We start from the raw sequence: 60,948 nt of genomic DNA on the forward strand, positions 1-60,948 counted from the left end.
CCCCCGGGCAGCGCCTCCACCCACCCCAGCACCAGGATGCGGCCGTGGGGAGCCGGGGCTGGGGGTGCCCGGATCGGATCGGTGCCCATGGCCGTGCTGGATCCTGCCTGGCACAATGGGGCATTGTTCGCCCGCCCTGATTTATGTTTCCTCCTTGTGCTTTCTCAGGAACCTGCAACGAGCTCTCGCTGCTGGGGTGCCCTGGGCCGGTCCCTGCTGGGCACCAAGGGACCCGGGGGGGGTCCTGGCACGGGCTGGGGATCCGTGAGCCCTTCCCTAGGGTCAGGTATCTCGTCAGGGGCCATCCTGCCCAGGGGCTGGGACAACCCAAGCCCTCTCCATCACTGATGCTCCAGAGAGCAACATGGGGAGCCCCGGGCAGGCGGCTGACGATGCTCCGACTAATTGGCTGCTTGCGCCACGGCCGCCCACCCTCTAACAGGATTGCTGCTCCCAGCTGGGGCAGGGCTGCTCCTGCTTTGCTGCTTGCAGAGATTAACGCCAGCCAGGGCTCGCAAGGGAGCTGCCCTTGGGTTTCCATCCTGCCCTACCCACCTGGAGGGGAAGGGGGTGCCTCGGTTCCCCCCCCCCGTGGTGCCCGCCTGCCCTCCCCACACGTCTCGGTGCTCCCGTTGCTCAGCAGATTCCCTTTCCTCACCTCTATTTTTACCCTGCCCTTGGGTGCCCGTCTCCCGAAATCTGAGCCCCGCTGCCTTGCCCCGTGCCCAGGGACCTTGCAAGGCTTTGCCTGACTCCGGCACCCTGGGGACCCCTCCTGCCCCGGGAAGGGGCAGAGATTTGCAGTTCCCAGCTTTGTGCGCTATCCGCCGCAGCTGCAGCTTCCTTTGAGGGGTGAAGAGCCACACCATGCCCTGGGCACAGGTAGAAAGACCAGCTAAAGGCTTTCCAGTGCCTAGCAGCTGTTTATTCCTTGTTTTTTCTTGGGGGTGGGGAACAGGGTGGTTTTCTGTGTTTGTATGGCAAGCTGTGAGCCTGGGGGTGTCGGGCAGGGATGCTCTGCGGTACCTGCTGGCTCCGTGTCCCTGGGGAGCTGCAGGGGGGACACCAGAAACCTTTTTCTGCATGGGTCTGGCAGGAGCAGAGCATCCTGAAGCTGGGAGGGGGCACAGGTTGTCCCCCGTGGGGGCAGCAGTGGGAACAGGGCAGATCCCACCAGGCTCTTCCCCTCCACTTGCAGGAAAAGCGTCCTGCAGGGGTGAACCTGGCCCCTCTGTGGCCAAAGCGATTTATTTCCCAGAACCTGGCCACTGCCTAGGGGCTAGGAGAGAGAAAGCACAAGCCCCTTTGTGAGTGGGGTCGGGAAAGGGCTGCCCCAAGACATCCCAATCTGTCCCCAAACATCCCAAGCAGAGCCCAGGCACAGCTGTGCAAAATGCTGCATCTGCTTGCTGCCTCTGCTCCCTGCGCTCTCGTTTCCTCTCTCGTTTTCTCTTATTTTTGGCTGCAACCTTTTCTCCGGCACCCTTGTGTGCACAGGTCCGTGCTCACCCCTTCTCCTCTGCAGTGCCCAAACCTTGCTCCCAGCCCAGCCCCACAAAACCAAACCCTCTGGGGGCTGTTTGAGTTTTGCCTTTCCAGCGGGGTGGTTTCTCTTGGGCTCCGTACCCAACACCCCGATGCCATCCAGGAGGTTTGCTGGGAATGTGCCGGGTAGGAGTCAGTCATGGGGAAGCCCTCGCTTTTTGGCTGGGTGATTTCCACCTGCTCCTTCCCCTGGGCTTGTCCCAGAGCGATCCAGTGCCTGGAGGAAAATGGATTGCCCCATTATGGGTGCTTTATGGGACACCTTAAATACAACGCAGCAGCCGTGGCCTCCCGGGGAGCACCCACCCACACCCACCCCATCACCCGTGGGGCCATGCTGCCTCCGGGCAGCTCTGCTGCAGCACCCAGGGGACACCGGTGAGTGGGGCTGGGGGCTCGGGAAGGGCTTTGGTGGTGCAGGAGGAGGAGGAGGAGAAAACCTGGGGCTGTGCGTGCCTCATGGGGCTTGGATCCTGGCCTCAGGATCATGCTCAGGCTCCTAAAGGTGCAGGTGGGAAGTTTTTGCATGGGGAAAGCCTGGATAGGAGGCGACAGGAGGGACCCTGGTGATGATCTGACCTCGAAGCCCCGCTGTAATTAATGTGGAGCCCTGGGCCACGTCCTAATTCTCAGACTTTGCAGGGGCTGAAGCCACGGCGAGGAGAAAAATCAGTGCAAAGCCCTCTGAGGTGCCTGCAAAGGGCTGTTATCTCCTGACTGAGCTGGGGGTGGCCTTCAGATGAAACCCCACCACCAAGGACAAGAATGCTCCTTGCATGCTCTTCAGGGGCAGACTAAAACCAAAGCCTGCTTCCTTGTAGGTAAAATTCCTTGGGCAAAACGAGAGCCTTACTCACTGTGGTGTGGAAACAGGCTTTTTCCTGGGAGTGGGTCTTGTCAGGCCTTGGGGAAAGGGTTTTTGCAGTGGGGAAGGTCTCAGGGCCCTGCACAGCACCCAGCTGGTGCCATGGGCTGCAGCCCGGCACTGCCTGCAGGGCTTCGTCCTCTTTTTTTTTTTTCCCCTCCTTAGTCGGGTGTTTGGAACACAAATCCAATGCCCTCTCATCTTCACCCTGCCTCCTCCAAAACGCACCTGGGTGAGACCCGAAACCGCCAAACGCCTTGAAAATGAGCTGGAAAAATGCAGCTTGTGCGATTTGGGAAGGCGCAGAGCAGCCTGCACCTGCGGAGGTTAAAGTTACTGAATAACCAGCGCCTCCACCACCGGGACCCCTCGGGGCTGTGACGCCCCACGGGTGTTTGCTTTACCCCAAATCGCAGGCAATGCCACCTGCTCCCACCTTTGGGGACCCCAAGGGGCTGTCGGGCAGATCGGGGTCCCCGGGAGGGCTGCGTGGAGCCGGGCACGGGGAGGGGACGTGGCTGGGCCCCGGCGAGGGCGAATGCCACCGTGGGAAAGCTGGCTGGGGCTGCGCAGCCGGCTCGGCACAGCTCAGCCAGCCCTCCCGCGGCTCTTCTGCAAGCAAGCGCGGTTCGTGGAGCCGCCGGGAGCTTTCTGTCCCCATCTGGACAGCCCCAGGATGCAGCCGGAGCCGTGGAGCCGGTGCGTGGCTTTTGTTCGCTCGTCCTCCCCGCGACGGAACCCCGCGTGCGGGGGCGCGATGCCGGCGCACAAGTAAGGGTGGGGTGGCCGTGTCGGTGTGGCGAGCCCGTCCGTGGGGTGTCCCCGTTGTCCCTGCATGGCTGGGAAAGGGGGGGAATGGGGGCAGATGTCTGAGCTGTGACTGAGCTGGGAGGTTTCCAGGGGACGCGCAGAGGTGGCGATGTCAGGGCTATGGGGTGGCCGCGGTTGGATGTCCCAAGCGCCCTGTCCCCTGCTGATCCCTTAGCCCAGGAGCTGTGCTGTGGTCGCTTCTCATCTCCAACCCTCTGGGTGCGTGGCTTTTTCCACCCTTGCATTCAAGCTTGCTGTTGGCACAGGGGGCTGCCCTCAGCATCACTTCAGCCGGCACAGGACATCGCAGCACCCCTGGCTCTTTGAGCTGTGGGTCCCTCTGCTCCCTCCGGGGTGGCTGTTGCTCTTTTTTTTTTTTTTTGGACCTTCAGCTCTCAATACCCATCCCAAGCCAGCTCTGTGCTGACTCGTGAGCTCAAGCTGGGGTTGGAGAAGCCGAGCAGCACAAAGGCACGGCGGCGGGGGCCTCGTGCGGAGAGCGAAGCTCGGCGGGAGGCATTTCCAGCCCGTGGGGAGGCGGCTGCTCCTTCCCCGAGCTCATCCTGCAACTGCGCCTGCACGCAGCTGTGCTGGCTTCCTGGGAAGTCCTATTGATGGCGAAGCAATTCTTAGAGGAGGGGGGGGGGACAGCTGAAGTTATCCGGGGCCGCGTGCGGCTGCAGATGCAGGGCTCTTACCCCTCCCCTCCATCTTATTTGAGGGGGGCGTTGGATAACGTGATGAAAAGCTGGAGCCGAAGTCCATCTGCTTCTGACAACCTGAGCGCTCTTTGGCAGCTTCTGAATTCAGAGTTTTTGAATTCCTCAATAATTAGACTTTTTTGGGGGAAAAAGAAAAAAAAAAAAGAAAAAAAGGAAAAAACGAAACACAAACCCATCTGGGCTTTTTCATTATGGGAATGAAAAGCCAAGGTGGGTGTGGGAGGGGGAAGGTGGATTTTCATCCTTAGCAACCCAAATCTTGAAATATTACATCAGCGCCGAAGAGGTGTAATTAAGTAGGAAACAAATGAGACCAGCTAATCTGTTTTGCTTGTTTGAGCTTAGCGGAGCGCAGAAAACAAACAGAGGCTGAATGATGAATGAGACTTTTTTTTTTTTTCCGCAGGGTTTTGCCTCCCCGAGCCCCGGGGGGGTCAGGCCATGGGGCAGGGAATTTGGCCTCTTTCCCCCGGCACTCGCTGGCCGGTGGCTCGGAGGGCACCCGGCAGGCACCCGGCAGCGCTTGCGTTTTTCCCGTTTCTTGCTTTAATTGGCTGCCTCTTGGAGCCGGCTCCCTTGGACACCTTCCCGGAGCGGGCGAGGAATGGGGACAGATCCGTGAATTGCTGGGGGGGGGGGCAAGAAAGCTGCAGCCCCATGGGGCCGGTGCCCGTTAGCACGGCATCCCCGGGAGCTTCCGTGCGTCCCCGGGAGGGTGATCCCAGGGAGATCCCTCGGGATCGGTGTTTCTGCCACCGTGGTGCAGAGAAATGATGCCACCGGGGCAGCTTTGAGCAGCAGAAGCAGGGTGGGTCCCCCACCAACCCTTTGATGGGGACCAATGTAGGTGGCATTTCGCATCCCTTTAAATACCCCAAAGGGCTTTTTGCTGGCTTGGCTGGAGCAGACCTCGTCCCGCCCCGAGCCTGCCGGCTGGGGTTTTGTTTTTTGCCGTGCTTCTGGGCTCCGGCGGTGGCCCGAGGTGCCAGGAGCAGATGGCAGCCATGGGCCGGGCTGGCTCTCAAGCCCCCGCTGCTCCCGGCACGGCGCTGGGCAGCAGCCGCCCGTAACCCCCTCGCTGCCGAGCCGGGGATGGATCTGGGGGGAGTTTTCTGCCTGGGATTTTCTTGGGGGGGGTTTCCTTGCACAGCCAGCTCCCCTCTCCGACCCACCGCAGGGCACCTTGCTGTGGATTTTGGTGTGACGCTGTTTGCTGGGTGCACGCTGCAGGCAAATAGGGCTTGGCGGGGTGGCAGCAGGGTGAGTAGGGCCATCCCAGGTGGCACGGCCAAGCCTGGCCACCACCAAGGTGCCAGGCACGACTTTTCATGGTCTGCACCATCAGCACGGGCACACCACGGAGTATTGCAGTGTCCAATGATCCCGGAGGTGTCTGCCCAGGTTAGCATCGCCCCACAACCCCAGGACTCCCTCTGCACCCCTGCCCGTGGATCTTTGCCCCTTTGGGTTCATTTTAGGGCTGTTTCAAGCCACTGGGCTGGGTGCATTGGATCTGCCCCAGTGCCCCCTCTGCCCGCAGCAGGAGGATGTGGGGCCCCTGGCTTCATTGCGCTCCCTCCCCGCCCTCCCTTGGCCTCCCCTGCGAGAGCGACATTGCACCTCCTGCCCCCGGAGGGGCTGGGAAATTGGGAAGCGGCCAAAATGAAACAAGTTTTCCCCTCCCCTCCTGGGTGACAATTTCAGCCCCGCGGGAGCTCTGCGGCCACCAACTCCCGCAGCCCCGGCCAGGAGCGCCCGCGAAGGTCGAGCTCCTGCTGCCACAAGCACGAGCGCTGGCCCTATTATCATTATTGCATTTCTGTTTTATTTTATTTTTTTCCTCTGGTGCTGCTCGTTCGCAGGCACTGCAGCCGGCTGAGTTGTTTCAGCCGTGTTGTGGCCCTCTCGGAGCAATAAGAGTGTCTCTGGAAGAGAAAATTGAGCAGCTCGGTAGCAGGCGGTGTCCTCCTTGCCGAGCGAGAGTGTTTATCCTTCTCGTCTTGTTTCAGATGAATAAATTTGCCAGACAACAATGATATTAGCCCGGTCTCAAAGACTTTATCAATTTGCAGTTGTCTCTCCGATGATAGTTTTTTTTTTTTTTTATTGAACTGTCTGAGATGATTTCCAAAGAGAGGGCTGCAATTTAAACTATTAAGTAATTTGGGAGAGCAATTAGTGTTAATCTGGAAACTCCCTGTGTTGCTCCCGAATAAATCAACCTCTCAGTGAGAGCTGTGCTGAAAGAGCCCGTGCTGATTTATGCGAAGGGCAGGGGGGAAGGCTTTCGGTAGGGAAAACAACAAGGAGCAAGTTTGTTTTCTGGAAAACTTTAACAGGAAGGTGCTGGGGTTCAGAGGGACCGGGGACGTGTGGGAACGGAGCTGTGCTGCTCACATGTCGGGTCCCAGAGGTGTTGCATGGTGTGGTCAGCTGGAGCTGCTGGAGGTGATGCCTCTCCTCCCCTTCTGCTCAAAACCAGCCAGCAAAGCCGGGTGTGAGGTCTCCAAAAATGACACTAAGCTGTGCAAGCAGCCTCTTTTTGCCTAGAGCGAGCCCAAATTTCCCATGTTCCTGCTTCTCCTGGCATCCCCGTGGGGCTCCTCTTCCCCTGCTCGCTTTTGGGCAGCAGGAGCCCAGCTCCACAGCTTGGGAGCTCAGTGGTCTCCTCTGGATGAGCTCCTGTGTGGCCGTGTCTGGACACTATTTGTCCTTGCAAGTGTTAAATAGAGGGGAATCGTCCCTTTTGCCTTTGCTTTTGCTCATACAGCCCAGGAAGCTGTAGACTTGGCCGAGATAAACCATGGTTCATCCCCTGGTCCACCAGGGCCTCCAGGTCCTTTTCCCCAGAGCTGCTCTCCAGCCTTTTGGGCCCAGCCTGCCCAGATACTGGGGTCTCCCCTCCTAGCAGCCAGATGGGGGCTTTGCCTTTTGGCTCCCCGAGCTCCATGGGGCTGTTTCTCCAGCCCTGCCTTCTGATATCATCTGAAAGCGTTCCGAGACTGCGCTCTGTCCTCAGTTAATTTACTTATCCAATCTTCATTCCACCAGTTTGACCACAAGAATATAATGGGAGACAATCAAAAGCCTTGCCCAGGGGAAGTTATACAACTGGCACGGCTCTTCCCCTGTCCGCGGAGCCAGTTCTCTCACCCTGAAGGCGATCGGGTCTGCTGGCCGTGACTTACACCTGATAAATCCCTGCTGGCAGTTCCCAACCGCTCTTGTCCATCGTGGGTGGAAACAGCTGCCAGGAGGATTTGCTCCATCACCTTCACAGGCAAGGCAAGCAGCTTGTGCTTCCCTAGATCCTCCTTGCTCTGGGTATCACCCATCATCATCCGCATTTATCCTGTCCTCTGGAAACTGCCCTGATCCCCAAAATCAGACAGAAGCAGCCCAGCAGGGAAGGGCAAACATCACAGCCCCCACCTCTCCTGGCTCCCCCGGGTCACCCCAGGGCAGGTATTTCTGTCTGCATGACGCCAGCTGGAGAGCCCCCACCTCTCCTGGAGCTGCTTCTGTTTGGAGCTACTGCTGGTTGCTGGTGGCTGCTGCTTCCCCACTCAAATACCTCAATAATCCGCCGAGGGACCTCACATCTCCCTTTCTTTCTTCTTTTTTTCTTTTTCTAAAACAATTAGCTTGGCTCATGCCCTCTGCAATACATCAATTAATACAAGCTGAGGCAGTAAATTAAAGGGAAACAGGAACAACTATGCTGGGATTAGGTCACTGAAACTATAAACTTTGGAACAAATCAGATTTCCTTGGGAAGGGAAATGGACAGCGGTGATATGTCAAAAGTGAGATGAGACAGGCTCTGAGCAACTTTCCACTTGGATGCTGGATGCCAGAACTTCTTCCCCAGGGAAGTTCGGGCTGCCAGACCCTGCTGCTCCTGGTAAACGCTTGGATGGCAAAACAAACAAACAAGCAGGAGGCGAGAGAGGACGGGAGGGAGGGTGGGGGGCAGCTGTGCGCCTGCCTCGGGTGGTGGGAGATGTATGGGCTGGGCCTAAGGGGTCGGGGAAGGCAGGGATGCCTTGGAGCTCCTTCTTGTCCTGGTCTCAGGCATCACGTGGAGCCACTGGCTGCTGTAAAATACAAGAACCTGCACGAGAGGACTTGGGAAAAGCCGCCTTGTGCCCGTGAAGCAGGTCCAGGACTAAAGGCTTGTTCCTTCTCCCTGGCTGTTCTGCAAACTGGACTTATGAGGAGCCAACGCTGCCTTCAGCTCAGGGAAAAGGAACCCAAACTCTCAAGGTGTGAAAGGAGAAGGGGCCACTGGTGGCTCCTGTCTTGGGTAGTGCCTTGGGCATCTTGTTGTGGAGGATCACTGCACCTAAAAGACAGGGAAACCGAGGCACTCGGCAGCGATATGTGTTGGGCACAGTCACAGACCAAGGCTGGCAATAGCTTCCTAAAGTGGCGGCTGATGGATTCAGTGCCCAGGAAGGCTTCTTCCATGTAGCTGGTCTCTCTTTGATCAAAACCAAACCCACAGCACAAGCAGGAGGCACACGTGGGCACATGGCTCCTCTGCCTCCTGCAGGCAAAGCCCTGGAGGTTTGTGGCACTTCCCTTAGGGATGGTTTCTTGGCCTTTAACCCATCTCCAAATTGTATTGTGAAAAAAAAAAAAATCAAGCTGGAAAGGTCACTTCTGTGGCAGAAGCAGCTGTTATGGCATAGGGATAAATGCAAAGGAATATTTATTCCTTCCTGCTGGGTTCCTCTAATTGCATCTCCAGGCCTAGCTGCCAGCCAGATGTCCTGGGACAAGCCCCACGTCGCCTCCTCTGCCATGGCTGGTGCTCTTGGATGCTGTACTTGGTTGTGCTAGAAGGTCAGATTTGTGCATTCCCAGCTTGCCAAGCAGTGTTTCTGTCCCATACGGCGCTGATTGGAGCAATGCTGGGAAGGGTGATGGTGCTCAGGAGTCCCTGCAGAAGACCCAGAGGAGAGCAATGCACTGCTCTGGCTCAGGCTGCAGCCGCAGGGGGGAAAAAACCCTCCCAAAGCACAAAGTGATGGGGATAATGGTGATTTCTGCACTGAGCAAGCAAGAGCATCTTTGCCATGGCATGATGGCACGATGCAGGTGGTCGCTGCCCATCCTCTGTGGGACAGACAGACAGACAGACAGACAGGCTGGGAGCACTGAGAGGAAGGAGATCAGCCCTCATTCAGCCAGGAGCATCCTCCTGCTCCCCACGACTTGAGGTTGGTGGGAGGTCAACACCAGTCTTTGCAACCCCCCTCCAGTGCTATCGCCAGCAGGGATGCTCACAGCCCATGCACGCTCGTTAGCCACATCAGCACTTCTGCCCTTTCAGCCTCTTGCTCGATTTTTGGCTTGGCTGAGACCCTGCAGACTGAATTACACCCTGTGTGTGTGAGCAAAGCTCTCCCTGCTCTGGGCTCTGCATCATCCCTCCCTCTTCACCCCTCGCCTTGTCGTTGGGATTAATGCAAAGCCCCCGAGGTCCCCAAGCCTTCCCCGGAGCATCCTTTGCTGGGCTCATGGCTCCGACCCCTGGCAATTAACCCTGCCCACGCAGCTTCGTTAGCAGCCCTGCGAAGGTCCCTCCACCTGCAGACAAAAGTCTTGCTAATGATGGAAGCATCTCGTGGAGGAGCTGGAACAGCGTGGGAGCTGCGGGGACGGCGATGCGGTGCTCTGTTAAAATAAAAACAGCCCTGCCTGGCCCTTTTATCTGCAGCAGTAATGAGGTTTCTCAGCCACCCCAGCTCCCTCGGAGCATCCAAGTCGGGAGCTGATTCTCTGAGCTCCTTGTGGTGGGGCTGGAGGGGCTCCAACACCTCCCAGCCTCCCACATCTGGCTGGGGAGGGACCGCAATGGGACCAGGCTGAGGTCCTGGGGTCCTATACCTGCATGTGGTGGGGCTCTGCGATGCCAAAAGCTGCCCGTAGTGGGTGTGCAGTGGAGTCAGGAACTGGTGAGAATATGATCTCGGTGAATTGCTTTGGCTGAAGCAAACAAGGTGCAGGTGGAAGGCAAGGGTTTGTTGCACCCCCAAAAGCTCTTCCGAGCAAATCCTTCCCAGACTTTGCACCCTTCCTCGCGAGGTGCAGCAGGACGTGGTGGAGCCCCGTGGAGGGATGCCACTGGGATGATTTGTGGTGTCTCTGCCAGTTGCTGTGGGCTGCATTTCGCAGTGCTCCTGCCGTGCTGTGTGCCCCGAGCTGCTGGGACCGCGCTCGCTTTTCTCTCCGTGTGCCAGCCGGCGCGGTGATGAAGCGCTGGGAGCTGCTTTGCGGCGACAGGCAGATGTTCAGCCCCCGTGAAATCACAGAGGTGTGCTTTCATACATGGTGCTGCGCCTGATTTATTGCCCTTTCACTGCCTCTTCCTCATACCGAGTGGGGACAGGGATGGGAGAAGTGACGAGGTTTCAGCACCACCGAAGGCAAAACCTGATCTTGGCTGTTCTGGTGGCACCTTTTAACTTGGTTTCTTTCCTGATCTTCTCCTCTGAATATTTTTTTTTCCTAAACCCTCCTACCCTCTTAAAGACAGAGAACTGATCCCAGTAAACATACTAAGTGTGATGCCAACCCAAAATCTGTGTTCCCGTAGCCTCCAAGACTGATGTCAGGGGACCCTCAGCCACCGTATATGAATGTCTCAGGTGGTAACCTTCATGCATCAGAAGCTGCTGCTGGTGTGTAGCAGAATGTGTCCCGATGTATTTCTGAGGCTGATACCCCTGGATCCTCCCCAGGATCCAACTCACACTGCTGGGTGCAGAGCCCTAAAGCTGGGAAAAGCCAAATCATCAAGGCAGAGAGGGGTCTGCAGCTGCAGGCGGGCAGGGCTCGGTCCCCTGCATCCTCTCCATCTTTCCTTCTTCGGGTCCACCTCAATTTGGGGTTTCTGCGGTCGCTTGGTGTTTTCTGGGGTCCTCGAGATGTTGGGAGTGGAGACGACTGCAGCGCGATCGGGAGGTTCAGACGCTGGCTAATCCTGTTAGGAAGGCAGTGGTTATTGCAGGGCTTCCAGTGGGACCTGCTAAATGAGCCGTAATTCTCTAATGTGATTTCCTTTTCCCGGCCAGACTAAATGTTCTTGGCCACTGGGAATAAAAGGCTGAAAAAAAAAGAAAAAAAAAAAAAAGAGAGAGAGAGAAAAAAAAAAAAAAAAAAAAAACATGGGGGGGGGGAAGCCTGTCCAAGGCCCTGTCAATCTTGATCGTATCAAGGAAGCGAAGAGCTCTCAGATGTGGCTGTTTATTGCAGCTCACTTCTGCGCCCCGTGAGCGCAGCGGCAAGGGCTGTAGGTTGCCCCGTGCTCCTCCGCAGGGGGTTGATAGGACCCCGGGAGCAAGAAAAACACATTCGAGGTTGTGATATCTCTCCAAAATTCTGCACAGGCGAGAGAGGCTGCTTTATGAGCCAGCAGGAAGCTGGAGAGGGAAGGGGAAGCAGGCTGCGGAGCTAGCGAGGAGAAAACATTCCCCGGGAAAAAAAAACAGTGATTTCTTTGTGAGAAAGCTGAATCGCGCGAAAAAGCATCCAAAGTGGGTTTTGTTCTGCCTTACAGCTACAAGGGGGAGAGCAAGCGGGCTCCAGCTCTTCCCCACGGGGTCCCTGGGGGATGTCTGCAGTGCCCAGGTCCTGGGAGGGATGCGTCGGGGCCACCTGCCCCGTGCCGCCTCTGGACACCCCACCTGGGCAGCTGCCAAATGGGAAGTGTCGCCAAACTTCCCAAATTGCCCTCATTTCCTCCCCCAGGAGAGGAACCAGCATGGGGCAGGGCTGGCTTCTTGCTTCAGTGCCCGGGGGTGAGCTCTGCTGGGGAGCGTTTTGGGGCTGGGAGCTGCCCGTGCAGAGCAGGCAGCGATCCCCCTGCTGCCACGGGGCGTTTTGGAACACTTCTTTCTCAATCGTGACCTTACTTTGGGGGTTTTTCCTTTCTTTCTGGTCTTTCTTTTGGAGTGTCTGATGCTAATTTATTGCTAAATGGCAAACAGAAGCTTTTGCTCTGCCAAATGTTGGGCTGGGCTGCTCCGGCTGCGGCCGGCGTCTCGGGGCGAGCGCTTTCCAACCTCCCCCTGCTTGGGAGGCACGATGTTCCTCCAGCCTCGTGGGGAAAACCCTGAGCCCTGTCCCTCACCCAGAAGTCTGATTAGGGAAAAGAAAGGCTCTGAGGCTTTTTCTCTGCTTTTTAAAATGAGGGTGATACAGGTATTTCAGCTGACCCCTGTCCCTTTGCATGTCTCAGTTTCCCCATCTGTAAAAGAGGGGCTGGGGAGATGGGTGTCAGTTTTCTGGCATTACATAGGGTAGTGCTTCATGGGACCAAGGTGGCCTCTCTGTTCCTTAGGCTATTTTTCCTGTTTGCAGTGGTTTTGGCCTCAAAATTCCCCCTCAGGCTGTGTGGGTGGGTGCCTCCGGCTCTGAACCCAGAGTCCGTTCCCAGCACATCAGCCCCGCTCTTGCTGCAAAAAAAAAAAACTCACACAAGGAGGGGAAGGTGATGCTGCTAAAAATAAAACAAACACCTGAATGTTTGTAGGATGCCAGCTCTCCTGGTATCTTCTGAGCACCTCTGGGCCCCAAATTGTCCCATAATGGTCTCTGCAGGGCAGAAAAAGTGGGTTGGGATGGGGAGGGAGCAGCAGGTTGGGCTGCCCTGGTCCAAAGCTGAGGTGGGACATGTGGCAAGGGACATATATCTAGAAGAGTCACAGTCGCAACCCAATTTCTGCTGCCAAAGGGCTTCTGCTGACAGTGTGACCATGATGGGACCATGCACTTGGTCCACTGTATGGCCCCAGGGAGGGGGGCACAGCAGGGGCTGGTGTTTGGGCTGAAATCCATGGGGAGGGGAACATCAGGAAACATCTCAGCCCCAGGGAGGGTCCCACACCTTGTCAGAGCCCTCAGAGCACAGTGACACCTGTGCTAACGAAGCAGGTGACACCGCAGAGCTGCTTCCCTCTAATTACTGGGGTTGGCCTGGGGAGCCTGCAAGTAGAGGTGCTGAGATGAGCCAGGATCTGTCTGTGGGGAACCTTCTGCAGCAGGACCTGGAGGGCTCGTGGGTAAGTGAATCACCAGGCTGGGGTAGCCAAAAAGCTCTAAATTGTTCTAAAAACTCCCCAAAGCCATGAGCTCGGGGGCTCGGCATGTTAAATCCTGCATTAGGTTTGCTGGCTTGAAGCGATGCAGGGCACAGGAGGGCTGGCAGGATCTGGCCTTGGTTGGGTTTGGGAGGCTCCGTTTCCTCCTTTTCCTGCTCTTGAGGAGCGATTTGGTGGCAAGGGGAACGAATTGTCTACAGTGGAGGTGAAGTGTTGCAATCGTGCTGTTTTCTAGGGCAGCCAGCTCCTCTCCAGCAAGCAGTGTTTAACTTTGCTTTGGTTTAACTGGGAGAAGCTACTTAATACCTCTAAATTACAGCAGCCTTTCAATATCCCATTAAAGTCATTCCAGAAATAAATCTGAATTCCTGGCATTGCTTCTGCAAACTTCTCACCAGTTGGTGGGAAGGCTGAGCGCCGTATTTCTTTTGTTTGTGGGGAGAAAAGGAGAAAAAAAAATGAAAAAGGCCGAGCTCTGTGTCCCCTGTTGTTGTTTTTATCCCTTTTTGGGGAGTTTCTGACTCACGCATTTGGGCTGGGGCAGATCCTTGGGCACTGCTTGGCTGGGGCTGGAGGATGCTGATTCAGAGGTGCGTGACCGACGTGCATGTCCAGGTGTATGCCCTGGCGTGAATTTGTTGGAGCTGTGATTTGGGGGCTGGGACCAGCCTTTCACATTGTCACCTTCCCCCTGGTCTCTGCAGTGGGACTGCCCTGCTTTTAGGGGTGAGTGGGATGAAGGGGCCACACTTCTCCTCGTGGGAGGCTTGAAATGCTCTGCTTTATTCCAGTGAGGGTGGAGAGGGAGCCTGCAGCATCCCTGCTCCCCCCCACCCATCTCCACATCCCACCAGGGGCTTTGCTGGTGGGTAGTGGAATATTTCTGCCATTTTTCCTTGCTGCTCTTTTTCTGCTAGCGGGGTCTTTTTTGGAAATTAAGGACTCAACAGCAGCTGTTTCTCCGCTTTTGGGTTTCGCTTTGTGTTCTTTTTTGCTGTGAATGCTTTGCAGATTTGGCTTATCAGCCTTGTCAGCCTGCTTCAGCCCCTCCGCTCCCCGCCCCTCGCCTATTTACCCAGGGCGCTGGCTGAGGCAGGGCCCTTTCCTGTGTTTGTCACTACCCACCCCGAGGTCCCCCGGCGATAACTTTTAGCTTGAGATTAAGGATTTGGGGCTTTTAAAAAGAGCCTTTAACCTACACCCCTCTGCGACGTGTGGCTTAATAGAAATAACACTCTAAACATACTGGTAAGGGTTGGCACAAAGTGATTTTCCAGTCTGGGGTCGCCCCGATAGCTGATCTGAAGGGGAAAAGGCAGCGTTTGGGGGCTCCTGGAAGGGAAGGGGCTCGAGACAGGGACTCGGAGGGTATAAAACACTGAGGGCTGGCTGCTTTTCTCTAGCTTTAATGATCTCAATTCTGCTGATTTCGGTGGAGTCGTGTAGCTCTGCCGCTGCTGAGCATCTGCCCCCAAACTTCCAGCTGCTCGCGGATGCCTCAGACACTTGTGTTTAAAAACAGTGTTTGCATCTGAATAACCCAGAAGTAACTCGAGCCGGTTCCAGCATGCGAAGCGAGGGCTCAAAGCAGTTTTTTCATCTGTTCAAATTAGACCCTGGATTTACAAGGCGTCCTTGAGCTTTGGTGCGTTTGTCAGACCTCCAGCGCGTCCTTAAAGCGACGATGAAAACAATCCCGGTTTTGATGGGGAGGTGGGGATGGTGCTGCGGGAGACGTGATGCTGTGGCTCTGAAAGGCAGGAGCCTCGCATTTTGAAGTACAAGGGAAAGAAACGCGAGGGAAGACAGACAGGTACTTCTCTGCCCTGTAATAGTGATGAAACATTAATTCATCCCCCTGGAATTTCTTGTTTGTGAGCTCCCATAATTTCATTTCTTTGGTGTCTGTATGAAGCTTGAGTTTAATGCCAGAAGCCAAATACTCTTCGACTAATATCTTTTTATTAGATTTTGTGTGTGTGTGCGTGCCCACGCGTACGTGTGAGAGAGAGATCACCCTTTATAACCCACTTTACACCGTCGGAGGCGGCGAGATGCGCTCGGGAAGGCTTCCCAGCAGCACGTTTAACAACACAGCCCACGGTGCAGGGAGGCTGAAGGCGTGTGTTTGGCTCTCGGGTGGCTTTCCCCAGCTTTTTCCCCAAAACGTGTCCAGCAGCTTGCCCAGCTGGGGGACTTCCCAGGCCCTCCGGAGCCGCTCTGCTCGGGGAGGGCAGCAACCGTGAAGGCTCACTGCCACCCATAGGCAAGCGCCAGCATCCGCACTCGCTCTAAACTGGAGCACACACAGACAGACAATCCTGGGATTTGTCCCAAATCGCTGCAGCCTCGGTGCCAGACCCCCCTCTCAGCTGGTGTGTGTGTGTGTGTGTGTGTGTGTGTGTGTGCGTGCCGTTACATCGGCTCCTTAAGCTTCGGTATAAATATGTTTAGCCCTTTCTTTATTCCCGCCGCCGTAATCCCTCGAACGCGTTTCGGGTGGCATAGAAATAGCAGCCGAATAACTCCAGCGCGGCGGCTGCTGTGTGTGTGTGCGTGATCCCTGCCGGCTCCCCAGCACCTCCGAGCTCCAGGAGCAGCATTTTTGGCACCCCCCCCGAGCCCACGGCTCCCGGCAGAGGTGGGTGAAGGCGAGCGGAGGGGAGGTGAGCCCAGAGCAGAGGGGGGAAAGGAAACTTGGGGGAGCACGAGCTGCTTGGTTTATATTTGGCTTCTATAAGCGCCGGGAGCATATGGCTGGAGGCAAACAGCACTGAGCTGATTTCAGACAGAGGGGGAGCTGGGCGAGGGGCAGGGCAGGGGCTGCGCCCCCCTCCCGAGATGCTTTTGGGGGTAACTCGTTCAGTGGCACCACCAGTGTTTGGTTCTTGCTGTAAAAAGGGACGTGACTTCCATGGATGAGGTGTGGGGGCACTTCTCCCGGGCACGGATGTCTTTTCTGTGACTCTGAGCTCCCCAGTCAGGATGAGGCAGGATTACAGCAACGTGCTCCCTATGGAGAAACCGTGTGTACGAGTGCTCTTTGCTGGAGGAAGGGAGGTGCAAATATTTGTTGGCAAGCCAGGAGCCAGGAATGGGCTCCCTGGGTGCAGAGGGGCTGGAGAAGGTGGTGAGAAACCTTCTCCACCCCCAGGTCAAGCTCTGGCCCGTGGGCTGTTGGTGAACCTCTTAATTAGAAGAAAAGGCTGCCTGGGGCTGCTCTCGGTCTCAGGGGGATGGTGGGACACACACAGGCCAGCAGCCCCCTTCTGACACTGGTGCTGTGCTCCTGGCTTCATGGGCTCCTGCAAAGCCCCGGCTGATACAGAAGTGAGCATCACTCCGTTAAGTTTTACGCAGGAGAAGCACGTGCTGCCATGCCCTGGCGAGGTGGTGGCCTGTGGACGAGCACAGCTCCTCGGCTCCTTCCTCCAGCCCTAAAAGCAGCCGTGAGCATTGGGGTTTGGGGCTGGTGGAGAGGTTCTGGGGTCCTGCCACGGAGCAGCTCCACAGCATGCCCACGGGTGGCTGTGTGGCACAGCCCTGTCCAGTTTTTCTGAGCATCTCCAGCACCAGGCTCAATAATGTGAGCCCAAAAAGGAGAATCCCTTGGGCTTCTCTCAGCCTGGGCTGAAGGTGACGATTTTCAGCCTGGGACCGGGTCGCGAAGCCTTTCCTCATCCGTGTGCACCCACCCCGTGCCGCTCATCCCTCCGCGGGGCAGTTTTCCCTACCCGATGGAGCAGAGCAGGCATCGCTTGGTAGCTTGCTATTAAATTAGTCCTCCTGCATCTAAACAGGCATAATTATGTTTTCATTAGCCCCAGACAGCGCGTTACAGCTTGATAGATGTGTAGTGTGAGGAGCAGGGGGCACAGCCCCCTTCCTGCTGCCTTCTCCCCTTCGCCACCTCCGCAAGGAGTCCCCGGGGGAGGAAGGGGGCTGCTGCTCCCCTCTCCCCTGAGGGGAATTTTTGCAATCGAGCTGCCCCCTGTGATGTGCTGGGGTTCAATTGGGAGCCCCCCGAGAGGCAGCGGGGCCGGTGGCTGGCTCCTGGGGCAGCCGTGGCAGCGAGCCGGGGCCAGGCTGGAGCTGCACGGCCACGCTCCCGGGGGAGCAGCCTCTGGGGTCTGGGGGGGGGGGGGGGAAAGCTGCAAGCAGGTGAGCCTCCTGCTCCTGCCCGCGAGCCCAGTGGGGTTTATATAATATTATATATCTATAATTCGGTGTTTGTTGTTGCCATGGGAATGAGCACAATTGCAAAGCCTGAAGACTGATGTCAAGCCTGGGTCTGCACTGGGCCGTAGCAGGGGCAGGTACAGAGTCAGGAGGGGAGCCGGGGCGAGGGGGAGCCCCCCCCGTGCACCCCCACCATGGCAGAGGCTCGGGGGCTGCCCCAGCCCTCAGCTGCAGGATGCCCAGTGCAGTGCAAGGCTCCAGGCTGGGGGCACTGGGGGGTACCCCAGTGGGGCTGGTGCCACCTGCCCTGGGCGCAGAGGTGCAGGGACAAGCTGGCGTGGAGGGGGGGGGGCACTTGCTTTTGGGGAAAGAGGGGGCTTTTTTGCAGCTCCTTTGATCAGTAGGGTGCAGGATCAGGGGGGCTGTGGCTCTCTAGGGGCACAGAGGGGGCCGCTGGGGGGTTTGGGGCTGGGTGGGGGGCCGGGGAGGGCTGAGCCCCCACAGCCCCAGGCAGGCTGCGGAGGGCCCGCGGGGTGCGAGCGCAGCTTTCTGGCAACAAGTGGGGGCAGGGGGGGGTCTCTGGGCTTTTTAATTAGCGGGGGTGGCAAGAGGGGGGGGCTGAGAAGGAGGAGGGGGGGGGGGCTTTTCGCCGAGGGGACGGGGGGGGGGGAGACAAGCCAGGCTGGAAATGAGGTTATATAAAAGATGTATGATTTGGAGAGCGGAGTGTCTCCTAATGAGGGCTGCACCGGCTCGCTCCACACCCATAAAAACCCTGGTTGGACGTCAAAGCGGATTCGTTTCGGTGCTGCCGGGGATAAAGGGGCGCAGCGAGGGCTGGCTCCCCCCCCCCGGCAGCCCAGCCGAGCCCAGCGCCGCTCCGGGATGCTCCGGGCAGGGCCGGGGCCGGGGCCGGCTCCTCTCCGCCGCCAGGTAGGAGCCGGGTGGGGGGGGGACACGGGGGGGCGTCGGGGCAGCCCCCAGCCCCGCTCCGCTTCTCCGGGAAACTTTCCGGCGAGGCACCGGGGCCGCTCCACTGTGCCTTTATTTATTATTATTTTTTTTTTGGGGGGAGGAAGGGGGTGTCCCCCGACCCCCCCCGGGGTTATCAGCCACTGGGGGGGGCGCACACGCGTGGGATGTGCCCGGCCAAAGCCGCTTTTTGGTCCCCATGGGGGCAGAGCGGTGTGTGCCCCCCCTCCCCAAGTGGCTCCCTTCCGTGTGCCCCCCCCCGGGCTGTAGGGGGGAGCTGAGCCAGCTTCGGGGGGGGGCAGCCTGCTGTCGTCTCCCTCCCCCGCGACTCTTTGCAGCAAGTTTGTATGGGGCCGGGGGGGCGGTTTGCTGAGGGGGGGGCTTTTTAAAAGGGGGGGGTTCCCTTCCCGGGGGAGGGAAGGCGGGGGCAGACGGGTGGGGTGGTGTGGGGGGGGCAATTTGGCTGGGGACAATTTTGGGGGGTTGGGGGGCCAGAAGGGAGAGAGGGGCAGGAATGGGACGGCTGAGATCTGTCCGGCATCCTGAGATGAAGGGGGGGTGTTGGTGTTGGGGGGGGGGGGGGGATGCGGGTCCCGGGGGGGCCAGGCAGGGGCAGCGCCGTGTCCCCCCCCCCGGCCGCGGGCGGTGCCGGAGCTGTCCTGGGTGCTGAACGCGCACCCGCCGGGCCCCTCCGGGTACTGAGTCGGGGGGGACACTGCAGGAGAACCCACCCCCCCAAAAAAAAAACCAACATCAACGTGAGCAGTGCTGTTCCCACCGCCCCACTGTGCCCCTCTGTCCCCAGGGCACTGGGGTGGGCAGGGGGCCAGATCCTGATCAGTCCCGGTGGGCAAAGGGCACCCAAAGGTGCCCCAGCACCCAGCAGAGCCCCTCAGTGTGGTGCTCACGGCTGGCTCCTGCCCTTGGGAGGGGGGCAGCCTGCACCTTGCCCCCCACCTCTGCCCACCAAGGACTCGAGGATCCCCTGGGACACAAGTCCCTGGTGTGGGGAGCGTCGGAGACGAGCCCTGCTTGGGGTCTGGCTCTTGGTGAGGGTTGCACCTAACAGCTGGGCTGGTGGGAATATTTTTTGGCGAGGGGAAAAAGAGGGCAAGAGACCCCTGTGCATGCACATCTGGACCCCTCGATGCTAGGGTGCAAGCGGGCATCGCTTCCCCTGCGCCTGCTCCGTGCCCCCCCCCCTTAACAAGGCGCGCTGACTCCGCAGCCCAGGTGCAGACATTTTCTTCCAACGCTTTCAAGTTCTGGCTGTCAGGAGGAAATTCTGGCAGGCAACTTGACAATTATCCGCCGAGTCCCCGAGGAGCCGCTCCTCCGCCTCTCACCGAGCTGGAGGGGAAGCGTCTCCTTCCTTCTGGTGGGCGCAGGGGCTGTCTGCCACGGGGTGAGGTGGCAGGGGGTGTTTGCGGGGGCCGGGGTCTCGGCTGCTGTAAATGCCAGCGTGCTTCCCTTTGCTGCGTCGTCTTCTGCAGCCCCAAGTGCTGGCGGCACAGGCAGGCGGCACAAAACTGGACCTACGTGGAAGGGGGGCTGTGGGGAGGATTCTGGGGGGGCCAACAAAACATCACCCTGCCAGATTTCTGCCTCACCTCTTGTTGGCTGTGCCTTTTTGGATAAAGGTCTCAGAAGGGGAAATCTTATCTTAAAGAGTTTGGTTTTTTGCACCAGCAATTTCTTCCTGTGTTTCTTCCTAGCTTGTATCACCCACAATCTTTTCCTCAAGACGCCCCAAACTCAGTCGTGTACTCTCTGGCTCCGAAACGTGCCTGTGTTTGCAAACAAACTCCCGGCACGGAGCCTCTTCGTGCACAGGCAAGGTGTGGGGAGGTTTCTCCAACGAGACGTCTGCACCGGGAGAAGCGCTGCGCTCCCCCGTGAGCGGAGGAGAGCGACGAGTCCCCGCGCCCCTCGAGTTGTGTGCATTCCCTCCGCCAGCCAGGACCGGAGAGGCCATCTTATGCACGGGGTCTGGGCTCAATCCTCACCACCCTGCCTGCTGCCGGGTTGGGGACCTCAAAAACAGCCCCTCAGGGACCGTTTGGCCCCTGCCAGGGGTTTTCCCCCCACAGCTTTGCTCGTGTGTTTTGTGTTTCCGTAGTGGATCTGTACAAAGGCTTAGGAAATCTGCCAGATTGCCGAAATCGGCGCCTGAAAACAACTATATTTAGTAACCGATAAGTCACATGAGCTCAGCTCGCATAGATTAGCATTTACCTTTCCCGAGTAACGAGGATATTGTCTGATACTTGTTGATACCATCAGTTTTTACTAAAGAAATAACCCCGACAGCGAGGGACCGGTTCGGAAAGACTACAAATGAAACTGAAAAGCCTGCGCTCCGCTCCCGCTGCTCCGATTGTATCTGTGTATTACATGAAACCTATAGACGTGATCCGATCTCTCGTGGGCATCCAAAAATAAACGCATTGTGTCCTGAGGAGCCAAGGCTCTGTAAGCCACTGTCTGGCTGCAGCTGGATGGAAGCAGGTTTGCATCCTTCCCTTTGCTCCAAACGAGCTCGGCGTTAGGCTGTGGGCACCCAGTGCCCGGCACAGCAGCTGTAGGGTGAGTGGTGATAAGTCCCGGTCCCACAGCACCCAAGTGCTCAGGATCTGGCTGTGGGAAGCAGCAGCATGCCATGCAGATATAGGTTTGTGTAGCCCGTATGTTATCCGTGTGTCAGTTCAATACACAGAGCGTGGAAGCCTGCAAGCACTGCATGCGTGTAGATAAAACTGGAGGTATTTATGCTAATGCAACTCCTTCTATAGCTCCTCTTTTACATGACAATTCAGAAATGCCTTACGAGATCCTGCAGTACCCTTTCAGGGCAGGCTTGTCTTAATCCCATTTTGCAGGCTCTCGGGCTTATGATTTCAGACCTGCTGGAAGCACACAGCCCGTTCTTGCCGTGAGAGTCGTGTTTGCAGAGCAGGGCTCACCAAAACCGTCAAAGCAGCAGTGGCAGGTCTCAGCTGGGGGCCCTGGTCCTGCTGGGGTGCTTCAGCCAAAAGCAGCATCACCGGCACAGGGCTGCCCCATGAGAGAAGCATCAGGGACTGAGGAGCATCAGGGCCATTTCCACCCTCTCCTCGTGCACTTGTGACCTGCCCCAAGCAGGGCTCTATCCAGGAGCCCCAGCACAGTGTGCAGTGTGGGGCTGTCACTGCCTCTATTAAACAGCCGGAGGTGCTCCCTCCGGCAGCACCTGCAGCAAAATTTAGGAAGCCAAAAACTCCACTTCCCCCCACCCTGCTCCTGCCCGAATTAGAGCCCTCCGTGGGACAAGGAACAGGTCCCAGGAGAACTTTGTCACTGCTGGTGGTGCTATGGCAACAAGTGCGAAGGCAAAACCCGCAGGAAAGCGGCCGGGAATGCTCTGCCTTGGTGTGGGCACAGGGGATGCTGGCACAGAGCAGGAGCAAGGGATCGGCCTCAGCTCCTCGAAGGGGCTGAAAAGCATCAGGGAGCTGCACCCCTGGATCTCCTGCACCTCTGGCTGCTGGAAAGAGGCAGCAGGATTGAGGAGCCTAGTATTTTCTGAGAGTCTTAAATAGTGACGTGAGTCACTGGTGGTGGAAGTCGGTGATGATAAGGCTTATTGCCATTTATCGCCCTGATCGGGCTGCTTCCCTCGGTACAGCAGGGAAACGTAACGTGGTGCTGGAGGGATTTGGGGGAGCAGTGAAGGAGGGGACGGGAGCAGAGCTGTGCCGAGCCTGGAGCCGAACTCCTGCAATGCCTCCGAGGCGCGCGCTCTGCCACGGGCGTTATTGATGCCGGCTGGCGGCTCCGGAGCTATTACAGCTCGAGCCAACCTGCTGCGATCTTAAATTCCCTTTTTCTCTTTTTCTAAATGGAGCCGCGACTCCTCTCTCGTGCTGGGATTGGGTTTCAAGGCCATCCATCACACGGCGTTTTCTCATTTATTTCCCATCTACCTATTTTGTCATTTGGGGCGAAGCGTCGTTGTGTTAACACGGCTCTCATTTGTCAAAGCGGAATCACTGGTGTAACTCCAGTCCTCTCGGCAAATTGATCGCAGTGAAATTTATGTTTTACAGATGGGCCGAGCCCTAATAGGAACATCAGTTTGAGACGGGGTTAGTGGCAGGACTGACGGTTTTATCTAAACTCTTGTTTCAGCGCACACCGCAGGCGCCAAGAAAATATTGCACCAAACAGTAAAATAGAAGCGGCAGTCGTGTTGCTGAAATATGCTCAGCCTTGAACTCTAAATTAAAACAAAACCCTGTTTCCGTCATCTAAAAAAAGGGAATTTTGTCAACACAGTTGTCTTGGCAACATTAAAACCGCTTGCCTTGCAGGCTGTGGTCGGCTCCAGGTGGGGCAGGGGCACGGGTGCAGTGCTGAATCCCGGTGAAGTTTCGGCACCGAGATGACCACGATGAGGATGATGTGCAGGCAGGACCGGGCTTTGCTCAGCTGCTGAATTCCCCCATAGAGGGATGGTTGGGATGAGAACGGAAATTCATACGGGCACAAAACCTTGTGCCAGCTGCCACATAAATGGGTGGGTCAGGAGGATTTGGGGCTGTGCTGCCTGAAGGCTGTGAGCTTCAGCCTGGCTGATGAGCAAACATAACATTTTGCTTTCCCCGTCACAAAGCCCTGCAGCATCACCTGGAGCTGGGCACTACCACGAAGTCATGGTGCAGGTGTCAAAAGGCTTCTTTTATTCAATTCACACCTAGGTGTAAATCAACTTTGTCGGGTAGGTGAAGGAAATATGGTGGCCCAGGCGAAACGGCCACTTCCCAGCCTCGTGCACAGATTGGGAAGGAGAAGCATGGGAAGGATAAGTGGAGCTGGGCAGGAGGGAGCGTTCACTCCTTCCCAGGAGGTCATCAGCGAGGTCGGTGGGAGGTGGATAAATGGAGATAGCTGGGGGAAACCGTCTGTGTGCTGGGGATGGAGAGGCCACGCACACACATACATCGCGGCGCCGGTCTGAGCCGAACGGGAGTCGAGCGCAGAAGTGCTGGCATGAGCGAGCTGCCTGCCAGTGAATCACTTTAATGCTCCATTTTCAGATGCACAAACATGCCGGTTTACAGTAACTGTGCATATGTTGCGTCCCATTGCTCCTCATCAGAGTCACTGACGCTCCACGGGTTGTAAAAATTAAATGGGCATAAATCCATCAGCCCTGGGGTTCTTCGTGGAGCGGCATAAATCCCACGAAAACTAATTAAATAAGACAATGGTGTCCATTTAAAGCTGGCACGTAGAAATGTAAGCCATTACTGTGGTGAAGATCTACGAGAGACAAGGCTCGGAATCAAATTGTGAGGGCAGGGGCACGCCGGTGCCCACACCTGGGGGCTGCCTGTGCCTGCGATGGGGGAGAGATCGTGCTAAGGGCAGAGGATGGATTTCTCCTCTGCCCATATTCTGAAATCGAATCACCCAATTAACGTACGTGTAATGTGGTTTCTTGCTAGGAACCTTGTCTGGCGGCTCAGAACATTTTTCTCTATTGGCATGAGGATTGTTGGTCCTTAAGCAAATGCCCTCAAAGCTGCCAAGTGCCATCAGTGCCACCGCGGGGGCACACGTGCTGTGCCATGTCCTGCGCTGGGTCACACTTGTGAAACAAATCTCATCAGCATGGGAGCGTGTTGAGACAGGAGAGAGTGTTTTGGTGATGCTGGTCGGAAGTGTTGGAAGCTTGCAGCTCTGCAGGGTTTGCTGCTCTTTGGTAATTTGGGTTGTTTTCCCTCTGTTTTATGTTTTGGAAGGGGAGGGAAACTGAGGCAGAGAGCTGGACCACACTGGCTGTGGGTGCTTAATACATGGGGCTGGCTCAGCAGGGAGTGAGCCCGGCTCTGCCTGTGGCATCATCCCCTCCTCAGCTCCCTTTCCAGGCTGAAATAAGCATTTCCATGCGAGTAGTGCTCACCCGCAGCGACACGCTGCTCGCTGCACCAGTTCTAAGGAGTAGGACGTGACAGCCGGTAGCTTTAAATCTACAACCTGACAAACGTGCTGCTGCCCTTGGGTTCATAAATCAGGCTGCTAATGATGCTTGTAGGGAGAGCTGCGCCCAGGCACCCGCACTGCCAGCAGACAGCATCTCCCCGCAGCTTTGATGGTGCAAGGTGTTGTAGCTGGGAAATGCTCGTCCAGCTCCTCCCTAGGGGAGCTGGAGAGTTGGGGGTGTAAAGACAGGTTGTCCTGCTCCTCCTCGCCTGCCCTCCTGCCTCTCCGCCCTCTCATCTTCCTTACTCTGGGCAAGAGCAAAAGGAGAAAGAAGGCGTGAGTTTGAAGGGGAATAAAAACCCTGAGCAGGCAGGTGATGCCCTTCCCTGGCTTTCTGGGGACTTGCTGATGCAGAGCCCGCAGCTGGTGGGAGCTGACAGCCTCTGATCACACGTGGGTGGGAGCGTGCAAGGTGGGGGAGCGAGGCACCCTCTTGTCTGTACAGGGGATGCTGGTGCTCACCCCGAGCTGGCTGAAAGGTCTCTCCTTTCATCTCCTTTTTTCCTTCTCTTCCTACTATCAAGGAATGCCGTCGGTGGGCTTCTGGGTGGGGAGAGGTGTGCACCCAGCAGTGCCATCGCTCCCGGGGGGGTTTTGCAGGCTGGAGGCAGCCGGTGCTGGCTGGGATCGCTGGTGATGCTGGTTTGCAGCTGGCAGCACAAACACTCAGATGAGACACAGCCTCTAATGGGTGTCCAGGAAAACACTGGCACTGTGTGTGCTGACAGGCTGACTTGCAGCACGGTGACTTTTCCCCTTGCTCTGGCTCCTGGGAGTGTTGGAAAGGTCCTCGGGGTTTCTGGGTGCCTTGGGGACTGTCAGCAGTGCGTGCTGGGTCTTGGGGGGCTCAGCTGCAACAGGTCTGCTTGCAGAGGGTATGGCACCATGGGTCTGGTGCTGGGCTTGTTGCAAACACGGACACAGCCGGCTGCATCGGGTTTGTGAGCATCATGGAGCCAGTGACTAATGCAGAGCAAATAACAGGGTTTTCCCCTGCCAGGGAAGCTGGTGGTCCCACGTCGCGTGGTACTCACGTGGCTCCCAAAGCCTTGTTTGTTCTTGCATCGCATAGGGAACAAATCCTGCGTGGTGGTGGGGTAGTGGTGACCTCCTCTGCACAGGGGATGTGGGGCTGGGGTGTGCAGGGACCCTACTGCATGCTGGTGGCAGTGGGAGGATGGAGAACAAGAACCTGCATGGGGACAAGGAGCCCCTTGAGGGACACTCAGCTGGTTCATCGGGCACCCTCAGTGGTGCTGATGGATCTCAGATGGAGGTGCTGGGCAATATCAGACGGGCAATGGGGATTAAATCCTTCACATGGGGTTACGGGTCTCTGCTTTGTTCTCTACTTGCCTGTAAAGAGCCTCTCTGGGGTCAGCAGCCTTCGTCACACGCGGATTAAAATGCCCGAGTGAGTTAGTGCCGGGGCTGGTGGCACTGCCCTGCTGCTCAGATCCCTGTTTTTTCCCAGCCGGGTGCTGGAGCTCAGCCCATGGCTTTGTGGAGATCAGCCCTGCTGAGCCTGCAGCTGCGTCCTGAGGTCCCCATGGGGCACGGGGTGCTTGGTGTGGGGTGCTCGAAGGTGCAAACCCCCTGAATGTGATATTCTGGGGGACAGCAGACTGATTTGGACTGATTTGGCATGTTGGTACTTTCAATTGCAGACCTAGTACCCTCCATTTTCTCCCCAAAATCGAGATTTAAAAAGAAAAAAAGAAGGCATCTGCATTTCAGCTTGCTGCTAAATGCACAGCCCCACAGCAAAACGTTCCCCGGGGCACCTCAGAAGTGTGCAGGGAATGCAGAGAGGGTTTGGGAGCTGACGTTACCCGGCGCAAGCACACAGCCCCATCAGGAGGCAACGACCCGCAGCTCCCCAAGCCACCCGGGTGCTGTAGAAAGTCATGCTCAGATGCTCAGGGTCCCCCGAGGGCCAGCTGAACTCCCTGCTTCGCCTCCAGATGACTTCCCACCGGTTGGTTTGGGAGCTGTGCAGAACTGGGCACGGGGGGAGCCCAGCTGAGCATCTGCACCCCCGTGCTGGGGTTGGGACACAGGAGAGGAGGAGCTGAGGCTGTAAGCCCTTCAGCCAGGCTTAAAAGCACTTGTCAGTGTAAATAACTCGGAGCAACCCCGGTAAGAGGAGCTGGCTGTCCTCTCCTGCCTCGGTCTGCTGCTGGCTGCTGCTCATTCTCCCAATGCAGTGAAAGGGGCTCGGTGGGAAGGTGCCCATGGAACTGGGTTCGTTCTGGGCAGGGAGCATCCAACTCACCCTGACCCATCTCAAGCATCAGGTTGGGGACTGTGCAAAGTGCAGGCAGATGAGCAGCAGGATGCCCTGCTGAGCACCACACTGAGCACCATAAACTCTGGCTCGTGCAACTCGCTCATGTGTTTGTGCCCAAACCGAAGCAGGGAGAGGTTGGAGCAGGGCTGTCCCACGGCCCCTTCCCAGCACTCCCTTTATCAATGCCTTTTGCATCCCCTGCTGAACAGATGGTGCTGATTTTTTTTTATTATTTTATTTTTGCAAGGGGAGTGGAGGAAAGGGAGCCCGGGGCCACACGAGGCTGCAGCCTGGCTCCAAAGGCACCCAGGGGGTGACATCTGCGGGGACAGGCTGATGCACGTGGGCACCCGTGGCACTTTGCGCCCACCCCACGTCACTTCTTTCTCTCTCCTTTGTTGTCTTTTCCTCCTCTAGATAAAGCAGCTTGTTGTGGCCTGCCTGCAGTCTGAATAACCCGTGGGGATGCTCGTGTAGCACTTGGGCTTCCTCCAAGCCCCCAGGACCAGAGGCTGACTCGAAGCCGGCATGTCGAACCCCCCGGCCCCTGCTCGGTGAGTGATGCCTGGAGCTGCCCACCCTACCCTTCGCCTTGCTTCTTTCTCCCGGTGAGACCGGGATGAGGATGCTGCAGAAAGCCAGCCTGGAGCTGAAGCCCAGAGGTGTTTTGCAGTGAGACAAGGCACGTAAGAGCCTAACCCACCCCCAGCTCCCCAAATCTCAGCACTCAGCGAGTGTCGAGCTCCTGGCCTGCAGGCTGGTGACGCAGGCTGCCATGGAAGAGGGCGCGTTCAGCGTGCAGCAGATACAGCCCAACGTCATCTCGGTGAGGCTCTTCAAACGCAAAGTGGGGGGCCTGGGCTTCCTGGTGAAGGAGCGCGTCAGCAAGCCGCCCGTCATCGTCTCCGACCTGATCCGGGGAGGAGCCGCCGAGCAGAGCGGCCTCATCCAGGCTGGGGACATCATTTTAGCCGTCAATGGCAGGCCCCTGGTGGACATGAGCTATGAGGCTGCGCTGGAGATACTGAGAAGCATCGCCTCCGAGACCTACGTGGTCCTCATCCTGCGGGGCCCCGAGGGCTTCACCACGCACCTGGAGACCACTTTTGCCGGCGACGGGACGCCGAAAACCATCCGTGTCACCAGACCCCTGTGCCCGACGCCAAAGGGGGTCGATCTATCCAACCCAAACCTCCAGGGCAAGGAGCAGCCGCTGCCAGCAGCCGCCCGCACCATGGGCTCCCTGTGGACCAGGGAGACGGGGCGAGAGGAGCCAATGGTCCACGTGAACGGGGTCGTTCCCAGCCCCAAGGGGCAGGACGGTGGCAAGGGGAAGGACAGTGCCTGCAGCCACCTGTGCCTCAATGGCGGCGTGGAAGACAACGAGCTGCTCAAAGAGATCGAGCCCGTCCTGGATCTCCTGAAGAGCAGCAGTAAGGACGGCGATGGAGATGCGCCCTGCAAGGTAGAGACAAGAGATATAGAAGTCCAGGTAGACTGGTAGGTCCCTACATATATATATAATTTATATATATTTTTTAAAAGTTTTGTTGAAATGTGCCAGTTTTGGTCACTCACCGTGGCATGTTGCGGGGCCAGGGAGCATCTGTCCAGAAATTGCCGCGTAACGGGGCAGGATGGAGATGGGAGAGGAAGGGGTATGAGAAGAGTAGGGTGAGGCTGGTGAGGGGAAGACAAAAGAAATGAAAATTTGGGAGCAGGTCAGGAATGGAAAAGCTGATCTGATGTGCGATGTGGGGACCACGGGCTGGGGATTTTTTCTGTTCCATTTTCTCAGTCTCAGAGGTTGCCAGTGTTAAACGAGACCCTGTGCCTCGGTTTTCCCTTGGCAAAAAAGACTCGTGGTACAGGCTGTCCTGGCTGCTCTGCTCCGGAGCCCTCCGGTTGAAATCTGCTATTGATTAATGGCAGGGAGAGGGAAGGTCAGAGCGGCAGGAGGAGAGAAATGGCTCTCAGCACCTTCTGTGTCATTTGTTAACAGGGCTCTGGCTTCGGGAGGGATACGGAGAGCTCCTTCCCAGCTCCTGCTGAAGCCAGGGCAGCTCCATGTGGGCAGCGGGACCTGCCCTGGGTGCTGCCGTGCTCGGGGCAGAGGGAAGGGGACAGGTTTCCCTCCGAGAGCTCAGAAACCACCACCAGTTGCCGAAACACGACAGCAGAGCTGCGTGTTCTTCCCCTGCTTCTCGATCTAGTTAATAATTTCAGTACGTGTATGTGTGTGACAAGGGTGGGGACATTCGGACACTCACCCCGTGGCTTCTTGAGGAGGGTGAAGTCGGGGGGATGGAGCTGGGGGCTGCATCTTTGCTGCCTGCCCTGCACAGGGCCGTGCACGCAGTGACATCCTTCCCCTCCTCGATGTTTCCCCAGGGGTGTTTATGGGGGGACGCGGCGCATCTCCCCGTGGTGCTTCGGGTTTTCGGTAGTGATTTTTCCATAACAGCTCTCTTGCCTCCTGGCCACGTATTAGCAATGATACTTTGCTTTTTCCTGTCACTTTCCCCGAGTCCCTGAACACGTTAGGGCCGTGCCAAGTGCCGTAGCATGCGGTGCCTGCCCTCATTTATTGACGGGATGGGACCACCGGGAGGCTTGGGCAGGAGGGTTTGCTGGAGCTACGACCTAGGTTTGGTGGCAGTAGGATTTGTAGCTTCAAGTTTCCTTGCTTCCTTAGGGAGGGGAAAAAAGCTGTTTACAAAACAGATTTTGAAAAGGGATTCATTTTTTTTAATCAGAAGAAGGTTGCTCCCACCACATCCAATGTAGGCTTTTCATCTCCTTCTTTATTTGTGGTGGTTTTGTTGTTGCTTCTGCTCACCCACACCGTGCGTTTTCCATGCGGAGGACGCGGCTGCTCAAAGCGTGTTGGGGCTGTCACAGTGAGGCAGGACACATCTGCTCTGCCCCATGCCGGCAGAGGTTTGGGATGGGCAATGGGACAGGGCAGCATTTCCCCTGCCACGCACATTTTGGGGCCCCGTACGCTGCATCCAGCACCAGAGACGTGCGGTTTGTGCTATGCAAAAACTGGGGAAAAAATATTTTTGTGGCCATCTGAGCATTTCTGGCCAGTGCTCTCCCTCTCACCCCATAAATACACTCCCTGGAGTGCTCATTGTGCATTGCAAGAAGCTCAGAAGCCCTGGGGGAGCACGGTCCCAAGCCCTGCTACAAGGTGCAGCCTCGCTCTCCTGTCCCTCTTCCCAGCCCAGCAGCTGCAGGCTCGCCAAGGAAATTCTGTTCTGGCTTGAGGAGAGATGAAAAAGGTGTTTTTTCCTTAGAGGGATCTCTTCTGCTCTTCAAGAGATTACACAGAAACAGTTTAAATTCACTTAAACTGAAGGATCTCAAACCAACAACAACAACAAAAAAATCAGCAAAGTGGGTACTTCACCAAAGCTCGACTCACTTTATTTTTCAATATCTTAGATATATATTTATAAAAGTGGCTTGGAATTGAAAATCCACTTTTTGAGCAAAATTAGCCTTCAATCTTCTGCCTGATGAAAAGCTGCAGCCTGGCTCTTGGAGTAGGGCTCCGTGAGGGAGAGGACCGGGGTGCTCGGGGGGAGCGGGGAAGGGGATGCGCTGCGGGAGGATGTGTTGGAGGCTGCTCTGCAGGGGAAAGGGCGCTGCTCAGCCGCCTCTCCCACTCCTGAGACGTGCTGTAGATGATTTATTTCCTCCGTTTGGTCTCAGACAGAGCTGGGGCATGGTGAAGGTCTTCTAGAGGGAGAGTTTTCTTGGTCTGGAGAAGTGCAGAAAGGTCAGGGAGCGACAGGGAGCGGATCACCGCGGAGACTGCGGTGCTCGATGCCAAAGAAATGCCCAAAAAAATAAGCAAGCCTTGACGGATTGATGCAGCTCTGGTGCCCTAGGCTGGGACTTCTCCAGGCTGGAGGAACCAAGCAGAGCTGAGGTCAATCAAAGCAGGAACAGAGCTCTACCTAAATATCAGGAGGGCTCAAATCCTCGCTCAGGGCTGAACCTTACACCTCCAGCCCGGATCACTTGACCATGATCCAGGTGAAGATGCTGGTCTCGGGTCCAACCCTGCTCCGTCTCCGTCTTTGCCTGGTGCTGACCTTCACCGCCAGCAGCATTTGTCAAAGCCAGTCGGGCTCGCAGAGCTTTGACAGCTTTCCCAGGGCACGAAGCGATGGCACAAGGCTGAGGTTATTCGCAAGCAGCCGAACACTTCTCGGTCAAGGTGGGCCGAAAGGGATTCAAATTGCACCTGGTGCCCATTTTGCTTCCTGCAAGAAAAACTGGAAGCTGTGAAGTTTACATTGGGGAAAAAAATCATTTCATCCCCATCCCCTGTGCCCGGGGGCTGTGCTCCCTGGGGATGTTGCCCCTGCATGGCCTGGCTTTTGCTCCCTGCTGATTTCTGGCTGTGAGGTGCCCTGCGGACATGGTGCATGCCCATGGGACTGGCCATGAACATAGCAGAATGTCTGCTCCATGGCTCAAACCATCTGCCAAGAGGTTGATCATAAAACAGAGCACGGAAGTGGGGAGCAAGGTATGATGAGAACTGGCATTTCTGCCATGAGGCTCACCGTGGGCTAGAAAATAAAAATAGAGTTTGATTCACTCCCCGCCAGCTAACCTAGGTCTGTTTTTCCCTCTGAGCTCTAGGGAGATTGTCATGTCCCATCTTTCCCTCCTTCTCCCCCCACCAAGTTGCCAGTATTTGTTTTTCTTCCCAGGTCTGTTCCGTAACATGAACGGCGTGATGGAAGCATGGCACTTTGGGGGCCAAAAAGCAGCATCAGCAGCCCTGAGAGGGAGAAGTGTGCTGAGAGCAGGAGTTCTGTTTATGAAGGGTTTCAGGGTTTCAGGCTCCATCCTGCATTGGAACAAACCCCATAATTTTGCAGTTCTCGAGGAGAAAATTCTCTTCCTCCCACCTCCCTCGCCGCCGCCAAAATCTCTTTGTGTTGCTCAAAACATTTCATTTGCATTTCTGATGTCTTCATTATTCTGTACTTGGACACAAAACTTTAAAACCTCTGAAATGAAAAGGTTCCCTGGATCTATCGTGTTATTTTTCAAAGCGTTGAGGCAGGAAGCTTTGGCAGTGAGTAACCCTCTTCTTCCTCCCCTTCTCCCTCCGCGGATTCTTCCTCCTCACCACCTCCATCAGGCTCAGCCAGAGTGGTGTTTAGTGCCTGAAAACAGCATATTCCACCCCAAAATACCCCGTTGAAGACCCCTCAACATCCTTCTAGCGGGGTGTCACATTTCTGTCCTTGTCCCTCTGAGACCCAGCACCGCTTCGGGGACTTCGAGGTGTAACAGTGGGGACAGCACCCAGACGTGGGGGTGGCAACTTGTGTTTTGGGGATTAGAGGGCTGCACCCCAATGCCGTGTGAGCACTGGGGACAGACCCCGTCCTCGTGCCTGGTCCTAGCCAGCAAGCCCAACTGAGTGACCCTGGCAGACCTGGGCTGGGCTCAGGCTGAAGCCCTTTGGGTGCTGAAATCCTTTTGGTGCTCTTTGGGCATGGCTGGGAAGGGGCAAGGACAACAGCTGCGGGTCGGATCTGACACTGGCAGCATCTCGAATGATGCTGGGACCAGCTGGGGCACCGGGATCTGTTCCCAGGTCTTTATCTGCCAGCGCCCCTTCCACCACGTTTAGCACCCTTGTGTTTCATAGCACGGCCTCGCTCCGGGGCTGCTTGGCTCGTCCATCCCCAGTTCCTGCAGAGGGCACAGCGCAGCGATGCCCCTGGCCTCACGAGGGTGAGCCCCACACTCCTGCCACGCCACATCCTTGTCGGTTTGGCTTTGTCCCTTCTTTTCGGTGCAGCCAGAATTCATCTTTCTCATTTAGGAAGGGATTTCTTGCCTTGCTGCTCCTGCAGTCACCTGCTGCGAGGAGCACAAACCGCCTTTCAAAGTGATTCCTTCTGCGTTTGGCTCATGCTTGCAATCCCCAAGGACAACCCAGGAGGGAGGAAACAAAGAAAGCAAGGTGTTTCCCTCCTGCAGCTGATGGGTGAGCTTCCCACGAGGGTCCCAAGCACAGCTTAGGGTTTCCAGGAGCTGGGATGAGGGCTTGGAGGAGCCTGGCAGCAGTGGACATCCGCGTCTTCCTCGCTCCATCCAAACTGCCCCCTGGGGATGGCAGCAGCAAGTTGTGCCTCTCTCCTCTGCCTGGGAAATCAGAGAGATCCTTCTGCCAAGCAAATTCAAAGGAGTGGAGTGACGAATTTCTTTTTGCTCATATATTTATTTATTATTTTTTCCCCCCCTTCCTTTTCGGAAAAGCTTTTGGAGACGTTTCTCAAAGGGCTGTTCTCAGCAACTTCCTTTCTGCTTCATCACTGCGAGCACTGCAACATCATCAAATTAGTCAAAAGAAAACAGTGGTGCCTCTCATTTTCCCAAACAGCCAGATGCTCTTTCCGAGGTGAGACAGCAAGCTGCATGGATGGGGGAGGACAGGATTCCTCTGCCTTTTTTTTAAGCAACAAATTTTGCTTTCAGAACAAACAGGCGGGGTCCCTTCCGAAAAACCTGCTCTGGATCCACGCGTGCAGGTCAGGTTGAAGGGTAAGTTGGGAGGGTTTCTCCGAAGGAAGCAGCAGGAGGAGCATCCCCGCCGGCTCACCCATCGCTAAATGCTTTTAGACACGTCCGGAGGCTGAGCCTGGCTGTAGGAATTTGGCTGCCCCGCCAGGACCATCCTGTGCACGCGTGGGCGGCTCGCCCCATGGCTCTTCTGCCGGCTGTGAAGCCGGGCCAAGAGAGGAAAAGAACGGGCCCAAAAGACCCTGTTCCTGCCTGAGCTCTCACACAAGGCAATTGCAAGAAACAGGCAGGAAATATTTGTATAATGAAGCAATTGAGTTTATTTTTATTTTTTCTCCCCCCCATCTGGGCTAGGACGGGGTGAGGCTGTGGTGGCTCTGAATGGGCTTTTCTCTCCTCTGTCTCTGAAAGAGCCGGATACTTGTGTGCATCCGAAGGAGGTCTGCTCTAGCTCAGCCAGGGCACACAGCAGCAGTGCTGCAGGGACAGAGCCTTCCTTGCACGGGGCAGAGGCAGGCAATGCACCCCCAGCTTCAGCTGATGGCTTTGCTGCAGCAGCACTTTCACTTATTAATTTTTTTTAATTATTTTTTTTTTGTCTGGGGCAGCACCTCACTGCCTTGTGCACAATCTTGCCGCCGAGCCTAAATAGCACTGAGCAACCCGGTGCTGTCCCACTTGCAAACGTGCCAGGTCCTGAGCAGCCACCCCCAGTGCCTGCCTGAACCTCACCGTGCCCAGGGACGGTGCCTCTTGCTTTTGGGGCTGGCTCCAGCAAACCCGTCCTACTTCTAATGCACGAAGCCGCCAATGATGGCGATGACTTAATTCGAGCATCTGGTCTTTTTCTGTGCCGTTGGCACAGGTACCAGCGTTCACAGCTTCGCTGGTGTGCAGACAATGAGATTACGCCTGCAGCCTCCCAGCCGCGTCCTCCGGCGGCCGCTGCCGATTGATGGATTCCTCCCCGAGGTTCCCTCGTGCCGGCAGGCACCCATTGAGACGGGCTTGCAGACACCTTTCTGCAAGCAGCGAGTCTTGCCAGGCGCCTGCAGGCATGCGTTCGGTGTCATTTTGGAGGTGCCTGCTGGATATCTGGCACACTGGGGTCTGCCTGCCCAAACCTCTTTGCACAGAGGCAAAGTCTGTGCTGCCAGAGGGGCACCGTGACCCCTCGTGGGGCTGGTTCCCTCTGCTCAGCCCCAGGCTCTGAGGGATTCCTTCCATCACCTTACAGATTTAGGGCTTGTGCCTCGGGTTTTGGACCAGTTACAGAGCAGGACATTGAGGCTCATCAGCTGCAAGAGACGCGTTGTGCATGCCCATCATTTTTTTGTGCCCAGGCGCTCTGTGTTGGCCAGCTCCGTGCTCCTTGGTATGATGGGACTTAAGGCAAGAGAGCAGGAACGTGCAGCGGTGGGAATAAAAGTGTTCTCCAGGAGGTTCAGTAGCTGGGCTTGTCTTGGGGAGTTGAGCCAGATTTGTCTTGGGATTGCCTTGGAAGGAAGAGCTGCATTTTCACGTTGCTGCCTTGCTGCTGGGATGGAGGTAGGCTGGATGCATCCGGAGCCCCTGGTGGGCTGGCAGAGGGCAGGGTGTGTGGTTCGTGGGGGTCCCCAGCAACACCAAGAGTGGCCAAGGCAAAACTGGTGCCAGTACTGTGTGGAGCAAAGCAGGGCTGTATCTCCTGGGGCTGCCGTGGCTCCCCAGGGCAGAGACTGGCAGGGCAGGGACGTGAGCGGGGGTCTCAGCAGCTTTGTCTCCTGAGGACCTGGTTTCGGTTGGCAGCCAGGAGGGGAAAGCAGTGACACGGGCCCTGAAGCAATGCCCAAATCCGTGGTGCACATCCCATGGATGGCATCAAAGCCCAGCATCTAGAGCAGCCTACACATGGGTTGGAGGACAGCTAGCAGAGCTCATTTTCTTCTCCCTCAGCAAGCAAGCATGGGGCTGATGGGGTGTACAACCCCACACCTTGCACCCCAGTGTGGCCACCAGGTGCTCTGCCGTGCAGTAAGGTCCCAACACCTGCTGTGGCTGCATGGTTTGTGCTTCCCCGTGCCTTATCTGATGGGCAGCCTTTCACATACCAGCCACGGTGCAGAATTGCTTTCTTCTCCAAGCAGCAGGGGGTACAACTGTGGGTACAAGCTGCCCTGTGGCACCTGTACCCCTTATCTTGCACCACGTTGGCCACCCTAAGGCAGCCAATGTTGGGAAGATGTCCAGGACCTGGGTGTGATACTGTGGCAGGTGAGCATCGCTCTGTGAACGCAGAAAAAAAAAATGATAAAAAGTTAGAGCATAGAGAGAGAGCCCTTAAATGAAGTATTCTGCTAAAGACGTGAGCTGAGGGTGAGGGAGGTCCTGAAGCCTGAATTTGTTTGTATGTATGTGTCTCCTCGAGATGGTGTCAGGAATACCGTGCCGCTGTGAATTATGTCCCGAGCGTGAGCATCCTGCTTTGGTCAGTGCCCAGAGCCTGCCGTTGTTAATGAGGAGGCTCATTAGTAACTCCAGTGGGCATCTGGAAGAGTTTTAAGAAGTGACAGCCGGAGCAAAGCCATTGCCAGAGCACATTAGCTCGATGATGGGCTGTTGAGCAAGGGCAAAGCAGTGGTGCTGCTGTGCCGGACCTGGTCCAGAGTATCCACAGGGCTTTTGGAGCCTTCTCTTCAGCCTGGATGCTGCAGCCTGCGTGCGCTGGGTGTCAAGTCTCCAAACCCCATTTGTTTTTCTCCTTCATGCGGGTTTTTATGGCAGTGGTTTTCCATCACCTGTTTGGATGGCATTTAGCAGCCTCGCTAACATCCCGCGGACGCTCCCCAGACGCAACGTGCACGGCACACGCTGTGCTCCCTGCATTACATCCGTCTTACTGTGCAGGCAGGGGCAGCCAGCACCAGGGACACCCTCGTCCCCCAGCCTTACAGATGTACTCCGTGTAGGCGAGCCGTCTGTTTGCTTGAACAGATTCGCCCGGGTAAAACCGCTCACACACGGCGGCATTTGCAGCATCTGTAAAGGTCAGGAAGAGGAGAGAGCGCTGCCTCTGCCTCCTGGGAGCGCCTACTTTTCCTTGTGTTTTATTTTTTTTTTTTTATTCTTCTCCTCCACTCATCAACACCAACCTGCTCTCTGCAAACCCAGCCGGTTTTGCCGTGAGGCTTTGCAGCTAGAAATGCGCACGGCTCTCCTTCACCCCCCTCTCTGCTTGCTTTTGCAGGGCTCTGGATGGAGCCAGCTTGATTTTGGGGGGCAGGGTGCCTGGCACGTCACCCCCACAGAGCAAGCACCGGGGCTGGTGTGGTCTCGCTTTGGGGTGCCAGGCTGGGAGCCGGGCACGCCAACGTCCCCTGGCCGAACGCAGGGCACAGGGCTCTTGTTGCTGTGCCAGCACAGTGCTCCCCCATGCAACAAAATGCCCGTCGTGCTTGGGTTGCCCTCGCAGGAGTGATTCATTGCCTTAGCCAAGGCAGAGCGTTCCCTCCCCTCCCCTGGTGGGACGCCTGAGTTTTTGCTCCTGTGGGAAGTGACTCCAGCAGAACCCGGAGTGACGGCGGCCGGCACCACTGCGTGTCCCCAGCCTGCTCACCCCAGTGCTTCTTAACCCTTCAGTTTCAGGGAAGGGGAAAACAAGATACAGAAAGCCTTGCCAGCTCAGATGGAGAACGATCGTGTCTTGGGTGACCTGTGGGGGAAGAGCAACGCGCCCGTGGTCCTCAACAACCCCTACTCTGAAGCGGAGCAGGTAAGAGCCCATTGCTTGTGCTGCATTGGGTGGGGATGGGTTGTGGGGTGTGGACCCCTCCTGGGGGGCTCTCACACTGCAGAGAGGCTGCAAGGACTGCCCGGGTTGTCCTGAGGACCCATGGTCCCAAGACCTGGGGTCAATGGTGCACAGAGCCCATGTGGTCCAGGAGCTGAATTCCCCAGGACTCAGGCAGGGCACGTATTACTGGAGAAGGATGCTCCTCATCCAAGGAGCCAAGGTGGAACGCGAATGTAGCCAGGGACCATGTCTCCAAAACCTCCCTTGGGACCATTGGCCCTTTTGGTGGCAAAAATCTGAGCCGCCTCGTTAAGGTCGCTTTGATTTATGCGATGGTAATTCAACATAGCACTTCAGATAACATGTTGTACTGCGCCTTTTCATCTCCTCACGCTCCACAGACATAAATTCTCAGGCTTCCTTGCCAAAAATGGATTAGCTCCCTGTTTGTAGCCAAGCCAGAGACACAAGGCAGGATCCCCCTGGGGAAAACACGATACCCGTGACCATGGCCCTGCCTGGGCGGCCAAGTGCGTCGCCCCGATGGGATTAACCAGCAGCAGGTCAGGACATGGGGGAACGATCCAGGGACTATGTGTTTTTCTTGTATGTGTCCCCACCTTACTTGTCGGGATCACGCTGTACTCTTCAGGGAAGGGGAGAAAAGTGATTTCATGGTCACATGAAGATTTCCGAGAAAATCAATATTTCCTCAGCTCGGGAGCACCCTCAGCAGATCCCTCGGGCTGATGCCTCTTCCCAGCCCCAACGAGCTGCCACCCCATGCAGTGCTCCTCGTTGCCTGCCACATGCAGACTACCACAGCAGCCGGTGCAGCGGGCACACAGGTGCTGAGCCTGACCTTGATCCCCAGCAGCACCTCCAGGGTCGTGGCTCTTCCAGTTCTCCCATTTCAGAGGCACTGGAAAGATGCAAAGCCAGGAGCAGGGTGCGAGGTCACATAAGGTGACATGGCCGAGGTGATCCTGACCGTGCCAGGCTTGCTGCACGGCTGTAACCCACCCGGCTGGGTGCTTGGATGTGGCCAGGGACAATCTCCATCCAGCCAGCACAGACGGCATTACCTGTCACTGGCCCATGCTGGCGCATGGAAATGGGTGCAGCTGACAGCGAGCCATCGTGGGCAGCCCCACGTCCCTCCACAAGGTTAGAGCTCTGCAGCAGCTCTCCGGATCCCACCCCAGCAGGGACAGGTCGCTGCTCTGGTCCCTTCCTGGATAGATGCAGACTTTCTGCCTCCTCGCTAAGCTCCGTGCATGTACGTGTCTGTTACTATAAGCACTTTATAACCTTCTGTGTTCAGAGCTTAATTTCTCTCTGTGTTAGGGCTGCCAAAATCCCTGGTCTTAAGCTGTTATTAAACTCTTTATTTCCCCCCACCCCCCCGCTAGATGTGCAGGCTTTCTTTTGATCCCTCTTATCCCCACACCAACCCTGGAGGCAGGGCTCGTTCCCCAGCTCCCCGCAGCCCTTCCCCGGGGATGCCTGCGGCCGGGAGGAAAGAAAGGGCAGCGGGCGTTTCGCTGAACTCCCCGCAAGCTGCAATAAATACTGTTAGCACGGCGGCCAGCCAAGCCAAACAGCAGCTCTTTATACACGTTGTTCTCTAAAGCAGGATTTGGTGGAGTCGCTTGGCCAGGTGGGGAGTGCTCACCGAGGCTTGTAATAAGGTGCTGAAAGACCGGTCGGGCTTCAATCGTTCCTCAGGGTCTGGTTTTTCTTTTTTCTTTTTTTTTTTTTTTTAATTATTTTTTTTCAAAATCACACAGTGTGCTCTGCTGGTTTCCCAGGAGCCCCAGACCCGGCGGATGGGGATATGCTGTGACTTCACCAGCCCACGTCCTGCGGCCGTATTTCAGTCCGCACAGATTGATTTGTTGGCGACGCGGGCAGGCGCATGCATCTGCAGCAGGGCAAGGGACTCGCAGCAGTTCCATGCCTTTAAGGACGATTTACAGCTTTATAAAAACAAAACAAACAAAAAAAAAAAGCACAGTTTGGAGTTCAGGCAGTCTGGAAGGAAATGTCAGCAGGCTAACAGACCTGCGACCCAGCAAAGTGCTCCAAAATGGGTCCCCCATAGCCAACGCATCTTGGCAGGGTGGTGTTTGGCACCCGGGGATGCAGGAGGAGGGCTGAGGACCTGCAGTCCAGGCACCTTGCCCCCAGGCAGGGCTGGGTGCCTTTCTCCCCTCCCTCTGTAAGAGTCGGAGACATCTCTCAAGCTGCACACCACCGATAAGTGCCTTGTAGATGCCTGCATCTTACGCACATGCCCCAACTTCTCCGTTAGTCTCTCCTCCATTTGTCCCACTCTTGAGTCACTAATATCACAGCTGCCTAATTAAAACATGAAAGCAGCTCTCACAGCCTCCCTGAGAGAAGCGGGGGTAATATTTGGCTCCGGTAATGCCGTGCAAGGAAGGCATACATACGCACACACGGCTCCTTCCCAGTTTTTTCTGGGTGTTACTCTCCCTGCAGCTGTGGTGGGGTTTTGGTGCTTCTGCTTCTCGTAGGTGGTGTCACCTCAGCTGCCCCTGGCACCTGGGGCTTCATCCTGCCCCAGCACTGCAGCCTTGTTTCAGCAAGGATGCAAACTCCATCAGTGCCTGCAGGGAAGAGCCAAAAAGGCCTGGGAGCAGCTTTCGGGGAGCTTGAAGGTAGACCATCTGTTAAGTATCCATCCTCCACCAGCTTGCACCCTGTGCGTGCTTGCCCCACAGATGGGGTCATTCCTACATCTGGGTCCATAACACGCTCTTTCTGGATGCAGCCAGCACTTGCTGTCTTAGCTGGTACTTCTGGTTTCTGTCTGGGGGAGGCAAGGTGAGGAGGTAAGAGTTTGGGAACTGTGAGGACCAAAGAAGATCCTACAGAGGAGTCGGTGTCAGCCCAGGCATCGCACTGGCAAGGGTGCATCTGGGGAGGGAGGATGGAAATCTTTTGCCCTGGTGGTTCAGTATCTCTTCTTGCTGAGGAAGAGCAAGTTTGGTGGTGGTGCTTGTATTTCATCTCTTTTTGTCATCCTTCTGGCCCCTGTGGCTTTCCCTGATGTGTTTGCCCATCAGCAAAGCAGCTTGTTCTGAAACAAGAGGCTCTTCCACCATGCGCTGGCTGTTCTCCACCTGGTCCTTCAGGGAGGAAGGCTGTAATGCCAGATTTACACTGGTGCTGCTGCTCTGTGAGCTGCGACGGTGACAAGGACCCAAAGCAGGGCTACCACAAAGGAGTGAGAAACTGAAGGAAAAAAAAAGAAGGAGAAAACAAACAAACAAAAACAAACAAACAAACAAAAACCACACCTTGCAGACAGATTACAAAGGGAGACAAGCTACAAGTATCCCTGAGGCAGGTTACAGCCAAACCCCGTCCAAGTCAGGATCTATGCTGCAGAGATGCAAACCTTTAAGCAGCATCAAATCCAAGTGGGTTCTGACGAGGTGATCCAGTGTGGGATCAGGATTCCCCCCAAACCTCCAGCAATACCTTTGTAGTGGCAGCGGATGAAGCACACCCACACACAGGATGTAATTCCAGAAGTGTCTCTGTTTACCAGGGCCACCGTGGATCTCATGCCCCGTGGCACACCATCAGATACTGGCTGCTCGTGCAACTTCCCAGTGCGTGGAGGAATGCGGGTTGCAGCACACATATTGGATATGATGATATCTGAAAACATTTCTGAAAACATGTGCAAATAGAAGAGCTTGCAGACAGAAGGTGCAGCCAGCTCTGCTCGGCACAAGCTGGCCGAGCCTCTCCCGTATGCTGGCATATCCTTCAAGATGTGCTGGATGAGCCCAGCCTGACGCAGGATATTGGGGTGGGCTGGAGGCTCGGAGCTGAGCCCGAAGTGATCCGAGTATGCATAATTCAGTAGCCCTCCCACCTGTGTAATGTATCCGTCCTTATTCCGACGTTCTTCCAATGTAGTTATCAAAGGAGACGTGCCTTTGGCTTGCTCAGAGGAACACTTGGTTGTTAGCTCTGTCTCAGAGGGCTCATACTGGTGAGGCTGGGCTTGGCATGTGTAAAACCCGAGCAGGTGATGCTCCTGAAAAAGATACATCCAATACATTTTGGAGAGATAAGTCTTCCGCTGGGAAACTTGAATGTGGCGTTCTCCTAAGTCACTGCTGTCTGTTTTGTAACTCACTAATGGAAGATGCTGCTGCTTGTTGTGGCCCTTTTTCTGTATTTAATTGACAAACATTAACCTTGTGTGTATTTCATTGACAAATACTAACCTTCCCTGTTGTCCAGCCGCCGCCGTCGGGGCGGCAGTCCCCGACCAAGAGCGCGGTGAACGGGAGCCCTTCCAAGTGCCCGCGGTTCGTCAAAATCAAGAACTGGGAGACGGGCGCCGTGCTTCACGACACTCTGCACCTCAAGACGGCAATGGTGAGTGGGGTTGGTAGGGCTGTCTGAAAGTTGTCTGGGTGTAACTGAGCCGATCACGGTGTTTCCAAGATGGTTTTAGAAAATTGGAAATTTAGAAATTTAGAAATGCAGATCTGGATGAGTTCAGGCCAGCCTCCTCATCTTCTGCAGTGTCTGAATTTCAAACCTCTGGCGCGATAAGCTGGGTGAGAGGGGAGTCTCCCCTGGGAGGAGCAAGAAAAGGCATATAGGGCTTTATGTTGAGCTGGGATGAGATTTAATGAGCCTCAATCATCTGCATCAGGTGTTGCAGGAGGTGACTGCACACGCTCGAGGTGTCTTACACAACAGTGCTGGTAGGTGTGAAAACGAACAGGGCTGAAAATATCCCGGTTTGTCAAAGACACCACCAACTCCTGGGCAGCTAATCGCTGACTTTCCCCAGCCCTGCTCACACAGCCAAGCCATGCTTGCCTCCTTCTGTCCCACCAGGCCACCGCGTGCACCGAGCAGATCTGCATGGGCTCCGTAATGACCCCCAGCCAGCACGTCCGCAAGTCGGAAGATACCAGGACGAAAGAGGAGGTGCTCGTCTTGGCTAAGGACTTCATTGACCAGTACTACTCCTCCATAAAGAGGTAAGAACGGCCAGAGAAAGTCACAGAAAGTCAGGCTGCTTCCTCAGGATTTCCTGCCCTCCACCCAGGTTGGTGAATGCCATCTCCCCCGCTCCCCACCCTTGCAGATCTGGCTCCAAGGCCCATATGGAAAGGCTGGAGGAGGTGACCAAGGAGATTGAAGCCACTGACACCTACCAGCTGCGGGACACAGAGCTGATCTACGGAGCAAAGCACGCCTGGCGAAATGCAGCCCGCTGCGTGGGCAGGATTCAGTGGTCCAAGCTGCAGGTGAGCACCGGAGCTGCCAAAGGATGCCCTGGGGTTTTGGAAAGGCAAATCTGACTTTTCAGACACCTGAGGGAACACAGCACACGGCAGCCACACTCGTCTCAACAGCTTTGGGAAGGCAGTAGGAGATGGAAAAGCATCTGTGAGGGAAGGTGTACAGAGGTGTCTGTGTCTGAAACAAGGCCAACTGGAATCTGCTGCCCTAGGGAACATCTTCCCAAACCAGATGCTGCTCCAATATCTCACACGCTGCTTCCAAAGCTGCAGCTTTGCCTGGAGAACAGCAGCAGGACACACTCAGCTTTGGTACAGAGATGCTATGGCAGGAGATAATTTGATTTGGTGCCTTTTTGACTAGCTGGAAGCCTGTGTGTAGGATCTGAATTAGGGATCTCTAGTGGAATCCCCTGGTGTGGAGGTGACATGTCCCTTTGTAACCCAGAGCATGGCTCAGGTGCTGCTCAGCAGTTCTTGGGGCTGCTTCATGCTGGGCATGGGCACCATGCAGGGCCAGGAGGTTGGGCCTCCTCCGCTCCCAGCTCAGCCTTCAGCTCTTCTTTTGGCACATCTGAGCCTTGGGGGAGCCATTTCTGCAAGAAGCTGCCTTCAAGCCTCCTGCTGAGCCTCTTTCCTGTTTCCACACCCTCTCAGTGTCCCTCAGTCCTGGCTCACACCTCTCCCATTTCAGCCTTCAGTCTGCCCAGAATAATAGAAATCAGAACAGCTGGTGGAGGAGCCAGAAACAACAGCAGCCAGTTGTTAACACTGGGCTGGGGAAGTTTTTCCTGGGCAGGAGACCAATCCCCTCTCCAAAGCAGAAGGAGCAGCTGGATTAGATGTCCACATGTTGTAAAGGCAGGGAACATATAATTATAGAGCTCTAGGTCCCAAACAGACCAAGGTGACCTCTAGGACTTTCCCTGTGCTGTGTTCCTGCTGCCAGGCTCTGCCCTAGGAGCTGGAGCACAAATCCTGTAGCATCACCACCATCCCTTCCACTGTTCCAGGTGTTTGATGCCCGAGACTGCACCACAGCCCACGGGATGTTCAATTACATCTGCAACCACATCAAATACGCCACCAACAAAGGGAACCTCAGGTGAGCCACCGGGGAGTCCCCAGGGTTTCTGCCCAAAGTGCTGTGGATGTGTCAGTCCGGCTCTGGGTCCTGCTGGCATTGTCTCCTCCGGCGGGGCCACTGTAACCAGCCCCTGTCCTAGGGAGCACAAGAGGGACCTGATGTCCGGGGAGGGTGTCCTGCTGGTCCGAGCATATCTGTTCTTGCTCTCTGTGGGACCTCAAAGAGCAGATAATCTGATTATTTCACCCTTCCTGCATTTCTCCCTCTGAACCCTGATGTTAGCAGCCAGTTTCTGCCTGGAGCTGAACTGCTGCAAACTCCCCAGCTCCTTCCAAAAAAGAGCCAGAGTGCACCTGGCCAAAACTTCTCCCAGTGAAGAAAATACAGTAAACGTTAGGGGCTTGCTCAGGACACAAGCAGACGGTCAGGAGCTCAGGATGGCAGCAGGCAGGGGCTGCACATTAACCCCACAACACTTCCCCATCCCTCTGGAGACCCCTGCCCCGTGCTGTCACAGCCCGGGTGCTCACGGTGCTGCCTGTCCTTGCAGATCTGCCATCACCATCTTCCCGCAGCGGACGGACAGCAAGCACGACTTCCGCATCTGGAACGCGCAGCTCATCCGCTACGCTGGCTACAAGCAGCCCGACGGCTCCATCCTCGGAGACCCCGCCAACGTGGAGCTGACAGAGGTACCGACCATGGGGCTGGGTGGCTCTGAGCACCCCAGGGTGCTGGCTCAGGTGGGGTGCATCCTGCCTGCTGGATTTGTCCCACTCCTGGGTGTTTTCCTGGGAATAAAACTTCCCGTGCATGGCTTGGCTGTGGCAGGCAATCCCACCACATCCATAGCTTGTTTGGATGGAGATGAGCTCTTGGACCAAAGGGCAAGCAGGGATGCTGTTAGGAGACACTGCTCAGCACCCAAAGGGCAGGTGGCCTGCAGGGACCTCTAACCCCGCTGTTGTTTTGGCTGTAGATCTGCATCCAGCAAGGGTGGAAGGCACCGCACGGGCGCTTTGACATCCTGCCCCTGCTCCTCCAAGCCAATGGCAACGACCCCGAGCTCTTTGAAATCCCCCCCGAGCTCGTGCTGGAAGTGCCCATCCGGCATCCCAAGTAAGTCAGAGGGGATCAGTGGGGCTCAGCTCCTCTCGGTTCACCTTAAACCATCTCTACTTAGACTTCCCTGTCATGTATCGGGTGCTTTACCCTCCCACTTCCAGATCTTCCTTCCCCTGGGATGGAAATCAACTTGTGTTCTTGTCCCTGGGCTGGTTTCCCTTTGCTTGAAGTCTCCCAGGATTTTTCTCTGTTACATTCCTGATGTAGCACCCTCTCCCCATAAGATATGAGATATTACCTTCAGGAAACTTTCTTCTCACACGTCCTTTGTCCCGGTGGTCAGCAGCAGGGTTACCTGCTCTCTAGGTGGTCTGGTGGTGCTGGCAGATTGCCTGACCCAGTCATATCCTGGCAGGTTTGAGTGGTTTAAGGAGCTGGGCCTGAAGTGGTACGGTTTGCCAGCCGTGTCCAACATGCTCCTCGAGATCGGCGGCTTGGAGTTCTCCGCCTGCCCCTTCAGCGGCTGGTACATGGGCACAGAGATCGGGGTCCGGGACTACTGTGACAACTCTCGCTACAACATTCTGGAGGTAAATCCATCTCCTCGAGGTGGGCAGTGAGTGAAGGTGCTGGAGAGCAAGGCAGGACACGGGGACAGCGATGGGGATGCCCAGATTTCCCTTACAGATAGCAGCTACGTTCTCCTGGAGCCACACAGCCAAGGGTGCGGTGGGCTGGCAAGGGTTTTTTGGGTGCTGAGGGGCCGGCTGGTAGCTCACAAGTCAGTGTGGTGCCTATTTAGTACCCCTGAGACTTCTCAAAATGTTGGGAAAGCAGCACTACGAGGGGAGCTGCGGGTGCAGGAGGTGGAGGGCCCACATCCATCGAGGAGAGGAAGAGGCAGGCCCCATATTCACAGAGGAAGGCAAAATGGTCAGCTGCCCTGCCCTGCACGTGTCTTGTGCCAGCCTGGGTCCCTCCTTTGGGTCCCTCTCCCCAAGCAGAGATCTTCAATTCTTGGTTCTCGGCCAGTAAAATTTTCACCTGCTGCCTCGTTTTGTCACAGCAAGTGGCCAAGAAAATGAATCTGGATATGAGGAAAACCTCCTCGCTGTGGAAGGACCAAGCCCTGGTGGAGATCAACATCGCCGTGCTGTACAGCTTCCAGGTAGGTGAGCTGCAGGGTCTGGGTCACAGGGACCGGGTGGGACAGCGATGGAGACTTGTGCACAAGGACGACGGCGGCTGCTGCTGCACTCCGCTGAAATTGTGCCCTGCCTTCCTCCTTCTGAGCTGTTCCAGGAGCCTGCAGGGAGATTTAATGATGTCTCTGCCCTGGATGTTGGAAAGACGGCACTACCAGTGTCTGAGCTCTGCTGGGCCAGCGGGAGTGCCTGGGGGGCAGGATCCAGCCCTTCTGTCCCACCTGTGAGGCACAAATTGGCCCAGGTTCTCCCCACTCTTGCACTTAAATGCTGAGGAGCAAAAGGAGTCCTTGGAAGCACAGCTTCTGCAGGTGGCAGTCCTTCCCAGAGCAGGATCAGCACTGATCCCTCAGTCCTGCAAGCCCTGAACAAGCTCCCCAGGGGACGGATCCAGCTCATCCGTGCCCTCTTGGTCCTTGCTCAGCCCATGCCAAGTAACAGGAGGAACGCCCATCCCCTAGCATGCCCCCAGGAAGGACAAGGGCAGCCTATCTGCCCCACAATCACTGCTTGATGACTGTGCTACTTGGGAAGGCCAGGGTTAGAGCCACCATGGGTCACCTCCTGGACTGTCCTGTCGGGCCGTGGGAGGGAGCCCTTGGAAGGAGGTGATCACTGGGAAGCAAAACCAGGCATCCTTCAGCTCTGGACTTATGGCCAGTGGTCACTGGTAGCATTTATGTCCATTGTGTGGAGCACTTGATGAGCATTTTCATCCCAAGCTCTGCTCCCCAGCCCGAGTCCTCCCCACCAGTTTGGCTTTCGCCTCCTGGAGAGCATTAACCTGCAGCTGTTGGCTCCCTTCTCCCTCCGACAGAGCGACAAGGTGACCATCGTGGATCACCACTCGGCCACCGAGTCCTTCATCAAGCACATGGAGAACGAGTACCGGTGCCGTGGGGGCTGCCCTGCTGACTGGGTGTGGATCGTCCCGCCGATGTCGGGCAGCATCACCCCGGTCTTCCATCAGGAGATGCTCAACTACCGCCTCACGCCCTCCTTCGAGTACCAGGTACTGTCTGTGCCCATCACCCAACGCCTTCAACAAGCTGCCCCTCGAGGCAGTGAAGTCCATGAATGAGTCCAACAAATGGTCTCCTCTAGCACGGCATAAGGACCCCCTTGATATTCCCGTTTTTCCCAGAATTATGCCTTTTTGCCCCTCCTTGGAATTACGGGGCCCAACCCTTGGGTCAAGCAGGACTAAGCAAAGCTCATCCCTCTGCAAGGGCTTAATTCTGCTCTTTGCTTTGTAGCTGGGGAAATGCCCTGCCAGCCACCACGTCCCTCCTCTCCCCAGTTTACAGATTTGCCTGACTGCCTCTTGTCAGCCCGGGGATCCAACGATTTGATGAGGGGGGCTCCTGCCCAGCAGGCTGAGATGCTGGTGCTGGAGTATTTAACACTTCAGACCATGGGGAAAAGGGCCCTGAGCAAACACACCCTCGTTAGCCAACCACCCCTGCGCCGGTGGTTGTCACACAATGTGACCTTTAGTCAAGAGCCCTTAAGGAACAATCACAAAACGGGAGCAGTCTGTTCATTTCTATAACCAATCCAGCAGGAACCCCGATGATTCCTGGCCCTGATTACAGCCAGCCGCCTGCGAGGGCACTGAATTAGCTTCTGTGCTCTTGTTTCTTGCTTCAGCTGCCTCCCCTTCCCAGAGGGCCTCTTAGAAAGAGAAACCTGTGGGCTGGGAGGGGAGGATGTGCTCACATCGCCTCTCCCCTTCTTGTTCCTCGTGGCCTGTTAATGCTCGTCTCAGAGGTGAGAGGGCGTTTGACCAGATGCTGTTGGAAGCCACAAGGGTTTTATTATATACCACAATTTTCTGTCCAAGTGCTCCGAGAAACCCATGGGTCTCCAGGGACCTGTACGAGAGATGAAGGGCTGGGAAGATGCCAGCCAGTCCTCCTGTTCACAACCGGAGGGATTCAGCTGGGGTTAGAGCATTTCTCCAAGCCCTGAGCATTGCCCATCAGCTGCTGCTCTCTTCTCCCTCCTAGCCGGACCCCTGGAACACCCACGTCTGGAAAGGGGTCAACGGGACGCCCACCAAGAAGAGGGCCATTGGCTTTAAGAAGTTAGCAAAGTAAGTACCAGCGGGATCTGAAAAGCCCTACAAGGTGTTGGGCTGGTCCTGGGTTTGGGTGTGTGCAAACTGATGGGCCATGAGCCTGGGTCCCAGGCTGCCGAAGGCTTTAGCTGCCAGGAGGGATGTCTGGAGAAGCCAGCAGCCCTTGGAACATCCCGTTAGACCTTCAGATTCGTGTGGCCAGGTGAATACCGGGTGTTGCATGTCATCTCTCCTCCCAGGCTGGTTCACTCCTCAGTAAGACGTACTGAAGTGCTCAGGAATGGCTTTATCTTGTCTTGAGGCTTTATTACCTGTCTCTGCTTTCACAGCCTCCTGGGGCAGAGATCACTCCTCCTGGTTCAGGGCCAGGCAGGCAGGAGTGACAAGGAACTCGTGTCCCCCTTTCTTTAGCCACTTATCTCCAGTGCATGTCTAAGTCTCTGGATATCCCTGCGGCAAGGAGGGAGTGGTAGGACTGAGGAATCATCCTGCAGGTAGCAGAGGGATTGGGGCCAAGCTGAGATTTGCTCTTCACGGCTGGTTGACCCCTGGCAATGGGCCACATAAGTTCCCCTGCCCTGCCAAAGCAGCGAGTCAGCAGGGATGCAGAAATGAAGGGTTGTTTGGATGCTTCGGCTGATCCTGGCCCAAATGCCACTCCCGGGGGCCATCAGCAGGGGGCTTTGGGTTGGAGCAGGGGGTTTGGGTTGGAGCAGTGGGCTCCGAGGAAGCAGAGCTCTGGACCAAGGCTGGAGAGGGCTGGGTCTGCCCCGGTATCTGCGGCCAGGCTGCCAGGTGGCCTCGTGCTGCTCACAGCATCTCCCCACGCTTCAGTTTCCCGTGTCTCTACTATCAGCTTGTTCCCACTCTTCAGCTGTCACCTTCTGTAAGCTTTTTTTTTTTTTTTTCCGTGGTGCATCCATAACCATGATCAGCAGCTGATGAATATACTCCCGAGGCCGACACCAGTGCCTGGGTCTGCGCTGCAGCCCGGGGCTGGAGGAGAGCGCAGGAAGATTAATTGAGCCATTGAGTTAGGAGAAGCAAAGCTTTATTTGTGTGTGTGCAGCTGATAAATGATTTTGTAAAAATGTGAGCGTGGCAGGTAATTTAAAAAAAAAATCTCTATTGTTCCCGATGTGGGGGGGAAAGAAATTTTTTTTGCAATTCACCATTAATCCTGGATCTGAGCTAATCGGCTGAACAAGTGGCGGCCCGAGCCCAGCAGCCCTGAGCATGGCACTTGGCACCGGCTGCAGTGAGATTTTGATGTCTGTTCAGACAGGGAAGGCTGGTGCTGGCCACACTGCAGCACTCAGATCTGCAGTCCCTCCCTGCCCTGCCCCTGAGGCCGGGGTAAGCCCTGGGGACACTGCCGTGGTGGGAAAGCAAAGTGGCTTTGATGTGCAGAATTACACTAAGGAGCGAGGGAATAGCAGTGTGGAGGGGGGGCAGGCCCCCCAAAACAGCCCCTTCCCCATTACAGCACACCCAGCCAAATTCAAACCTGCCTTTCTGGTGGCCCCACAAACCAACTTGATAGTCTGTTTAGAAAAAATAAATAAATAAATAAAATTATATAAAATTATATATATATATTCTGCAAGATATTGGGAAAACTATCCCTGCCATCCAAACTCTGCGAAGATGTGTGGCCCTACAGCAAACTATGGGCTCGGAGAACCACCAAGCACCCCAAAACTGGCCCACGACACCCTCCTTTGCTCCCCATCACTCTGATGCCAACCCAGCCAGCAGTGCCAGGGGGCAATATTTCAGGTGCTGCATCTCCTCGGCCAGGATCAGAGGTGCCCGTGACCTCTCAAAGCCCCTCTGCCCTGCTGCTGGAGTGGAGCCGGTGGGGAAATGTGGAGCAGTCACGACTCCAGCCACAGACGCAGCCCTGCAAAGGCTCAGATAGATGTACGGCCTCCCAGCCTCAGGGGGCTGCTCCTCAGGGTGAAGTTCATAGCATCGCCGGATTGCAAATCAAAGGGACTACAGACGGCCTCGCCTGACCTCCTCAGCCTCTCGGGGCTTGGTGTGTGATGTGTGAGGTCTGGGGGCTCCTGCTTGGCCAGGCACCTCCTGCAGAAAGGCAGTTTAAAGCCACAAAGAGAGAGAGAAGCCACTGCTCCCCCCCTAGCTTGGGCACTGACTGTTCTCCAGCTTTTCCTTCTGAGGTTATCCGCTCTCTGCTTCGTTCAGTGCTGCCCCTGATACTTCTGCTGCTGCCCTGTCCCTGCAGAAAGAGCCCCCCCCGATCACTTTGCATCCCTCTCCTGACACTCCAGCTCTGTTCGAGCCCCCCGTCCAGCCTTCAAGGCTCTCCCATAGCCTCTGTTTGGCACCTAACAGCAACGAAAGTGTTGCTGCAGTTTTTAGGGCAGGCTGTTCACTTAATACTAAATAAAATGGTGTGAATAGCCTGGGCTAGAGGTGCTGACAAGGATGCAGGCTCTCTTACCGCAATTTATTCTTGCTCCGTAGAGCTGTGAAGTTCTCAGCCAAGCTGATGGGACAGGCCATGGCCAAGAGGGTGAAAGCCACCATCCTGTACGCCACGGAAACGGGGAAGTCACAGGTCTATGCTAAAACCCTGTGTGAAATCTTCAAGCATGCTTTTGATGCCAAGGTATTTGCTAGCCCCCGGCCCCTGAAATATTGTGTGTGCATCCAGGTGGCCCGAGGAAATCCCTGGAGGTGGTTTTCCCACCCAGGGCCTCTTGTTAACGCCTCTGTTGCTCTCAGGTGATGTCCATGGACGAGTACGACATCGTGCACCTGGAGCATGAAACCATGGTCCTGGTGGTCACCAGCACCTTTGGCAATGGAGACCCACCCGAGAACGGGGAGGTAGGACGGAGCACGGGGGCTGGGGGCTGCAGCAGGGGCATGGCAGAGGAGAGGGGGCTGGGGATGGGTGGAGAAGCATCGTCCTGACCTCAGATGGCCACAAAAAGGTTTGGGTGCTGCGTGATAGCTGGTGTTCCGCCTGCCTCTGCCTCCAGCCTGATCTGGAGTGGGGATATCTGTGCAATCCCTAGGGAGACACACAGCTAATGCTGTGCTAAAGCTGCCCCGTGCAGCAGCACCACAGGCAGACAGCAGGCAGAGCCCCAGCCTGGGTCGCTGCTTCACCTCCTGCAGGGGGACTGGCAAAGCTGACAGCCTTTTTTTTTGTTTGTTCATTTTTTCTTTTTTTTTTTTTTCTGTAGAAATTTGGCTGTGCGCTTATGGAGATGAAGAACCCCAACTCCAACCTGGAGGAGAGGAAGTAAGAGCACCCCAAAACCCTTCTGTTCCCACTCCCAACCCCTGCAAACCAGCAGCCCTGCAGCCAGGACAGGCTATTTCTGTCTGCCTCCTTGTGAGAGGGGGTGAGAAATCCCAGCTGCAAGTTTGCAAAGGTCCAAAAGGGATGGGACCTGCCTGGAGAGCAGGGGATGGAGCAGGTGAAGGTCCCAGGGAGGAGAAGAGCACCGAGTCAGGCGTACCTGTGGACTCAGGCTTGTAATTGGGGTTTTAGAAAATCCTTCACTGGTGGAAGAGGAGGCTCGAGCATCTCAGTGCCTGTCCCAGAGGCTGGGAAGTGAGGGCTGCTGGCAAGGTGTTAATCTTCTGCAGCCTCCTTTTACTTCAGCCACTAAGCCACAATATATTTTGCTTAACCGGGACACTGCTCCGCGGTGGGGCCTCTCCTGAGTTATCACAGCGATGCTCATGACTGGCAGAACGTTGCTTCTTAATTAAGGTAGAATTAGCCTCGGTCGGTGATGGAGTGGGATTTAAATGGGTACCAAAGCCCTGACTTTCTGCCTGAGCACCGCTGAGCAGTGCTGGTGGGGCTGGAGAGCAGTGCTGAGCACTGCAGGGCACGGTGATGCTTCCACCCCTGCCCACCAATTTGTGCCTCTCCTCTGCTAGCGATGCTGCAGCCCTGGAGTATCCTCGCCGAGTGACCCCACAGGGCTCAGGAGCCAAAACCCCACTATTTTTCTGATAGCCTCACCCTTTAACAGGGGCAGCTGACAAAAACAGGACGCCCTGGAGGTGCCTGGATGGAGAAGAAGCATTTTGCCCGTGGTTCTTCTCTCCTTGGGGCTGTGTTGGTGCAACACAGGGTTGGGTGTAGAGGTGCCACCCGCGGCAAGCCAGGCGGATTTGAGGAGGACAAAAGCTCCTGAGCTTGGTCTCAGCCATCCCAGTCACCTCTAAAAGTAATTTAAGGGACTGGCAGGAGTTTCTGAGAGCCAGAGCAGCCCGTGGCTTGGTTACCTGACAGCAGAAGTGGTGGGAGCGCTGCAAACGGTGACCTATGAGGACAGATTAAAGGGTGAGAGCTATTTTCTCTGGAGAAGAGAGAAATGCAGCGCGGTAGCAGATTTCACATACGGAAAAAAGGTGACTGCAGAGGGGGAGGGAATAAATTACTCCCAATGGCCCCCCCGGGACAGGCCAAGAGGTCGTGGCTCTGGATGGCAGCAGAGATGCTGACGTTAAGCATGGAAAAAAAAATAAAAAAAAAAATTGCAATGAGAAAAGGCAGCCTGGAGGTGACCGTCTGGAGACAAGAGGCAGCCTGGTGTCTGTAGGAAGGGGCTGGAGAGAGCAGCTTGGTCCTAGCACCCAAGCGGGGAATTTGGGCTTCATGCCTGTCTAACCCTGCGGGCCGTGCCCTCCTGCCTTCCCCACAAAACCCCAGGGGAGAAAGAAGTGGCTCCATCCAGCCGGAGAGGGGCAGGGGAGCAGAGAGGAGACCCAGGGAGCAGGGCAGAAGAGGTCTGGGCAGGCAGGAGGAGGCTGTGGGGCAGGGCTGGAGCACTGGGCTCTGCGACCCCAACCCCGTTGTTTCCTTCGGGGGCTGTCTCCTCCGTGTGGTGTCGGGTGCCGGAGGGCTGCTGTGACTCATCCACACACTACTGCTTCGCTGCTCGGGCAGTATATTTAGAAACCCTTGTGTAGAGCAATTTCTGAAGATGGTTCAATTCAGAAATACTTCTGCTGTTGTCAGATTTTTTTTTTTCCCTGCTCCCCTTCCCCCTCCTCGTCCCCTCTTCTCTCACTCCCTTTTTTTTCACTTATTTCACAAATTGGAAAAAAAAAAAAATAAAAACCTTCACAATATCTGCTCAGACGCGTGCTCGACCTTGCGCACAGCCAAGGAAGGACAGGTAAAGCCCAAACCCCTGTCTGGTGACAAGGTGGGGACCAACGGGTGGGTCAACCCATCGGGAGGTGACCGCAGGACCCCACGCAGCAAACCAGGTCCAGCTGGGGGGACGCAGCATTTCTCTGCTCCGGCTGCTGATCGCGCTATCTGCCCATGAAATATTGAGCCCTGAGCTTGAGCCTGCTCTGGCTCGGTCTTTTCCAATGTCTGGTCCCCTCTGAGCACGCAGCCTCAGTGTAATACCTGATGTTGCTGTTTGCAGGAGCTACAAGGTCCGTTTCAACAGCGTCTCCTCCTACTCGGACGCACGGAAATCCTCGAGCGACGGCCCCGACTCCAGGGACAACTTCGAAAGCACGGGGCCCCTGGCGAATGTCAGGTAAACGGGATGGGGAGGGAAGCGAGGATTTCTTGCAGGTCGTTGGGATGGACAGAGCTGGAGCTGGTGCTGCTCGGAGCCCCTTTGCTCCCCGCTGCTGAGGGATGGGGATGCTCCTGGGCCATGGTGGCACAGCACAGGGAGACCCCGATGGCCCTACCAGCCCTGCAGACGCAGCCACATCACCTCTCCCTCTGTAGGTTCTCCGTCTTTGGGCTGGGCTCGCGTGCTTATCCCCACTTCTGCGCCTTTGCCCGGGCGGTGGACACCCTCCTGGAGGAGCTGGGCGGGGAGCGCATCCTCCGCATGGGAGAAGGGGACGAGCTCTGCGGCCAGGAGGAGTCCTTCAGGACCTGGGCCAAGAAGGTCTTCAAGGTGATGATCCTCAACCCTCGGGCTCCAGGGATGAGGAGGGCATGGGGTCAGAGCCTGCAAATGCCCCAGGGCCACCGGGGCTTCCTAGGGGACAAGGGGGGGGGTTTGGGGCTCGGTGGGATGTGGCAGAAGCCAGGGAGCTGCCTGAGAGCCCGGTGTGTGCTGCAGGCAGCGTGCGATGTCTTCTGCGTGGGGGACGACGTGAACATCGAGAAGGCCAACAACTCCCTCATCAGCAACGACCGCAGCTGGAAGAGGAGCAAATTTCGCCTGACCTACGTGGCCGAGGCGCCGGAGCTCACACAAGGTGCAGAGACGGGGCCACCCCGGAGGGCTCAGGGGCAGGTGGAGGAGAGAAGACACAGTGGGGGGAAAGGGGCCAGACCTCCGTGCTTATTCCCCATCCTTCTGTATTAAATCCTCAGCATTTCAGCCTTGCTTCTGCCCCCCATCACATGCCCGAGGGGGACTTCATGTGGGTCTCAGGCCCCTCCAGCAGGTCCCTGCCTGTATCTGCAGCAGAGATGTTGGGATCCGAGCTGCTCTCCCTTCCTCCTGACCCTTTTTTTTTTTTTTTTGAAGCGGAGAGCTGGAAACCTGGGAGCTTTCCAAGCTCGCCCTGTCCAAATGCTGCTCCGCCGAGCATTGCGGTGCAACGGCAGGTCCGGCCCCCCGACACCTGGCCCCTCGGCACCGCTCCCGCAGGGGACGGTCTGCTGCACTGCTCGGCCCCGGTGCATGAGGGCACGTCCCCGCACCTCCTGAGGGTGGTTTCCATCCCTCCTCCGTCCTTAGAGGAAGGGTCCCGTGCTTGGTTCCCCCCCCAGGGCTCCCAATCCAAAGGGATTGCCTTGGTCACGCTCTGCTGTGTTGCTTCACGTGTGCTTTTCCTCCACAGGGCTGTACAGCATCCACAAAAAACGCGTCTACGCAGCCCGGCTGATCACACGCCAGAACCTGCAGAGCCCCAAGTCCAGGTAGGAGGCGTGGACATCCTAGGGTGTGCAGGAGCCAAGCACCTGTGCACATGGTGCTGCATGAGTCTGTGACCCCAAATGTCCCGTGCATACCATTTTTGTGCAAACCATGGCCAATGTCGAGAGCCTTGTGAGCCTGGCAAGGGGTTTTCTTGCCTTCCTCTCCCACGAGACCTCAGCCACGGTGTAGCCTCCTGCCCAGGAGGATGGGAGGAAGGGTTGCTGTACTTATAGGGCTAATTCCCAGGAAGGATGAAGTTGTGGAAGCAAGAGGCTAAATTGTTTCTCCCTTTTAGAAAGCCCCTGAGGGTGGGTCAGTGGCAGGGGGAGGTGGGCGCTGCCGTGTCCTTTCCAGCTCCCTGCTGTGACTTTGAGGACAAGCTCAGCAGGACACCAGGGTTCGGATTTGCCACCAGCATCTCTCGAGAGCAGAGCTCCGCAGCTCCCTGAAGGATGCCCCCAAAACACGTCCTGCTTTGTCTCCCTGCAGTCGCTCGACCATTTTCCTGCGCCTCCACACCAACGGGCACCAGGAGCTGCAGTACCTGCCCGGGGACCACCTGGGCGTCTTTCCAGGGAACCACGAAGGCTTGGTCAATGCCCTGATCGACAGGCTTGAAGATGCCCCCCCGGCCAACCAGCTGGTGAAGGTGGAGCTCCTGGAGGAGAGGAACACAGCTCTGGGTAAGCAGGGCCACCCTACGAGTGGTCCTTGTAGCTCCCGAAGGGGTTGGTGGCCTCCAGGAGAGATTGTTTCCCATCTCAGCGGTGCAGTTGTCTGGATTGGAAGCTCCTCCTTTCACCTCCTGCTGCCCAAAGCCATGGCTCACCTGCACTGGGAGGCTGAGCAGGGCCCTGGGGAAAGGTTTCCTTGCTCTTCAGACAATTAAAGGTGTTTATGTTCTCATGGAATGAGCAACGTCTGGGACTGGAGAGGAGTTAAGGGATCTTGATGGTCCACTCCAACATTATATTTTGGGGATGAGTCTAATGCCCTGATGCATGGTGTGAGAGGAGGTGGAAAACCACCTCAACTCAGTGCCCAAAGCTGAGGGTGGTGGAGTATCAGCCTCCATATACGAGCCCAGCAGTGGGGATGGAAGCAAGGAGGTGTCCTTAGGCTCAGCTGATCCCCTGGTTGTGCTGGGTTCCCTCCCGGCAGGTGTCATCAGTAACTGGACGGATGAGAACCGAATCCCACCGTGCACCATCTTCCAGGCCTTTAAGTACTATTTGGACATCACCACCCCTCCCACCCCCCTGCTGCTGCAGCAGTTTGCTTTGTTGGCCACCAGTGACAAGGAGAAGAAACGCCTGCAGGTCCTCAGCAAGGTAAAGCCTCAAATGCCATGAGCAGGGACTTGTAGGGGTGTTTTTTTTCCTCCTCCTTTACATGTGGCAGACCTGGAAGGCCATTGCCATCGATTCTCTTTCCCAGAGGTGAGAGCAGAATTCCCTCAAGTGGCTCCTTGTGAGCCTAGAAATAATTCATGGCATGCCCCTGGTGCAGCCCCTTCTCTTCAGCATCACTTCCACGTGGCTCCTTCTCTCGGGACCATTCACTCTGTTTAGTAGTCCAGCCCTTTTGGCTCCAGATAAAATAACTTTCTGGGTATAACCTGAACTCTCCAGCACAAGCGAAGGGTTTGAAGCCAAGTGGCTTGAAGCCAGGCAGGGGATTGTAGCAGAAACAGGTGCTGAAGCCAGATGTTCTATCACTGAGCGCTGTGACTGAGCCCCAAGTTCCTCAGGACCCTGGGGACAACCAGGACATTTTCATCCCATGCTGCACATGCTGTGGTTAGGCTGGGTCTGTACTGGTTACAGCAGGGCTCCTCCTGCCTTCCTCCACCCCAGCTTCCCCACAGACCCCGTGGGATATTGGTAGAGGCTCCCAGCTCAGAAGAAGCTGATGCTGCAGCCCTCTCCCCTCTCTTTCCCCGGCTGCAGGGCTTGCAGGAGTACGAGGAGTGGAAGTGGTCCAAGAACCCCACCATCGTGGAGGTGCTGGAGGAGTTCCCCTCGGTGCAGATGCCCTCCACGCTGCTGCTCACGCAGCTGCCCCTGCTCCAGCCCCGCTACTACTCCATCAGCTCCTCCCCGGAGATGTACCCTGGCGAGGTGCACCTCACCGTGGCGGTGGTCTCGTACCGCACCAGAGGTACCGTGCCGCTGCAGGGGGCTTCGGAGACGGGCTTGGGGTGGGGAGCAGGGGAAAAGTAGTAGCACGTGGGCAACACCACCAGGTCTCTGGCAGAGGTGTGGTTTCAAAGCTTTTCTACCTGCAGGGGGTGGGTTCCTTCAGCCCATGACACTGCTGTCCTGCATCCGTCATGGGGCAGTGTATTGCAGGGGTGCCAGACTTGGCACGTGTAACAGTGACAGAGCGACCCCGATGGCTCTGTGTGGGATCATTTCATTGCTCACACTGTCACTACCAGCCAGGTTTCTGTACCTGTGCAAGCACTGAGTGCCCGAGCAGCCCTGGTCGTGGTGTGGATGGCCAGAGCCCCTCTGACCCTGCAGCGGGTGGGACATTGGGGAAGATGCTGGCCATTCGGCTGGGGCTGAGCTGGAAGCATCACGGAATGCTGCTGCTTCTGCCATGAAGGACCAAGAAAACTTGGGGGCCTCCCAAGTACCACAGAGGCCCAACGCTGCCAGGGCTAGTACTGGGGGAAGTTGGGTAGCCTCACAGAGGGACACAAGTGCCAAAATCCTGCCAAGTTCACAGGGATGGAGGCAGCGATGCTGGCAGGCTCCAGGTCTCGGAGGGTTTCAGGAAGGAGAGTGACTGGAGGAGCTGGCTGGCGTGGCAAGCACACACCTTCCCCTTCCCTCCTAGATGGAGAAGGCCCAATCCACCACGGAGTCTGCTCCTCTTGGCTCAATCGGATACAGACCGACGAAGTAGTGCCCTGCTTCGTGAGGGGGTGAGTGGCCCGCGATGGGGGGGGCTGTGAGGATGGGGAGAGCCCCTTGCAGGATGAGCCCTTTCCCCTTCATCCTTCTTTGTACAGCACCAAGAGTGCAGAGAAAACAAGGCTGGCTTTGCGAACACCTGAATCCCTCACAGCTCCTCTCTTCTGCCCTAAAATGTCACTTTGGGGAATTTCACCTCATTTTCTACCCTGTTTCTCCAAGTGGTGTCTCAGCTTGCCGTGGGCAGAGGCGAGGGAGGGAGCATCGTGCCTGGCTTTAACCAAGCATCTTCCCCACCTGCAGGGCTCCCAGTTTCCACCTGCCCCAGGACCCGCAGGTGCCCTGCATCCTCATCGGCCCCGGCACCGGCATCGCCCCGTTCCGCAGCTTCTGGCAGCAGCGGCTTTTTGAAATCCAGCACAAAGGTGGGTCCGGGCTGCTCCTCCTGCCTCTCAGCTCCAGCAGCTCCCAGGAGCCCCGGGATGGTGCCATGGAGGGGCTCAGCCTCCTGCTGGACCTCCTCGAAGGGGCTGCTCTTCAGCCCAAACTCCATGAAAATCTCCCTGTAAAACTATAAGGTTTTGTGGTAGAACTATATAGTGTTGGGCTTGCTTAAGGACATTTTATGTAAAATTGTAATTTATGTAATATTTTTTCCCTACATGAGCAGTGAAAAATTGAAAGTTATTTATTTTTTTTTTCTCCAAAATCTCATCCCCCTCCCAGGTGACCCCAGACTCAGCACCTCCTCCTTGCTGGTGTTCCCCCTGCCCGTTTGGCCAGGGCAGGCTCCTGGCACGGGGCACTGGGGCTGCCAGGAGGGATGAGTTTTGCAGCGGGGGGGGCACGGTGGGCTGTGACAGCTTCCCCCATCTCTCCCCCAGGCCTGAAGCCTTGTCCGATGGTCTTGGTGTTTGGGTGCCGACAGTCCAGGATCGACCACATTTACAAAGAGGAGACGCTTTTTGCCAAAACCCAAGGTGTCTTCAGAGAGCTGTACACAGCCTACTCCCGGGAGCCGGACAAACCAAAGGTGGGTGCTGCTCTGAGCCCAGCTGGGGATGCTGGGGGAGGGTCCTGGGGGGGTTTCAGCCCCGTGCCGAGGGCAGCAGGTGGGCAAGGAGGATGTCAGCAGGCAGAGTGGTCCAGAAGCAGCACAAACAGGGGCCAAATGAAGCTTTGCTGCTGGCCCCAAATCTTTCCCATCACTGCGGGTGGTGCAGCAATGCGTTTCCAGCCCCCCCAGGAGGTGGTGGTGTTGCTGGAGGCAGCTGGTTGCCCCCAAAGCATGTCCAGAGGATGGGGCTGAGAATCCGTAATTAACCTCATCTCCCACCTCCTCCTCTCTCCCCAAGAAATACGTGCAGGACGTGTTGCAGGAGCAGCTGGCCCAAACCGTGTACAAAGCTCTGAAGGAGCAGGGAGGCCACATCTACGTCTGCGGGGACGTCACCATGGCCGGGGACGTCCTGAAGACCGTGCAGCGCATCGTGAGGCAGCAGGGCCAGCTGTCGGTGGAGGAGGCGGGCGCCTTCATCAGCAAGCTGCGGGTGAGTGGCGGCCGTGCCCGCTCCTGCTGCGGGCGCTGCACCTGCTGCCTCCTCCTGCACGAGGGGCAGCACCGAGGAGATGGGTGCCAGGAGGGGCTGCGGCTCCCCCCCACGCTGCTTGCACCCAGCCGAGGGCTGTCCGAGTTTTGGGGACGTGGTGGAAGTCGTCCTGCACTGCAGGGGCTCTGGGGTTGTGCTAAGACCCGGGGTGAGGGCTTTTTGGGGTACCCTTGGTAGCCCCACATCTCTCGGTGTGTGTTTGGTACCTGTCCACGGCACCACCACAGCCTTCTGGTGCCCCAGGAGCACCACAGTCTGCAAACCCTCCGCTTTTCCCCCCATCCCTCTCCCATCCTCGCTTCCAGGATGACAGCCGGTACCACGAGGATATTTTTGGAGTCACCCTGCGCACGTACGAAGTGACTAACCGCCTTAGATCCGAGTCTATTGCATTCATTGAGGAGAGCAAAAAAGATACGGATGAGTGAGTTGACACGTTTATTTTAACCCCTGCTCATGTCCCCCCCGGCGCGTGGGCTGCGGGGTGGGGAAGGGAGCTTTAACTTCTGCACATCTTGGCCCTTCTTGTAGCAGCGGCTGGAAAAGGCATTTAATTTTTGCACGGGGAGCAGAGGCTGCTGCACGGCAGGCTCTCTGAAATAGCTGTCACCTCACCAGGACAAATCCCCCCGGCCTTCCCGGGCTATTGCACCCGTCACAGCGATGCGCTCAGACCTGACAATCCCATCCAAACGCGGATGAGAACCCAAACCCTTCGCTGCCCTGCCCACAAGTGACAGGCTGGAGGGTTTTGGGGGGACCCAGGGTGAGGGGTGGCTGTCCCCAGCTCCCCCTGGCTGGCTCCGGGGACGCAGGCAGCGGGGACCCACAGCAGGAGGGTCTCTGGGCCACATTCTCCAGTGGAGAATAATCCAAAAGCTTTCCTGTCTGTCCGCTGCTGTGAAAACAAGCATCAGCTCCATCCATCCATCCTCCACCCCCTCGTTAGAGCCGTGTTAATTAGGAAGAGTCCTCGCTGCTCCCTCTGAGGCCAGCCTTTCTGCCCTTTCCCTTGCAGGGTTTTCTGCTCCTAACCGGACCCTTCGCCCCAAGGGGATGCCCAAGCAGTCCCAGCACCTGCTGCCCCCTCCCGCCGGAGGGCTCTGGGTTTTGTATTTCATGGACACGGTGGCTCCTTTTCCGCGGGGAACTGCCCATGGAAAGCGCTCTGTCTCTCGTCCTGTTGTTGTGTCCTGATGATGATGATGATGATAATTTTTATTGCCTTTCCTTCCTCTTTCTCTTGCTCTCTCTCTCTCTTGTCCTGTGGCGGTTTCTTTTCACCCCCTTCCCTGGATTTTCCCACTGAAGTATGATGGCTTTCTAATCCGCAGTGGCTCTTAACAGAACTTCCCATTTCCCAATCCTTTCCTGAGGGCATTTTGCAGCTGCATGAAACCACCACCTTTGTGACCATCTGCATTTTAGTGTTTTGGGGGCAAGCAGAGGTGGCTGGGGCTGGGCGATGGCTGGGTCTTGTTGCCTGACCGGAGCTGGGGTCATTCCCTCAGCCCCGCTTTCCCCAGCTTGGCCTTTGGCTGAATCCTTGCATTTTCTTTGCTTTTTTTTTTTAATTATTTTTATTTTTTTAATTATTTTGGACTTGTTCAGGCCTGGGCACACGCCCAAGGCTGGGGGCAGTCAATGTGCCATGTCCTCGTGCCTGTGGACTTCGTTCATCCCCGAGCAGCCTGGGTGCAAACGTGTCTGTGTTGATCCAAAGGGTGGGACGTCTCCGATTCACGTGTCACGGTTCCTTCTAAATGCCCCCCATGCTATGTTTGCCTCCTCCTCTGCTCCCCACCAGTCTCTCCTTTTGCTCAATCCCCACTTCTGCTGGCATGAAAGCCCTCCTGCAGGGGAGCAAGCACCGAACACACAGGCTGATGTCTGTGCCGGGGAGAAACTCACGGCAA

General features: G+C 56.4%; 1 protein-coding gene across 2 annotated transcripts; it reads left to right on the top strand.

Moving 5' to 3' along the window:
* The first annotated feature begins 26,939 nt into the window (after window positions 1-26,939).
* On the top strand, window positions 26,940-60,540 carry NOS1 (nitric oxide synthase 1). Of its 2 annotated transcripts, none has more exons than XM_032199303.1 (28): window positions 26,940-28,017; window positions 36,700-36,832; window positions 41,141-41,278; window positions 41,750-41,895; window positions 42,003-42,165; window positions 43,173-43,264; window positions 43,797-43,938; window positions 44,226-44,365; window positions 44,727-44,901; window positions 45,378-45,479; window positions 46,334-46,528; window positions 47,526-47,611; window positions 50,087-50,231; window positions 50,348-50,452; window positions 50,815-50,873; window positions 53,032-53,148; window positions 53,349-53,523; window positions 53,692-53,830; window positions 54,422-54,500; window positions 54,991-55,184; window positions 55,663-55,832; window positions 56,451-56,661; window positions 57,346-57,433; window positions 57,726-57,847; window positions 58,307-58,455; window positions 58,778-58,972; window positions 59,338-59,456; window positions 60,051-60,540. In XM_032199303.1, exons 1-28 carry the CDS (start codon window positions 27,293-27,295, stop codon window positions 60,064-60,066), a joined length of 4,320 nt encoding a protein of 1,439 aa, XP_032055194.1. In that variant the 5' UTR covers window positions 26,940-27,292; the 3' UTR covers window positions 60,067-60,540. The 2 variants fall into 2 exon arrangements, with proteins under 2 accessions (XP_032055194.1, XP_032055195.1); XM_032199304.1 differs by having other exon boundaries at window positions 60,344-60,540.
* Window positions 60,541-60,948: the final 408 nt, after the last annotated feature.

This window comes from Aythya fuligula, chromosome 17 (genome assembly GCF_009819795.1).
Source record: "Aythya fuligula isolate bAytFul2 chromosome 17, bAytFul2.pri, whole genome shotgun sequence".
Taxonomy (NCBI): Eukaryota; Metazoa; Chordata; class Aves; order Anseriformes; family Anatidae; genus Aythya; species Aythya fuligula.

What these genes read in the sequence shown, in the direction of transcription:
- NOS1 (XM_032199303.1), top strand. Translation starts at nt 27,293, where the DNA reads ATGGAAGAGGGCGCGTTCAGCGTGCAGCAGATACAGCCCAACGTCATC. An exon ending in CCTACTCTGAAGCGGAGCAG is followed by an intron (nt 36,833 to 41,140) that starts GTAAGAGCCCAT and finishes CCTGTTGTCCAG; the next exon opens with CCGCCGCCGTCGGGGCGGCA. An exon ending in CTGCAGAGCCCCAAGTCCAG is followed by an intron (nt 54,501 to 54,990) that starts GTAGGAGGCGTG and finishes GTCTCCCTGCAG; the next exon opens with TCGCTCGACCATTTTCCTGC.